General features: G+C 38.8%; 5 protein-coding genes across 6 annotated transcripts in view; 2 read left to right on the top strand and 3 right to left on the bottom strand.

The window, feature by feature from the left end:
* The window catches only part of hsd11b2 (hydroxysteroid (11-beta) dehydrogenase 2), a 23420-nt gene extending 18373 nt beyond the window's left edge, over positions 1-5047 (top strand). The window contains exons 4-5 of the mRNA XM_036584160.1: positions 1502-1639; positions 3580-5047. Coding sequence (XP_036440053.1) covers positions 1502-1639; positions 3580-3992 — 551 coding nt within the window. The 3' untranslated portion in view covers positions 3993-5047. The remainder of the gene's footprint in view (positions 1-1501; positions 1640-3579) is intronic.
* Positions 5048-28269: 23222 nt separating this feature from the next.
* atp6v0d1 (ATPase H+ transporting V0 subunit d1) lies at positions 28270-39288 on the bottom strand. The gene is made up of 8 exons (XM_036584159.1): positions 39044-39288; positions 37773-37944; positions 36375-36553; positions 36128-36207; positions 35926-36003; positions 32170-32346; positions 30798-30875; positions 28270-29597 (listed from the first exon to the last, which is right to left on the bottom strand). Exons 1-8 carry the CDS (start codon positions 39168-39170, stop codon positions 29436-29438), a joined length of 1053 nt encoding a protein of 350 aa, XP_036440052.1. The 5' UTR covers positions 39171-39288; the 3' UTR covers positions 28270-29435.
* A 3668-nt stretch (positions 39289-42956) lies between these two features.
* On the top strand, positions 42957-47487 carry LOC118817405 (agouti related neuropeptide). The gene is made up of 5 exons (XM_036584058.1): positions 42957-43024; positions 43262-43297; positions 43662-43835; positions 44979-45073; positions 46729-47487. The coding sequence occupies exons 3-5, from the start codon at positions 43700-43702 to the stop codon at positions 46927-46929; spliced, it is 432 nt and encodes a 143-aa protein (XP_036439951.1). The 5' UTR covers positions 42957-43024; positions 43262-43297; positions 43662-43699; the 3' UTR covers positions 46930-47487.
* A 1954-nt stretch (positions 47488-49441) lies between these two features.
* On the bottom strand, positions 49442-52614 carry LOC118817453 (chymotrypsin A-like). Its single transcript, XM_036584158.1, has 7 exons — positions 52479-52614; positions 52206-52309; positions 51847-51926; positions 51666-51744; positions 51331-51511; positions 49813-49946; positions 49442-49659 (listed from the first exon to the last, which is right to left on the bottom strand). Exons 1-7 carry the CDS (start codon positions 52528-52530, stop codon positions 49498-49500), a joined length of 792 nt encoding a protein of 263 aa, XP_036440051.1. The 5' UTR covers positions 52531-52614; the 3' UTR covers positions 49442-49497.
* Positions 52615-63350: 10736 nt separating this feature from the next.
* LOC118817631 (chymotrypsin A-like) lies at positions 63351-69363 on the bottom strand. Of its 2 annotated transcripts, XM_036584463.1 has the most exons (8): positions 69255-69363; positions 69023-69126; positions 67031-67110; positions 66779-66857; positions 65020-65200; positions 64279-64287; positions 63720-63844; positions 63351-63604 (listed from the first exon to the last, which is right to left on the bottom strand). In XM_036584463.1, the coding sequence occupies exons 1-8, from the start codon at positions 69304-69306 to the stop codon at positions 63443-63445; spliced, it is 792 nt and encodes a 263-aa protein (XP_036440356.1). In that variant the 5' UTR covers positions 69307-69363; the 3' UTR covers positions 63351-63442. The 2 variants fall into 2 exon arrangements, 1 of the variants encoding a protein (XP_036440356.1); XR_005008034.1 differs by lacking the exon at positions 64279-64287 and having other exon boundaries at positions 63430-63604; positions 63720-63854.
* Between the last annotated feature and the right edge of the window lie 2437 nt (positions 69364-71800).

Genomic DNA, 71800 nt, shown 5'->3' with positions numbered 1-71800 from the left:
TAAATATCCAAGTGTCAGTAAAAAAGGCTCAAACACACACACAGACAAACAAACATGCACATATCGTTTAATCGGCCTACTTTTAACAAGTGAAAGATCCTGTCTCATTCCATTTAAAGACCTGGAATTCCGACAAATGTCAGAATGTACTGATCAAACATTCTAAACACTGCAAAAATAGAAAGGCTGACATTATACCAAACCCTCATCTATGCCTGAGATGCTTATCAGCTTTGAAATCAGCTGGGCTCATGTGGGCCCTGTGATTACCTCCCTTGAGAACTGCGCTCTTTTTGCTCTCAAAACGGTATTTTGACAGATAAGACGAGTGCGATGTATACACCATGTTCTACCTTCCCTCCGTACTGCTGATTTTTATCACCCTCTGTTTACTCATGCTGTGCCAATTCGAGTAACGGCCTGGCACTGTTCTATCTGAGTGCTGGCTAGAATGCTGGCTAAAGTGCTGGCGTCGGGCCCTGTTAAACAACAAAATAGCTCCTTCAGAGGGATCTTGCTGTGCGATAGGGGCCAAATGCTTTTCTTCCTTCTTCAACACAACCTACTGTTAGAACCTGTCCCTCTAAGCCTGCTTCCAGGTGGGCTGTATTTCTGTATTGTCAAACGCGCTTCAGATCTTGTCGAATGCTAAGTCGGCGCAATTCAGACACAAACCCCTTTTTATTCCTCTTCGCCCCATGGCGAAACCACATGTTTATAGAAAAGCACCGCAACCTGTAATTAACTTCAACCAGGCTGCTGGTTTTCCTGTGCCGTCTCTCTCTGATCCCCTCCTGCCCAACTACTGTCTTTACTGTCCTTTAACGGCACACCTTTTCCTTTAACAACGGCGCTATTATGCCACTGGATCAAATGTTATCAAGCCTGTCCATGTGTGTCAGGAACTCAAACACTCTGCCAAGATTTAACAACAAAAGACTGGGGGTTCCTGGTGTACAGTGGTGTGCTTTCTTTGGTGCATACCTAAAAACGTATCGGCAAGTAATGTAATAATAAGTAGCCAGTATGTGTTTGCATATCAGATTTCAGGACTGTTTTTTATGTAATAGTCCCTTATGTAATATATTACCTGTGCTGTTAACAAAGGAAAAATAAGATAATGGCAGTTGATAACACAGCTTATCCATTTCATAACACATTTCCAGAGTGTGCTGTAAATAAAGGAAATATTAATAGCTTTTAACATACTAAGTTGATAACATTTAGACACATGATACAGTCACCACAAAGAATTATTTGGTCACTACCATAAAACTAATAGTGGTTATTACAGTAAGAAATTGAGGGGCACACAAAATAGTGATACATTGAATATACACTGTAATCTGCAATTTGTCTATATTTTGGAATAAACTACCAACCTACATCTAATTTTCAAAGAGGCCCATACAGGTAGTATCATTGGTTAAAGACATTATAGCACATTGACCCTCTCCCCCCACTTACGTCACTAACTCTCTTTCTCGTCCATTGTGTGCAGGTGAGCAGCCCTTCCCATGTTTGGCATCTTACGGGGCTTCAAAGGCTGCACTGAATCTCTTCATCAACACACTTCGTCATGAACTGGAGCCGTGGGGAGTCAAAGTGTCCACCATCCTACCCTCTGCCTTCAAGACAGGTGAGAAAACGGTTCTGAACAGTTGTACAGCCTGAAGTACACTGACTGTAGTCATTGGAAATCGCATAAAAAGTGAGGGTGGTTCTTTACCTCATGACATTCACATGAAATGGGTAATCATGACACTCATTTGAGATAAGCCTTCAGTTCAGGCCATAAATCAAAACACCTTTATGATTTCTGCTAGCGCCCCTAAGGAATTCTAGTAGTGTGTTAGCACTCAGCTAACAGCTTTTTACTTTAAACATTTTTTTTGCTGTCTTAGATTAAATACAGATATTCAAAGCTTGGAAAGGACATTTCATGCTTTACGCTGTAACAGACCTTAACATATTTTAGCATATAGCGATTTTACAGTGTCTCTTTCAGTAAAGTTTTCCATTTCTAAAATTTAACTGAAATGCATTTGTCAGGCTAGCATTTGTATTCAGTGACATATCTAGGACATTTAGAGGGAATCGGTTCCACCCTTTGGAAATCAAAATATGATTGGTTGATGAAACATTAGTTTGTTAGGAAGCGCTATACTTGTTTATTTGCCAAGGACTCTTATTTTGAAGGGCCGGGATAGGTTCGGCAGTATGTTTCCATAGCAAGCTTCACAGTGTAGTGCTAGCAGGAGTAGTGTGAGCTAGCCTGAGGGAGAGCGCCATTTTTTCCTTCTGTATTCGGAGTTTGAAGATCAACTGAGTTATGTACCAGATCTTTGACTTATCTGAGTTCTTTAAAGAAACACGTCACAATACTTACAGAGTTTAAATACAAACATGTTGATTAGAGTAAAAATGAACTAAAAATTACAGACATGAGGGTTCCTTGCCTCCATAACAGTTTCAGTAATGCTTAACAGGTGCTCCAATAAACATTCCCATTCACAGCCAAGAGAAATTAACGGAGCCGTGTACTGTTTTCAAAACCTTCGAGAAGTTCTGGCATGTCAGGATTACATCTGGATTAGATATTACAAACAAAACAGACATTTCATTACAGCTCTCTTAATTGATAATCTCGTTTACATTCTGGCCGCATGGCTGTTCGGTACGGTTGCTAACTAAAAAACTTCACCCTTTGTTCGAGCGCTAATTTAGCAGGCCAGGCTGCCAAAAGCAGTTCTGGAGGATTACTGGAGAAATAGCAGGATAAAGTGTGCCCGGACCTGTGTTTACATTCCTCTTAATTAATTCACCTCTGATCCTTCCAGCCAAGCATCCCTCCATTATGCTGGCACACAGCCTACAGCTCCATGCCAGTTCTGCTAATGCATGACACAATAGCAGTTATGTGTGAAAGTGATAGAACATTCTGCTTTACTGCTGTTTTGTGGTTGAGGACACTAAGATAGATGAGCAATACAAACATGGCCAAGGGCATGTCAAGCATTTTGAGGGGGTTATTGTACTTGTACTTATTTTCACACAGAAAATCAACAAGACATGTAATTTGACCAGAGAGCCAAAATTTTTGCAAATAACAGTAGCTACAGACTTGCTGGACATCCTTAACATTTTTGCCATTTTTCGTTGTTTTTCTTTGACATGTAAACAACCAGGAAAATTACAGAAGTATAGACAGAAACTCGTTGGTACAGTCTAAATATAATTATTATGCTGTAATAACTATGTCATTATGTAAATATGTGATTGTTAGTATGTGATTACATGCAAATATCTAAATTAAACTGACTGTACAGATAAACAGCATTACTTACTCTAGGCCACTAAGGGTTCACATGTCAGTCAGTGATTTGACTACTTGAATGACATCACTTACAGACATATGCAAAAGTTTGGGTGCCCTGGTCAAATTGCATGTTAAGTGAAAATTAATTCCTCTACAGAGAACACACTTAACATTTTACCACACAATTACTGCTTATTTACTGATGTTGAACACACTGGAGGAAAAAAAATGGTTTTAAAACCCTCATTTGCTCTTCCCAGGTCAGAGCAGTAACACAGAGTACTGGGAGAAACAGCACCAGCACCTGCTGCAGAACCTCTCCCCGAGCCTTTTAGAAGAGTATGGCGAGGAATACATACTGGAGACCAAGGAGCTTTTCCAGAGCCATGCCAAAATGGCCAACGAGGACCTGAGCCCCGTCATCAACACCATCGTGGAGGCGCTGCTGTCGCCGCACCCTCAGGTCCGCTACTACACAGGACCAGGCGTGGGCCTCATGTACTTCATTCACAGCTACTTCCCCATGAGCCTCAGTGACAAGTTCCTCCAGAGACTCTTCTTGAAGAAGAAAGTGATACCTCGCGCACTCAGGAAACAGAACGGCCTGTGCATTCTCAATCACAACAACAATGACATCAGCAGCAACAACAACAATATCACCAAGCCAGAGTAGCTTTGATATAGCTCATTGTACATAGAGATGCTATAGGACCACTGATGTAATCCTTTCATAGTGACCTGATGCCAATGTGTGTGTTTGTTCGTGTGTTGTTTTATTGTTTTATATAATGTGTTTCACTTTTTTTGAAGGGATCATGACTGTTTGCATATCATTTGCCGATAAACATTTTAGGTAATTGTTAGCGTTTGGTAGCCCCTTTGTCAACTGGATCGAGTCCTTTTGCTATGGTATAGTTCACGAAGACAAAAACAGAAACATGTACAGATTTTATACCTTCCAGACAACTTTTTTGATGTGCCTTAGTCACAAGCACTCCATTTATCATACTTTATAGATTTTATAAGAGTGACTTTGGTCATGAGTACCCTCTATAAGGTCATGACCTGGTCTTTTAAGCGAGGGTAAGTGTTCCCGATCTGAGCCACATTCACAAAGCTCACCATTCCCTGCTTGCTGCCAGCGAGTGTAAAATCCATTCTAAGTAGCTCTAGAGACAGTCAGCTGCCAGGATCCGGTTCCTCACGGCAGAGTGACTGAGTTGGCAAGCGGACTCTGATAAGTACTACTTCATTACATGGTGGTGCTTTTCTTGTCTTACTGTTTCCCACTGATTCACTACATCCATGCATCTTTAAGTTTGAATCTGTTTCATCTTTTTGTGCATGAGAACTCTCATGTGTTCGTCAGGTGAAACTCATTTCTATTATCTGGCTAAGTTAGCCAGCTCCAAGCAATAGGCCCCCCTTAACACTCAATGTTCACACCATTGTTAAAGAGACCAATAGGTTTATTTTAAATTCAAGGACCCTAGAAGTCTTGTTAGTATTTTTTTTTGTTTGTTCCCTTATATTTGTTGCTCATTTTTTTGGCTTGTTGTTTGTTTTCCATACCGCCATTATTATTATAAATTGGAGTATTTATTCCAGTTATGAATCACTTAAACTGTGAATTTTGTACAAAAGTATTAAAAATGAACCAGAAAAAAATGTTAATTGTTCACTTGTTCACTCTTAGACTGTATTAAAGTTGACTTTTTAAATAATCGATTTCCAGTGTTGTGCCTCTTCTGTCTTTTCTAAGCCATGAACATTGGCTCCCTTTAGTTTGTGCTTGCCAGTTGACCTCCTCTAATCCCTGCACACATGACTAACCGTCAACTAATCTCTTCTTACTGAAAAAAATATATATTGGCAACTGGAGTCAGTATACAGCCAGGTCCATAAATATTTGGACAAAGTATTTGTAATTTTAGCTGTCTACCACAGCAAATTATGGTTAATGAAATGAATACGAGCTCAAAGTGCTGATTTTCAGGTTTAAAGGTATTTACAACCAAATTAGGCGAGCAATGTAGGAATTATAACCATTTTCATGTCTATTTTTAAGGGCTCAGAGGTCAGACCATAACCTGGAAGCTGGCAGTTGACAGCTCTGTGGTTCCACAGTCAGGTATGTGTGTTTTTTCAAGCCATCATTGGCAAAAATATCTAAACAAACCAGAGAGATATCAGATAGATAATCCAAATCAACTATTTGCTACAGTCCTAAGAAGAAAGAAAGCACTGATGAGCTCAGAAACATGAAAAAACTTATAAGACCACAGAAAACAACTGTGGTAGATGACAGAAGAATTATTTCCTTTCTGAATGAAAACCCCTTCACAGCAGTTGGCCAGATCAAGAACAATCTCCAGGGGGTCAGTGTATCTGTGTCAAAGTCAAGAATCAAGAAAATACTTCACCAGAGTAAATACAGAGGGTTTACCACATGATGTAAACCATTGGGAAGCCTCAAAAACAAGAAGATTATAATTCACCAGAAAACATCTGAAAAAAAGTCTGTACAGTTCTGGAACAACATTTTATGGACAGATGTGACAAGATCAACCTGTACTAGGAGGATGGCAAGAGAAAAGCACAGAGAAAAGAAAGTACTTTATTATGATCAAAAGCACATTAATTCATCTGTCAAGCATGGTGGAGGTAGTGTCATGCCATGGGTATGTATGAGTGCCAAACAATGGTTCCCTTGTTTTTATTGATGGTGTGACTGCAGATGGACAGTGACCCGAGGCACATTGTGAAACAATCAAAGACTTTTTAAGGCAAAGAAGTAGAATGGTACTGTCTATGGGTTCCACACTTCAGGTAGTCATAGACTGCGAAGGATTTGCAACCAAGTATTAAAATGACAAATTTATGTATGATTATGATAATCTGTCCAATTACATTTGAGTCACTAAAAATGGGGGGCTATGAAAATAGTTGTAATACCTACACTGTTCATGTGATTTAGAAGTGAATACCCTCAAATTAAAGCTGAAAGTCTGCACTTGGAGCCCATTTTAATGATCTAATTCATTAACTCCAATATGTAATATGGAATATTGTAAGATTATTCAACCTAGACAGTTTGCTTGGTTTAAGAACCCAAATGTATTTCTTTGTTGCCAGGTGGACAAGCTTTATAAAATCCCATTCAAGTCAGTGGCGAACCCAGAATTTCATTTTAAATACAACCCCATTTCCAAAAAAACTGGGATGCTGTGCAAAATGTAAATTAAAACAAAATGCAATGATATGCAAATCATTTAAACTTTATATTTCATTGAAAATAGTACAACGACAACATATTAAATGCTAAAACTGAGAAATTTTAATGCTTTTTGAAAAACATATGCCAATTTTGAATTTGATGCCAAGAACACATTCCAAAAAAGTTGGGACGGGGGCAACAAAAGGCTAGTAAAGTTGTGTAATACTAAAAAAGACACCTGGTCGTTAATTGGCAACAGGTCAGTAACGTGACTGAGTACAAAAAAGTGCATCCCAAAGAGGATGAGCCTTTCAGAGGTAAAGATGAGGAGGAGTTCACCACTCTGTGAAAACCACTGTCTGTGAAAACAGTATGTTGCTGCATCCACAAATGCAAGTTAAAACTTTAAAACACAAAGAAGAAACCATATATAAAGAGGATCCAGGAATGCTGCCACCTTCTCTGGGCCCAAGCTTATTTAAAATGGACTGAGGTGAAGTGGAAAGTTGTCTTGTGGTCTGGCGAATCAATGTTTGAAATTCTTTTTGGAAATCATAGACACTGCATCATCCGGGCTAAAGACCACTCAGCTTGTTATCAGCACACAGGTCAAAAGCCAGTATTCATGGTGGTGTGGGGGGGCATTAATGCACATGGCATGGGTGATGTACACATCTATGAAGGCACCATTAATGCTGAACAATAGATACATGTTTTGGCAACATATGCTGCCATCCAGACGACGTCTTTTTCACGGAAGGCCCTGCTTATTTCAGCAAGACAATGGCAAACCACATTCTGCATGTATTACAGCAGCATGGCTTCGTATTAAAAGAGTCCAGGCGCTATACTGGCCTGCCTGCAGTCCAGACCTGTCACAACCTGAAAACATTTTACGCATTATGAAATGAAAAATATGACAAAGGAGCCCCCGAACTGTTGAGCAGCTAAAATTCTGTATCAAACAAGAACAGGAAAACATTTCACTTTCAAAACTACAGCAGTTGGTCTCCTCAGTTCCCAAACGCTTACAGAGTGTTGTTAAAACACAGTGGTAAACATGCCGCCGTCCCAACTTTTTTGGAACATTTTGTTGGCATCAAATTCAAAACGGTCATATATTTTTCACAAAACAATAATATTTCTCAGTTTGAACAACTGATGTGTTGTCTGTGCAGTATTCTCCTTTAAAATGTGGTTTACTTAATTTGCATATCATTGCATCCTATTTTTATTTACATTCTGCACAGCGTCCCAACTTTTTTGGAAATGGGGTTGTACAACACACAATTGCGGACCTCATATTTTTGTGTCTCACTGCTATAACAGCTGACAACATAACACGGCAACTAACCATACGCCGACCTTTTACAGCATTAGGCGTAGATATCTATGGTGAAAGGTTAAAGACCTTCTCATTGTTCTTTTGCTAGATTCAACTTTATTTACCACAGTCAACCTCGCTATTTAGGTAGGTAGTAGTCCACATTAGTACTAGCACAGTTCAGCTCATTTCCAAAAATTCCAGAAACAGTCAAGAAGGCCAATGTTATGTTTTTTAATGTTGCTGTTGAAAAAAAGCAGAATGCAGTTGGAAACAGCAATTGTACATGACCAGCATGCAGTAAATGTTGCCATAGTGACAGCATCTGTTGAAAATTGGTGATGACTTTTGTCAATCTCTGTTATTAAAGGTGAAAAAAGACATGAAGATATTAAACCTCAGTGCCTTTTGGTTCAGAATGTTTAAAAAAATCTTTCTATTCCAATAAAATGTTCTAAAATGTAATTCGTCTTGCGCTCTGACTAAACAAGTGAGAGGACTTAGGCCCCCCAGGCCACCCTTTGCCTCAATCTAATGAGCAATAGCAGCACACTTTGTTTAGAATCACTACATAAGATTTCTTGTTTAAAATGATAAGCTACTGAACTGGTCTATGTTGCTGTAGTTATTTTCTAATAAAGCATACCAACTAAATATTACCTGAAAATCATACAGCTCTCAGACTTGAGCAGCCAACTGCAATTTCTCATTAAATAGGATTTTTGCTAGAGCACATTTGTAGATAAGTACAGATAAGTGAATTAGTGATTGGCTGCACTTCTTCTAATTCTGTGAGTTTGTTTAACAAAGCCCAGAGTTGGACCCATCAGAAGCAAAACCAAGCCAGAAAGGAGAAAGAACATGCACTATGACATTTCACTCAGCGCTCAGTTGCAGCAATTACAATGGTCAGCAATTGAGAAACCGCACAGATTTAGACATATCCCTGCCTTGCATGGTCAGATAATAGCACCCGCTCCCATTCCTCCGGGTTTGGCCGGAGCAGACAGTATCCGCGATTCTTAGAAAGGGCCTTGGATTACCTGGAATCGAGGACAAGAACGGAAACACAGTGGACCTGGTTTTCCCTCTCAGATGGGAATTTGGCTACTGGAGTGCGGTTACAGTGCCAGCGCGTTTCACTGTCAGGCATGTTTACCTCATTAATTGCATGTATTGTTTTTGGCCAGTGTCGAGTTTCTTTGATAGCCAGGACTTTTGTTTCGCACAAAGGGAAGGAACGGTCATACGTCACTCTGCACCGGCCTTTGCGTGCGCCTCTTCGCTAAGCAGAGTGACACGGAGGTTTGGGTCAATAACTGATGGGCACTTTGTTAAGAGACAATGCCAGAAGTCCTAGTTTGTAAACAGAGAGTGAGAAGGGCTTGCATAACATAAAGACAGAACTGTACAGTTGAGCTCAGTTCTCACCTCTTTCGATTCTCCAACACGACCAGGCCTTAAATGTCATTCTGTCAGATGGCTGGAGACGAGAGAACTATCTAACAAAAATATTTATACATTTGCAGAACTCAATACATTTTGTCCTTTTGAATTCAGCATGCTATTTTGCTAAAACAAATGAGCATCTCTCTTATTTAAAGAGTTTGCTGTTGAGTTCCATTACAAGTCACAGTATAAGTTGCCAGTGATAACAAAGAATGTAATATTTTATTATTTATGTTGCACTGTTCATTTTAAATACTTTCCAGTCATTTTTAGTCATTTCCAGTCATTTAACTTTATCATCATCACATCATCATTTTCATTCAGCATCAGGAAAACAGCAGAAAAAAGAAAATTACAAAGAAGCCTCAACAACTAAATATCATTTTTTCCAGTATTTAGTAGTGTCCACTTGTTGCCTTTATTACAGCTTTCATTTTTTTAGGAGATTTGCTTTCAGGTTTTCAAAGAAATCTGCAAGGATATTTTTCCACACCTCCACAGTTCAGTCTTAGAAGTTGGTTGCATTTTCTGCTTCTTACGATCTAAGTAATCCAAACACATTCAATGAAATTGCAGTCTGGAATTGGAGTGGTCAGTCTATTGCTCTGAGAACACCAGTAGCTTCTTTGTTTGATTTGCAAATAATCCTCTTTATTGTCTTTTTCCTTTTCTCAGTAAGGGCTTCTTGAAAGATACACATCTTTTCAGACCCATGACCCACGTTGAGTTGTGTTCTTACTGTGGAAGAATGACATGAAACATCTGTAGATTGTCTCCTTGCTCTCAAAGGTGAAAGCTTTAAGTGCTGTTTATCTGATGGTGACAGTTTGGGTGGTCTTTCATGTCTCGCACAGTTGCTAGGAGTTTTATTTTCTCTCTTATTAATTATATTTCTCTCTTTTAATCATTTTTTGAACACCAGTTTTAGAAACTCCTGTTTTTCCCTTATTATCCTTTGAATTTCCCTTTCCTTCTGCAAGTGGATTATCTATTATTATAGTTCTAATCTCCTCAGAAATGTCTCCTGAAAAATGAACAACTAGCACTTAATGGTCATTTGGCTGGGAACTAAATAATTGAAGGGTGGTCTCTGACTTTTGCCCAATAATGTAAATAGATGAGTATATAGTTTATTATAATTTCAACTTCATGAAAAGTTGTTGTGCATAGAGGTTTAGACTGCATTGTCTTTCATGAATTAAATTCCATTTCCGTGCTTATTGGTCCTATTTGCATTTAACATTGCCTTTTTCTAATGTCACACAAAACTTGGCATTTCTAAGAATCTCAGAACTTTAACTTGATTGTATTTTATGTTAATGACTTTGAAGAGAGCACTGGAAACTGGTGGAAAGTTTCTGTCTAGGCATGACTGCTTTGGACATAGTGCACGTGTCAATTTGTCCTATTCCTCTGGCTCCAAGCCTGAAGTCTCCCTTTGATCAGTTCCACTCTGCCTCCCCCTCCCTTTCACCCAGTCAACAGCAGGCCACAGCTGTACCAGCACACCAACACAGAGCAAGAGCCATGGAGACAAGAGCCTTGCACTGTCTTGTGTTTACACTACGAGACAGAGTGTACAAGCATGTGACTGTCTCAGACAGGATCGCTAACTAGGGCATCTTAGGGGTGAGATCCAGTGACCTACAAGCAAAGCTCCTTTCACATTCGCAAACCAAATATCAATCACCATGGCCTCCTCTCGTCAGATTGGTCAAGCAAAGAAAAGTGATTCTAGCGGTCCCTTGAGTAGCATTGAGTAACAGTTTCTGCAACAATGCCGATTGTGGTCCAAAATTAGCGCTAGCTCGGGTCAGGGACAATAGAGGACATGCAGCTTTAGCTGCATTCCAAATCAACCCACTTGTAGATTCTAAATGTTTCCATTAGAGCAGTGAGTATGTCCAAAGGTTGTAATGTTGGACCAGCTGTGCAGGAGTGAATGAGGAACAGACAGTGCGAAGCCAATTCTGAGAAAGAGACTGAATTAATGATGCTCTTGGTCAACTGAAGTAAATGTTTAGCTAATCTTAGCCAAACCTCAGAAAAAAAGAGAACCAAAACAAGGAGGCAGAAAAGTGGACCAAAGGGCAAGAGACTGCACCATTAAGCAATGAACCAGTAATATACAGATGAAATAAACAAACAGAGCAGTGTGGTCCAACATCACCTCATAGCAGGGGTCACCAAGCTGGAAATGGACCAGCTGCTAGCTCTGGTTCATGGCCTAAAACACTCCATCCTCACACCCACCATCCATGGTCTTAGCAGCCTTCATGTTGTTCCAGAAAGCACAGCCTCTGTGGGAAAGACTGAAAGGAGATTAGGAGTGATGGCCTGACCGAGTGGGAGGTTTGGGAGGTGAGTGGAGTCTGCTGGAGCATTTAGCGCGTTCAAACACTTACAGGTGTACTGCACGTCCTCAAACCTTAAAGCCCACATGTCAAAATCTTTAGTGGGGCCTCTGAAGGGGTACACAGAGCAAGGGGCTGCACAGCATCACTGTGCAGCATATGCTGGGAACCCTGCACAGGGCCTTCTGCTACATCAACACACTCAGGAGTAATCTAAACCTGTGACGTCTCCAAAGACCAAGAGCATTTGAGTTGATGGAAAATAGTTACTCGAGCATCTGTCATGCTCACTTCAGTGGGACAGATCCAAGACCGCAAAAGGAAGGTTTTCCAGGCACAGCAGAGCACTAAGTACTGTATGTCCTAGCAATTTAAACTCTTTATTTCTTTGATCTTGGGAATAACAGAAAACTTTGAAGGATGGTTCCCAGAATTTTGCATACACTTCAGTGTTGGATGCTTTTTATTGCGTTCATGCAAGCATGTATTGATTTGCCATGGGAAACAGGGACACGTGAGGAAAGTAGAATGACCTGATGGGACAGAATTCCTGGTTTCAGGCTGGGTGATTTAATTGACAAAATTATTTCCAAATTAACCTGGTATCACGTCTGTCTTGTAAACAGTAAAAGCTCAAGGTCAAGCAGCAGGTTATAATAGTAACACATTACCTAGCTCTAACCTGCCCTGGAACAGGTCATCCTGCACATCAACGTCTACTGAAAATGTACTGTATAAGCTTCAAAAGAGGAGGAATATATTCAAATCATACAAATATGCTAGAATGCATCATTTTTTGCAGCAAGAACATGAACATAAAGTCATCATTAAGAGTAATTCATCTATATTCTACCCTTTTTTGGCATGTTATTAAGCATCATTGGCTGATCATGCACAAAACAGTTTTGCACTGTGCATAACATTCACATCTTCACACTTAAGACATTAAATTAATGTGGTTTGAAGTATTTGGAAAGGGCCTTGAAAAGCATTTGGAAAATGTTAAGTATTTAGAAATTGCCTTGGTTTCATAAAGGGACCAAAGACCTCAGTTTCCTCAACGTTCGAGCCTAAAACTAGCAGTTAATATGTTATTTGTCATGTTATGCAATATTATCACAGCACCCCTTAGCCTTTTCAGTTTGACAGAATTCACAATTTTGTATCTTCTTTGTATTTTCATCTATAAACGTTCTATCTTCTGCATTAGCCCTCTATTGCATGGTGTTGCCAACAATTACTTTATCTCTAATTTGCTAAAAGGCAGTAATACAGGGTGATTCAAAAAGATTAATCTGATTTCAATGCGCCATATTTTTACAACTGTGAGGTGCCTAGGAACCAATCACAATCCAACTAAAAGAGGGGGTCATAGAGTGACTGTCACCAGAAGATGGCTCCCTTCAGTCTGCGAGGAGATGGCGACCCCTGAGCAGAAGGATTTTGCATTCTCCACTTCAATAAGAGTGAATCTGTCATAACTGTGCAACGTGATTTTTGCTGGCAGTGAACCTCCAACAGCTCAGAGCATTTGTCGTTGGTTCCACAACACTGGATGATCTCAGAAATTGCATTGAAAGAGCCGTGAGTACAGTGACAACCCGACATGCTCAATCGAGTTTGATGAATTTGACTACCGTGTTGATGTTGTCCGTACAGCTGCAGGAGGTTCATACTGAGCACTTGTAAAATGACATAATAAACTTTATGCTCATTTAAACCATTTACAGTTTACTGCATTGTTCTGCAATGATTTAGAAGTGAAATAAATCATTTTGAAATCGGATGAATGTTTTTGAATCACCCTGTATTACATCCATGTTTTACCGTTTAATTGTGAAAACGTCTTTTACTTTGAAGGGACAAATACTTGATGACATCAGATGGCCAGGAAATGCTGTTTGCCCTCCCATTTCCATGGACATTCAGAAGGTCATGACCTGTGGGCTCTCAAAGTTGACTGTTCAATATTTAGGCAAAATTCCTTCAAGAAAAAAAAATACTATCTGGGGTAAGTTAACCTTAATTTTTATCATTAAAACCAGTTTAGATGTGATTCTGTTTGTAACATGCTGAAATGAATTTGTCGCCAGAAGGCAAATATGTGAATATGGAAGTAATCTGTGTGCATTTAACCTTTTGAACTGTAATTGACATACATAGCACTAGGCCACTCTGAGACTACATTTACAATTTTTGATTACATTTAAAAAGTGAAAAAAACTTAATTTGTATTTTTAACAATAAATAGCTGTTCTAACAGAAGCAATTGTGATATCCCACCCAAATTATGTGTTGGTACACATTCGTGTTTATTTCTACTTAATAAAACATGCTTAATGATGTTTTTGATTAAGAAAATGATGTTCCTGTGTCTTATTAAAGGTCTTATTATAATGTCTTTATTACCATACATTTCAAATAACAATGGGCATGATATTAATCTGACTGTGTAAATATTAGATTATACATTTCACTAAGTATAAATTTCATTTTTGAGTCGTATTTTAAATAACAGGATGTTTTAGAGAAACATTTGATTTTATGGTACTTTCCACTATTGCACATTTTTGCCATATGGAAAAAAATAACCATCAATCCCCTTTTAAAAAAATCAAATATTCCCATTATTTAAGCAATTTCAAATAACAAAAACACAAAAATATTTGTATCATGTTTAAGAAATAATACATGCAACAGAGGGTTAGCCAGCTATCGGGAAAAATATTCAAACAGCCAGCGACGAAAGGTTTCACCCACCTTCAAGACATATCATTGGAAGGGGATTTTTCTAGTCTTTAAATTGAGAAATCTCACTCTAGAGACTACTGAGGAACCACTGGATATCAGTAGGCATGTCTAGAACAGATGTAGTGATGGCTAACTTTCATTTTGGCCAGAGTACCACCTTAACAAACAAGGACTTAATTAGCCAGATTAAGTGTGCAGAACAGGAACATTGTTATTCTACTTAAAGAAGCAATGGCTCTCATTAAATCAAGCATTCTTGGTACAGAGAATGACTGAGAAGCAATGTTCTGCTCTGTGTTCCAAACTCAACATTTTGGTTTATTATTATTTGCTCTTTATCTTTTCACCAAATCCTCATTATTGACGCGTCATTGCCCGAGTGAATAGAAACAGAACATGCACACTGCTTTGTTTACGAGGCCATCAGCATGACTTTGGGTGATAAATCCAAGCGTTGTACTCGATGGAAACTTGATCCCACTGTGGCCCCATCTCCGTTTACCCAACAAGCAAATGTTTCCGAAGCCATTGTTCAGTTGTTTGTTTTCTTCCGTGTGGTTATTTTGTTCTTGTCCTGCATCTGACTCTTGGGTTATCTAGGGTTGTTGAGGGTTAGACTCATCTATAGGCTTTGACTGAGCTCACTGACCTCTTCTATGCTTCGATTTGTCAAGAGGCCAATGGACCAGAAGGCACGAGAACATTGCAAGGGTCATGGAGCACAGGACAGCAGACATGAACTTTAAACTTCACCCTTTGTGGGACGTAGATTAACGGGGCACCAGATTTTGGGTTGTGTTAACTGCTAGCCAAAAGAGACAACAGTGCTTCAATGACATTAATTTCATCCACTGGAAAAAAATAATAGGGAGGCAACTCACGAAAGTAGGGCTCTAAGTCTTGATGACGTAGGCTGTGAGGAACTAAAGAATTCTTCCATTATAACATTTCCCTCTATCTGCTCTTGCATGCTTGTTGGAAGTGAGCCCTCAACACTTCCAACATTCTAATTGGATTATAGCATCAACGGATAAAGTGATTATGTTTGTGCACTTTCTCAGAATATTGTCTGGGGTCTGATACATGTTTGTGTCGCATTACATAAGCATTTGCGTTGTGCCAGGTCAGTGCATGTGTGGTAAAAGTACACAAGTTCTCAGAGGAAATCAGTTCCTGTTCCAGGCCCAGTAGACTCAAAGTTTACAGCACCTTGCCGGCCACCCATACATTGTTTAATATTTCCTTCCATTTGCCATCAAATGGACCACTGCTATGCTTTTGCTGTGTGCATGTCCATATCTCTTGGAGTCACCAAGTGCAAAGCATATTGGATGGGTTTTTTTTTTTACTTAAACTGAAGGCCACAGTGTCTATGTGTTACATAAATAGAGCTTTAATTGGGTTAGCAATTTTGATCAGAAGCCAAATATAGCAAGAACATTGTCTGCCCAAGTTCAACCTGATCCATCCCACAGCACCAAGCCAGACCACTATTAATTAGAGACCGGAAAAGGCTCAACATTCCTAGTGTCTATTGGGGTACAGTATTTAGCTTATCTGCTATCCAAAATGAAGTTTAAATTCCACTTACTTAATGCATTCATCAATCAGTGTCTTCAAACAATATCCCAAACATTTTCAGTCTGGAAAAAAAAACTTTACATTATGCGTTGCTCTCATGCTGGCCTTGTGGAGCTTAGATAAAAAATGTTTAAGAAAATAAAAGTAGGGTGGAAGGATAAAGTAGGCAGAAAAACAAAGCAAACGGAAGACAAAATCTGTTAAACTAAAGGTGAAAACTGAACCGGACCTGCAACATTTGAGAAACTCAAACAGAAATTTGTTTCAATACTGTTTTGGACATGGCCTTGCCAATGTTGCCTCACAACTCAGAAGTGCGTTGTATCTATTAGAGACGTCACTATAACTCATCCCGAAGGTAATGGATGAGCTCCATTACTCCAGAGAATGCAACTCCACTGCTTTGCAGCCCAATGCTGGGGTCTCTATACCCCTCTAGCTGATGCATGGTGACACCAAACTCTTGTGGAGCTGCTCCAGAGCATCCCATTCTATTGGCAATGCTTTTCTGTGGAGATTGCTTGTGAGAACAGGTGGTGTTGTGCAGAACTGGAGCACCTGCAGTTCTTGATGCCTAAAATCCAATGTGCAAAGTATTTAGCATCACATTCTTTGAGGTAGTGGCTGCCAAGCAGACGTCTTTTCTCTGCAGAGAATCTGTCTTCCTGCCTAGTTTTCAACTTATCATGGAGTAAAAAAAAAATAGGGGTGATGAGTAAAGCTCAGCACCCTCCACAAATACAAATGTGATATCGATGGTTCACTAAGGGCCATTTAAGTGAAGATGCAGCAGTTCACACTCACATGTACAGGCCATGCATCAGTGCAGACATGAACACAAATGTTTCTACTTTGAACAAGACAGGGCAGATTAACTTGGAGCAAAGTATGTCTTAGTGCTGCACATGGCAAAGTCATGAGTCTATGGCAAAGTCTGTACTGCATTTTTGTGGTTGGTGTGTTTCTAAATCTTCTTGTCGACATGTGTTTATATTTCATTTGTCTCTCTCTCAATACCACTTATTGCATGAGGGTTTTCTAAATCTGTATTTGACATGCAGGTGCTTCTTTACAATGGGTACTTAAGACCGATCTTTTATGACTTGGCATATCTTGGCCATCTCCTCCCATACTTCAAGTATCATCTTTATATAAGCATCTAATTAAAACGTTCCAAAGGAATTTCCTCCTGATTTTAACATACTGGCTTCGGAAGCAGCAGGCGCACTGGATCCTCGCATGGAAATATGAGAACTATGTTTGCCAGCATCAGCAGAAAACCAAAAGCATCGCTATGAGTCATCCTCACATCGTTGCCCCACCACTAATTATGGGGATTTGTAATCCAGAGGGTGAAGGGAACACCATTGCGCTGAATTGCAAGAATTCTGAATCCAATTAGAGAACAGTGAATGTGCCCTTAAAGCTTCAGCTTGAGGAGATTCAGCAAATTGCAGATCTCCCATGTGTAAAGTAGGGATGGTTGATAATGCAAAAATATATTGCAATACTTGATATGAAACTCATTCACTTTATTTCATTTGACTGGGCCGCAAGCTGAAAGGGTTCAACTGGGCTAGTCTCTTCACTGTGGTAACGGACCGGACTGAACGCTGGAGTTTGAATAGACTATGAGCCAGGAGACACTTCACTGCAGAAGTAGAGTTTGACTGGACCACGAGGCGGAAGATTCTTCACAGTAGAAACGAAGCTTGACTGGGCCGTGAGTCAGGAGATTCTTAACTATGACAGTATAATTTGACTGGGCTGTGAGTCAGAAGATTCTTGGCCATGATAGAGGAGATTGACCGGGCCATAAGTCAACTGATTCCTCACCATAACAGCGAAGTTTGACTGGGCTGTGAGTCAGAAGATTCTTAACTATGACAGCGTAGTTTGACTGGGCTGTAAGTCAGGTGATTCTTCACCATGACAGCAAAGTTTGACAAGGCTGTGAGTTAGGAGATTCTTCACCGTGAGAGCAGAGTTTGACTGGGCTGTGAGTCAGGAGATTCTTAATCATGACAGCGGGGTTTGACTGGGCTGTGAGTCAGGAAATTCCTCACCATGATAGCAGACGTTGACTGGGCCATGAGTCAGAAGATTCTTAACTATGACAACGGAGTTTGACTGGGCCATGAGTCAGAAGATTCTTTACCATGACAGTGGAGTTTGACTGCGCTGTGAATCAGGAGAGTCATCATGATGAGAGCGGAGTTTGACTGGGCTGCGAGTCGGGAGATTCTTGACCATGGCAGCGAAGTTTGACTGGGCCACAAGTGAGGAGATTCATCATGACAGTGACTTTTGACTGAGCTGCGAGTCAGTAGATTCTTCACCATGACAGCAAAGTTTGACTGGGCTGTGAATCAGGAGATTCTTCACCATGACAGCGAAGGTTGACTGGGCTGTGAGTCAGAAGATTCTTAACTATGACAGCAGGGTTTGACTGGGCCGTGAGTCAGGAGATCCTTCACCATGACTGTGAAGTTTGACCGAGCCGCGAGGCAGGAGATTATTTACTATGACGGCAAAGTTTGACTGGGCCGTGAGGCAGGAGATTCTTCACCATGACGCCAAAGTTTGACTGGGCTGTGAATCAGGAGATTCTTCACCATGACAGCGAAGGTTGACTGGGCTGTGAGTCAGAAGATTCTTAACTATGACAGCAGGGTTTGACTGGGCCGTGAGTCAGAAGATTCTTAACTATGACAGCAGAGTTTGCCTGGGCCGTGAGTCAGGAGATCCTTCACCATGACTGTGAAGTTTGACCGAGCCGCGAGGCAGGAGATTATTTACTATGACAGCAAAGTTTGACTGGGCCATGAGTCAGAAGATTCTTCACCATGACAGTGGAGTTTGAATGGGCCATGAGCTGAGTAACTTTGCACTGTGACAGTGGAGTTTGGCTGGGCTGCAAGTGTAGAAGTCCTTCACTGCAGAAGTAGAGTTTGACTGGGCAACGAACTGGATGGCTTTCCACAATGACAGTGGAGTTTCAGTAGATGACTGTGAGGAGCGTTTTATCACTGCAAGCTGGGAACTGTATGTTATCTTAGCTGTTCATTTGCGTTGTAGGAATTGTAAAGTGTCCTTGAGTTTGTGAACGACGCTGTATAAATTAAACCTATTCTTTATTACTATTACTAATATTTTCCTGAGGTCTGATAAGTTGGAACAGATACAGAGCAGGAGCAAAACAGTAGTGTTACATTTAAAAAATGGTGTCAAAATGGTGTATGATTATTTGTACAGCACTTTGTCAAATTAAATAAGCCAATTATGCCTAGCATAAGACACCTAGCATGGTCACTGTGCTAATTTCCTGACAATAAGGCCACCACTAATACAAAGCATTCTGACAAAAACTCTTGTTCTTTTTGATCATGCATTGACATGGTCTGCTGCTTAATTCATGATGTTGGTGCCTGTTTAATGGTTAATGTGCTCCTGTGTTAATATCTCATGTTTTAATGAAAATGCTTCACATTTGTGCTCAGCAAGCTTGAAACAAGTTTTGCATTAGTACAAATTTATTTTTCTCACTGTTAAACTTTCCCATAGTATTTGCATTGCTATTCTTTGTTCATGGGCATTTTCTCAAAAGAACATCTAATGCAACACAGTTTATTTTTCCAGTTAAATGTCATGTTTTATGGTTTGTCCAAACTGTCGCAATAAAAGTTTTACTGTCATGCTTTAATAACAAGGCATCCCTCCAATGCACTAGAGGCTTTAGGACACACTTTATTTTCAATAACTTCAGTATTTACATTGATTAGCCATATCATTAAAACCATCTCCTTGTTTCTACACTCATTGTCCATTTTATCAGCTCCACTTACCATAAAGGTGCACTTTGTAGTTCTACAATTACAGACTGTAGTCCATCTGTTTCTCTGCATACTTTGTTAGCCCCCATTTTACCCTGTCCTTCAATGGCCAGGGCTACCACAGGGCCATAACAGAGCAGGTATTAGGGTGGGGGATCATTCTCAGCACTGCATGACAGTGAAATGGTGGAGTGTTAGTGTGTGTTGCACTGGTATGAGTGGATCAGACACAGCAGTTCTCTTAAACACTGTGTCCACTAACTGTCCTCTCTATTAGACACTCCTGCATTGCTGGTCCACCTTGTAGATGCACAGCTTGTGTTGGTCATTCTCTAGTCCTTCATCAGTGGTCACAGGACACTGCCCACAGGATGCTATTGGCCGGATATTTTTGGTTGGTGGACTAAACTCAGTCCAGCAGTGACACTGAGGTGTTTAAAAACTCTAGCAGCACTGTCAGAACGACTAATACCACCACCACGTCAGTGTTACTGCAGTGCTAGGAATGATCCACCAAGCAAATAGTACCTGCTCTGTGGTGGTCCTGACCACTGAAGAACAGGGTGAAAGGGGGCTAACAAAGTGTGCAGAGAAACAGATGGACTGCAGTCTGTAATTGTAGAACTACAAAGTGCACCTATATGAACAATGAGTTTAGAAACATAAAGGTGGTTTTATTGTTATGGCTGATCGGAATATCTTTATTATTCCCATTTTTCCACAAAATAATATAACAGCCCATGTTCCTCACCATTGCGTCTATTCAAAAATGAATGATGGTCTGTTTTGTAAATTCCCTGGCTGGCTAACAATTAATTCAGAGTAGCACTTGCATAACCGGAGTGTTTTTCTCATATGACAAGTCTTTCTCATTCATAAAACCAGTGTAATAAATGTTATTATTAAAACAGAACACATTCAACACTCAAGCTGTCTAAAATTCTATTTTTAGTAAAACTGCATCACATTTTCAGGAATTTAATAACCTGAAGAGTTCAAAGAGAGTTAGACATATTTTCCAGTAATGGCGGATGAGTATTTTATGAGAGAGTGACACAAGTTCACCCTACTGTGCTCCTCTCTTGGCGGCAAAGCTAACGGCTATTAACATAATTTGCTGTCGTTACATTCAGGACAGTTCATGCCATTTTCTGTCTTCCTATCAGTCATACACCCAGCGCATTGTTAAGCTAAAAGGCCGCGATTGTTTGCAGTTAATTGAAAGAGTTTTTAATGAGCCCCGATCCTTACTGTTTTAGCACATTGGAAGAGGGGTGAGCAAGGGTTCAGGGAGTGAATGGAAAAAGAATCAAAAGAGCCTACTGACCAAATCTCACTTGAATGGAAATACAACCCACAGTGTGGGTGTTATAGCTGACGTCATTATTGCCTGCAATAATTCCACCTCCGAAGAATGGGCTACCGATGGGGGCCGGAACTTGATCTTTTACACAATTAAGGACCATCACCCACCTCATCCAAGCTTCAAAACATGCTATTCACTCCCCAGTCATTAGAGTCCATATATGGAAACGCAGCTGCTGAAACAGTTTTGAATTTATTATTATTTTTCACAAAACCAACCCATTTACATATATCAGCCCATTCAGCCTATAGCAGTTTAGCCCCGCCCATTCATATTGAAGGTATAAGGAGTGTTTAACACTCAGGCGGCATTCTCAAAGCTTCATGGAAGTTACTAAGGACGGTTGTCATAAAGGCCTTATGGGCTTCTTAACCTAGGACTACTCTGGCTAGCTGGCTAGCAACCTTCTCCATGCCTCACTCTCTAAAGAAGAATGGTATGTATTTGCCCTCAGCCTAGTGTAAACAATAGCAAGAGCATTTATCTTATGTTATAAATATTTTTAAATGCTGTGTTATGTTACTGCATGTAAATGCATATGAATAAGGGAAAAACCTGGTGAGAATTGACATGGTTTACAGTTAAATCAAATGATTACACAACTGTTATGACCAGCTTTATTTTATATTACTGTTTAAGTTGTACTGTAAATTTATAGTAATACGTTATTTTACTCACTTCTGCCTTCTAAGCCGTTGTTAACTGTGGTCTTCAAAAAGTGATACATAGTTACAAAGGAATACATAAAAAAGATATTGCCGCTGTCCATAAAAAGTATCTAAAATGGCAACTTTGCAGAAGAAGGCAAAAACGTTTTTGTAAGTTCATGTAAAGAGATTCTCTTCAACAAACTCAGTGTTATTGTTGTCTAAATGTAAGTATCCTCTGCAAGTTTTGAGTGCTTAGTTTATTTCAGTGTTTACAATCAGTGGGAGTGTCCTGTATGTCAACACAGTCACTAAAGCAGTAAAAAAGGCCTTTTCTATCTCCAAGTGACGCAAAGAAACCAGTTCAAGCATTTGTGACAAGCAGAACTTTACATAAACCTTTACAACTCACACAAAATGCAGCAGCACAGATCCTAACAAATACAAAAAAAGAGAGATCTTATCACTCCCCTTTTGAAAGAACCGCACTGGCTACCTGTATCTTTCAGGATAGACTTTAAAGTTCTGCTGCTAGTTTTTAAGGCTCTAAATGACCTAGCACCTGCTTACATCACAGAGTGTCTGTCTGTTTATGTCCCAACAAATGAGCTCAACACATGATCTTAGATCTTCAGATACTGGCCTTCTGCAGATACCTTCCATAAAATACAGAAACGTGGAGGGGCCTCTCCCGGTTATTAAGCTTCTAAACTGTGGAACTCAACTCCACCTTGTTTAGACACTCACACTCTGCACACTTTTAGAACTTGCCGTCCAATTAAAATTCTATGTCTCTGTAGCATTAATCTTTTTATTTGGATCTGTGTCATTGTGTTTTCATGCACTCCGATAATAATCGGATTTCTGAAGTTTTCTGATTATTCAAATGGTCAAGTAAACACCATACTCCGATCTAGAAATCCAATGCAGAAATCCGATAAAGAGAGCTGAATTATAAATCAGTAATCAGATTTCTCAGTGCATGTAAACACTTACTCTGATTTCATTCATATTTCTCAGTCTGCGCATGTGCGAAAACAGTCAGGAAATAAGCAAGCAGTGTTGTAGTGAGACGGGAGAACACTTTTGGAGCGACGATGAAACCGACTTCATGCTTGACAAAATGAGGGATTTAAATATTCTTTATTTTCTAGGTGATGTATGTTCATATTTTCAGTAGCGTGATATTTTAAAAAAAAAAAAGCTGATTATTGCCTGACTCATGTAGACCCGGAGTTTCCCATTATCTGATTACTCAAGTGCATGTAAAAGTGCTAATGCTTATTAAAGTAACAATTGCTTTTTATTCTGATTATTTGTGTAGTACAATTTGCTTCCTCTGCTAAAAAAAAGCCACTCTCTTCACTTGATTGACGCCACAAATGTCATGAAGAAAAAAAAAAGTGACCGGAAAGGTCCACCTCCATCAGTCCCTGATTAGTCCAAGAGCTGTTTGTGACCAAATCCCTAACTTAACGTTCCCTGGAGCAGGGTCCATGCAGCACAAGTTGCCATGGTGATGTGGCCTGGTAAAAAGAGTCTTCCACCATCATCAGGCAGAAAATCCAGGATTAGATTGCATTAACCTTAAAGTTAGCTGGCTAAACAAGAAATCCTGCCTCATGAGGCAGGCCCCTGCCAGGACTACTCTGAGGTGGTAAGAGCTTTGATGTGACAGAATGACGCCTGGAATGTTTTGAGAGTTGCTGGAGCAGCTAGTTATGACCGAGGCTGGGAAGATGCAATGATCATATTGGGTTATGGTGGTCCTAGGTACTGGCCCCTGGATTGCTTTTTAAGTAAGGTACAATAGAGTGCAGATAATCAGAGCAGAAGTCATTCAGTCTTAAAAGTACACCAGCATAAACAGCCTGTTTAATTCTAGAAGAGAAAGAGAGATTGGAAAATGACCGTGTAAAAAAAGAATGATGTCTGATTTTGGTACACATTCCCACACAAATGTCAAATGTGGACTAATAAAAAAACACAAGAAAAATGTACGATACGGGCCTGCAACCATAAAAGAAATAGGTCTCCAGCACAGCAACCCACCTGTGTCAAAAAATGCACATCCATTTCACCAGAATAGTCTTTAAAAGACTAGTTGAAAGATACAGATGTCATCTTGGCAGCATAAAGACAGCTTAAGAAACAGTTTACATAATTATGGCAATATACTCTTGTGGACACAAAAGGAGCAAAGATGTGCCAAAACTTATGTAAACACCTTCTTGTGTTTCTTTTTTACTTGATTTGACAGACACACTGTTCTCTGCCAGCTGGCATGCGGTACGTGTCGCTCGCCCAACCTGCAGTTGATGCGTGCCGACACAAAAGTACAATACACAAAGTGAAACGTACACAAAATAATGCAGCCTTTGTTTCTAAATCACATACTACCGGCTTGTTGCTAGACAGCATGGCTTGTCATGACACTGGTGCAGGAACTTCTAGTGTTCCTCCCAGCCACAGGTTTTAAGCCTTGTCCTCGGCACTCTATAATGCAGTCAGCTCACTTCAAAACAAACACCCTGAGAGTTTCATTATTGTTGTGGGAGATTTTACCAACATTTTTCCATCCCAACCAGGGGACAGAATACATTGGACTATGTTTACACAAACACAAAGGCAGCATACTAAGCCATTCCCTGCCCCCACCTCAGACTCTCATGACCACACCAGTATGGTGCTGATTGGCACATACCAACCACTGCAGGAAAGAGAGAAACCAGTCACAAAAACCATCAAAGTGTGGCCAAAAGAAGCAGTCCCAGCAATACAGGACTATTTCAGTTGCACTGACTGCAGCATATTCAAGGATGCTGCTACAGGAGGGGATCACAAAGACTGTGCCTCGCCTGTCACTGGCTATGGAGGATGTGGTGATCACAGGAACTGTCCCACACAACCCAACCAGAAGCCCTGGCTGAGCGCTGAGGTCTGTTCCCTGCTCAAAGCAAGCAATGTTGCATTCAGATCAGGTCACAGAGCGGCACAACGGGCAGCTAGAAACAGCCCCACTGCTGACATCAAGAGAGCAAAGGTTTCATGCGCTGAATACAGGAACACTTTATAATCAGCGACTCGGGACGTTATGTGGCAGGATATTCGAACTGCTCACCAACACAGCTCTCCTAGATACTTCTATGCTCGTTTTGAAGCATCCACGGTGAAGAGCTTGCCTCCCCCCAGTGACCAGGTACTGTCTGTGAATGCAACTGAGGTGAGGAGAACCCTGCTGAGGGTGAACCCCTGTAAAGCTGCAGGCCCTGACAACATTCTTGGGTGTGTGCCCACTAGCTAGCTGCTGTCTTCGCAGCTTCAAATCTTCAACATCTCCCTGGAGCAGGCTGTCTCAACATGCTCCAAATCAGCCACCATCATGCCAGCGCCAAAGAAATCCTCTGTCATCAACTTTAATTACCCACTGAGGAGCCATAACCACTGCCATCCACCTGGCCTTGTCACACTTGGACAAGGGCACTTATGTTACAATGCTGTGTATTGACTTCAGCTCAGCATTCAATACCATCTTATCCAAGAAGCTACTCAGCAAGTTCCACTCACTTGGACTAAGCTCATCTCTCTGTGACCGAGTTCCAAACTTCTACAGTAACAGCCCTCAGACATGATCCAGAAGACTCTCTCACTCCATCATTCAGAACACAGGAGCCTCCGGGGCGGCGTACTGAGTCCTCCGCTCACTCACTACTGCATCACCAAACATCAAAGCAGTCACATCAACAGGTTTACTGACGACAATACAGTCACGAGGCTCATCTCTAACAATGATGAGACGGCCTACGGAGAGGAAGTGAGGCAGCTGGAGTCCTGGTGCAAAAAGACAATCTCTCTCTGAAAGTGACCAAGACAAAAGAGATTTCAGAGGGACACAGATGACTCACATCCCTCACTCCCCTAATAACAATGACTGGTCAAGATCTTACTGTTTGTGTATCACAGGACTTTTTGCAGTAGACCTCATGACCAGAGGCGGTAGAGAAGCCTAAAGCCATACTCAAGTGAAAGTTATTTCAGTGAAAGGATTACTCAAATAAAATTACTTTTCCAAAAACAACCTAAGCAGAAGTACAAAAGTGCCAAGCCAATGAACTACTTAAAAGAGAATTCCATCAATTTGACAAAATTTCTGCATAATTATATGGTTAAGACGTAAACATAATCATTCAGGTTGCTTTGATGTGAGAACTGTTTAGAGTAGTGGTGAAAGGAACCAGACGTCCGGACATCCAAAGCAGTTAATGCCTGTAAAAGCTCCCTCACAGAAAGATATTACATGGAACGGTTGTGAATACGATGCCTGATGTCTGAGATGTGTTTTATGAGATAAACTTTTGGGCTAAAATGCATTTTTAAGATCCATTGATGGAGAGGTATATGCAAGTCAAAATAGTCCCCAAAGAAAACTTACATTAACGTTGTAACTTGGAAAAAAATAAAAACTCTGATGATGTGTAGGTTCTCTGGTGGTTTTGACTAATGAATAAAATGTCTACATTTGTGTTTTAAACATCACGACCTCTGTTTCCTGTCACCAGTGTGAAAAATAGTTTGTCTACAGCGCAGCATTACTCATGAATAAGCTCTGAATTTCTTTGCTTATATCTCAACCACTAAATTATGCAGTTCTGAATAATGAACTGCAGTGGAACTTTTTAGTACATCCAGCATCTATCAATACAGGAATTGAAGTTTAATAGGTGCTATTTATTTATTTATTTATTTTATGTGTGCGGGGGCGGGGCTTTGGTCTGAAATAAAATGCTAAAACTCAGAAGTAACAAGTGTGACCAATCGCAAAACAATGAGCCTCCGTAACACAAAACAAAAGTGGGAACTACATGTGAATGGCTAAAATGTAATTGAGTAAAAGTTGATTTCTTTCCTCACAAATATAATGTTTTATAAGCAGAGCTGGGCGATATGGCCAAAAATGTGATCATGATAAACAAAATTCATATTGTTCGATATCGATACATATCGCAATAAATGTCAAATCATTATTTCTTTCAGTTTGAAGGCTGATTTTTGCTCCTAGGTGGTTAATTGCTTTTTGAAACTATCCTTTATGGTCAGAACATGACAAACGCTCGCCAAACAGTGGAACATTTCACAAATCTGTCATGGGAGAGTGGGAGAAAGTGCCTGGTGAGCTGTTTTTATCAGCTGAAAAAGCACGGCCGCAGTTTTTGTAATAGTCATAATATAAGAAAGAAAACAGATTATTTTAGCTGTCTGGTGACGAGTGCTAGGCTATCCTGAACGGGAAAATTCGAACAAGTGGCTGGTGCTGACTTCAGCTTCGTATCACCAAAAAATTAGCAGTGGGTGATAAGTAATTGTCTTATACCACCTCTTTGAAAGCATCTGATGTGCTAAATGTAACTAAAGCCCAGCAGTGAGGTTGCTGAACTTTTCCCTTCTCTGCTATCACTGAAGACGGATCGGGTCGCCTACAGAGCACCGATAGTAGGCCATTAATGAAACAATGGTTTTTTTTTTTTTAAATTTGACAGTTGTCCCATTTTGTAGGTCAAGATTTCAACCACTACCCCTTGTAACTCAGTTCCAAGGGGTTAGGGTGACACTTGAAAACAAGGGTTAGGGGTAAAAAGAAGAAATGGGATTGGGCCTTAGTCACAGCAGAACAGATCGCCGGTCGCTCCACTCAAACAGGGAATGTATAACTCCACATTTCAGCCGTGGCTAAAGATTTTACTCGGCGCCCCCTCTCTATTCATGTTGGAAACTCGGAAGTGCGCCCTCTCCTGGCGACAGCAGAGTAGTTTTGCTTTCCTTGCAGTAGAAAATGCCACCAGGGCCGTCACTAGAACGAGGAAGTGTGAGAATGGTGTGTTATGTTGAAAATTCATCGAACCTTTCTTATGGCTCTATCGAGGAAGAGTTATATCGCGATAATTATCGTTATCGTTTTAGCACCCATCCCTATTTATAAGTAAAGGTATTTGAAATTGTTCCAGAAAGTACAAATCCAGCAAAGTTTTAGTTGAGTACATATAACTAAGCAAATGTAACTAGTGCACACGATCATTAATTTTCAGTAGTTACTGATAAAATTGGCTAAACTAGTGTAAAACATCTGTATGAATAGATCTGCCCTTTTTTGGGGTTCCTACTGATATGTCTGAATAACGCTGTACAAGTTGTTGCGAAGCTGGAATATAAAATATGGCTGTGCTCTTGGTGCCCTCTGCTGGTGACTCCAACTTGAGGCCATTCCTCAAGTTTTCTTTAAGGGAGTATAAATGGCCATAGAGCATTTGGGTAGTTCTACCAAGCGAAACCAGATGATCAGGTGTCTAGATGCAAATGTAATTGTATATTGACTCTATATTCTATTACTCTATTTAACAACAAAATTCAATCACAAACTACAGACACAGATGTTCCATATTATATACTGTATATATATTTTTGCAATTATAACACAAAACACAAGCAACATGGTTACAGCAATACAACATTTTTTACAGCTTGAGATGCCTGAATGTAAGGTCCCTTTTTAATCTAGATATATTCATTTATAGGTCAGACCTTACACATATGGCATTTCTCATTCATAAAATTTGATCTACACTATAAGTTACTCTTGCACTATTTTGACATTAATTTACAAAAAAGCACAATTCACATAGATTTCAGCTTCAAATACACAGAACCAGGTGTTCATACACAACAAATAACAACACTTTTCAATATAAACCCGTGTTTCTTTCATTAAATATTTGCTCTGTTCTAATTTTTTTCCCCAATAGTTTAATACTTGCTATAGCTGGATAGGTTTAAACTATAGAAATGGCTGTGAGGAATCATATGCTTTACAAAGGCATAGTGCTATGTCTTTAAAACGAGTTTAGAATTGGAAAATGTTCTGAAATTTAAAATGATTTAATTAGCAAGCTGTGCACAGACAATTTAAAATAATGGAATGTTTGCATCAGTAGGTCATGTAGGCCACTACTACTATTCACGCTGTTACGGCTTGATTTATCCACAGTGGAGATGCTCTACTGAATGCTGTACTTTGTCTATGTATATGCAGCATTTCAGCACAACTTATCCATATATTAAGATATGAAAGGCAAGAGTGATTATAAATCAGCTCTTTTGCCATGAAAGGCCTGACATATGAGGCCAGGACCTCCTTCTTAGAGAGCAGGCTGATCAATATGCTATCAGCACACTGTGGCATAAACAGGAGGGCTCGAGTTTTATTTGACACAGCAGCTATAACATGCTATGCATTATGGTACATTCTGATGACTTAGTACCATAAAGTGTCTTAGTACCACATCAGTTGGACTGTATTCTGATTATTAATGTACTGTTTTAAGGAACCAAGTAGAGGAACTCATGATTTAATCTATAATGTGTTAGAGAACTAACCGTAAACAGGGTAAAACTTCGACCACAGGAAGCTGTTGCCATAGATTAGGGATTATACAGAGACATTACACATTACAGAAAAATAATCATCAAATATACAGTACTTATAAATAAGAGGCAATGGATGACATATTTAGAAGAAGGGAAATAATTGGAGAGTCTACCATTAGAAAATGGGGATGTAATTGTCAATCTTAGCACGGTGCCTCTGAGCGATACATTCCGCTATCCAGACAATGTTCCGGCATTCCTGCTCCTTCAGTTTCACATAAGCATAGAACACACTGAAGTGGAACTGGTTAAGGAAGGCCAGTTTATTCAGCTTCACCTGCAGACAAATAAATACCAGAGATGTCATCATTAGCAATGTAAAGTACAACAACAACAACTTTTCCTTTTCTTTTTTCTTGGCAGACCACTAGCCATAGTCACAAGAAGAGTACATGTCTGGAGATAACTTGTTACATTTTTGGTGTTGGATTACAGCCAAATCCACCAGAGATACGGGTATGCCCCCTTTATCTCTGACAACACTATCAAAACCAGCTAGGTTGCAAAACTGTCATTAGTGAACAGAACTGTTCTGCTCTCCCTTTATTTTTACTGCGTACAATGCTTTCTGCACACATGCAACACACATCTACATCTTAAGTGGAGTTATTTGGAGGGACTTTTCACTTTTCATTGGCTGATGACAGGCTTGCCCATCAAAAAACAACTATTAGTAGGGGGTGGTATATCGATTCAACCACAAATAAAAGCAGATAACACAACATACAATCAGTGCAAATCACAAAATTTGTCTTCCCATTTACCTTAGTGGCTAAGTCAGAAAACCTTTGCCAACGCTCATTAGGCTGGAAGAGGTTTCACAACAATGTCTGAACAGTGTGGAATTTGCTGATCCACTGTCAGGTAGACAGCATACAAATGGAGGAAATTCAACACCACTGCTAACCTGCCCAAGAGGGGTCATCCAACAAAAATGACAAGCTGATCATACTTTAGGTCACATTTTTGTAGAGATCTACACAATGGTAAAGGGTTCATAAACTTTCAAGCAGCACTATTTATGACTAATTGCCCATGGTTGAAATCTACATATTCAGGAGTTTCAAAGAATGTCATGTAGTGAATGCAGCATCGTTTTAGCAACGAGCAATCTCAACAATACTGTTTGCTGTCACTGCAAGATTTGTGAATGAAAAAGTGGACTAATACAGACACACTAAAGACTGCACCACAGACTGCTTTCTGCTACAAAGAGAGACCAATGATCACTTAATCACATATACATCGTTATAGGAAAAAAAATACTTCCATAAACAAAATTATCTAGCTTTGCTTGAGAATAAATATTTACAGTTAGCAGTCTAGTTAATTCATGCATCAACCCTGTGAACTTTAGGCCAGCAGCGAACAATGTGGTGCTTGAGCCTTTGATTCTGCCAGACTGCCTCTCCAAACTCACTAACCTCACTGTCTCCACTGCCCTGTCTTGCTCTCTCTCAGTCATGTTCATGCTCACCTCATGCTCAAAGAAGCGATCCTCCAGCGTTTTGTCTCCTGGATTGCTGCCAGCACCCTCAAACAGGAGCTTGTATTCCTGGGAGAAAACAGCAGACCCTAAACATTTGGCATAATGCAGCCACATATCACATTTTTTTTAAACTATCAAAGCACTCCTTACTGCCAAAGAAAAGGACAATGAATCACTGGCAAGAACATCGCATCAATCTTGCGGTTTAGGATGTACCACGTACCGCACGTACGTAGGTTCAAATGTACAATGGTGAAACATTCCTGGATTTATTAGTCAAACTGGCTTGATTTCAGAAGCCAGTATCAACGCATTAAAGGTGCAGTACACCTTAATTGCTTAAGCAATATACTTTCTAGAAGTAACACATTACACGTCTCTACATTAATCACATTTCTCATAGGGATTAAGATAGCACCTACTTTGCTTTAGACCCATGCTGAGATGGCCATTATTCATTCGATTTTAAATGTCATACTGATACAGGTAATATCAATCACTTTATTGCACAAAAATAAGTGTGTAGACCAATGTTCATCCAACATTTCTCCTGAAATGGGAGTTGTGGCGAGTGCACCTTAGAGGCGAGGATTCACTAAGACCCTGCTTACACTGGTCTTGAGTATCAGGACTATGTCCATACATATTAAAATCAGATTTAAATCTTATCGCTCAGATCACTCAGGAGATGGTCTGAGATGCACTTCAGCCGGATAGACCAGTGTAAATGCATTTATCTCTCCCAGTCACATATGACATCCAACACGCCTCCCAACACTGTGTCAATGCCTCCCTGCTGCTGTGTTGAATATGGGAAAGAGGCCGTCCACTGGACTACTGCTACTTAACAGAGGCATTGCTGGACCTTCAGTTCAGCTCTTTACATGAGTTTCTCTTCTGAGTTTAATTCAGTATACCACTTTGCTGGCGTTCAGTCAAGCTTTTTGGCTTAACTACAGTGCCAATTTCATTGTTCTTTACATCAGCTCGCTGTTTTTCACCATCTTGTGAGAATACAATGAATTTTAACGCATGATGTCAATGTCTAGGAGCTAATTACTCCAAACAACAGGCAGGCAAAATTGCCATTTTAAATACAGAACAGAAAAACAAGGTGTAGCACAGCCAACTGTATATGTTGTACGAGGTGATTTGAATTTTATGCACCACATAGCCGTCAGATTTCAATCTAACTAGAAATGCATTTAACAACCAAGTGTAAATGCATGAGGTTCAGATCTTACAGGGCTCAAATGCAGATACTACTCACAGGAAACGACCAGGTGTGAAATAGTCGACTTAGAAGGGGTGTTTGGATACTTCTAGACATTCAGACATATTTCTAACAATGGCTACTTACTGGATAATAATCAGCCACAGCTTTGACCTGTTCATAGTCATCAGCACGCGCTAACTGGGCCAATCCCTCTGGATAGAGCTTTCCACAGTGTGGGAAGAGTTTAGCACGGTCCTCCTTAGACAGCTCCGTCCCAAACGAGTTGATAGTGATGATAAAGGCCCTCCTGTCTGCCTCAAACTGAAAAAGGACATTCTCTTAGAAGGGAAATGTATCATTCTGGACATAGATGTTTAGATGTTTACATTTTTGTAATCTGTTCAAGGGAAACACATTTTTCAAATTGTACAGAATACAGGAGTATTTTTATAGTGCTGTATTGAAATGTTCTGTTTTTGCACCTTGAACGCCTCGCATTTTATGCACCCTGAAAGACTGTCTCTTACACAGAGTGTTCCAGACGGCCCAAGTTGAAAAAAGGTCAACTTAAAGCAGCCAAGTAGCCTACGTCACTGGCATTTTTTCAGAGCATGCCAGTAAGATCAAAGTGCCTTCAGTGACTGCTGTAATGGAGGAATATGCGTTTGCAGTCCTGCACAAACCATCATCAAAAACCTTTTTGTTAGCTTAGGATGGTTTCCTAGCAGCGCCACATTTGCTAGTTAATAGTAGTAGTTAGACTTTTTGCCTGCAAATCTAGACACGACAGATTGCTAGCACAGCTGATTGACAGTTGTGATGATGTTGTTGCTTAGCAACAGGAAAATGAGCAGCCAGAAGCAGTGTTCAGATAGATGTAGTGTGAACTTCCCCTAAGACTGATCAGTTGTGCCATTCAAACTGTAGTTTGTGTTAGTTTTAACTGCACCATATTGTTAATCTTAAGAAGTACCTTCGACAGTACCATATACCATAGTACCATCAGGTCACAATAATTTAGATTTTACCTGAAGTCTCAGGAAGCGATGTAAAACATTTAACTTGTTTCTATGACATAAGTAGCATCAAAACTGAGCTGAATCTGAAACAGCTTCATATTCCCTAAATAGTGTGCTAGCTATGGAAGTTTAGAAATTGTAGCCTCTACAGCCAAACAGGGCATCATTTATCGAGTATAGATGTGACTCCCAAATGACTATTTCTTAGCTATATTATGCACTGTTGGGCTGCATGATCCAGTATTTAAAATCCAATGTATTGCACTATGTAGGGAGCAGGAAGTTATTTGAGATTCAGCCCCAGCATGAGAAAAGGGGCACCCTGGGATTGGTGCTAAAGAAGACTTAGTGGTAATTTGGTGACCAAAAAGTACTTACAAAGCAAAAGTTTTTTGCATAAATAGTGTTGTGTTATCATATGTTCATTGTTCTACGACAAAAAATTAAAACGTTCACGAAATAACCGCAGTGTACAGTGATGGTTCGAACATTCTTCTCCTCATAGAGATACCACATGCTAAAGGAACTATATTTCTTGGCAGAATACTTGTTTATATTGATTATTATAAAAATAACCTTTTCTGAAAAAATTGTGTATATCATATTTTACGTTGGCCGCAGTTTTATAAAAGCAATAAGCCACGCTTCACGCCATGCCAAATAATACCCTTCCCTGTGATAAAATCGCAGTAACGCACAGCCTCTCATGGCTTGTTGCTTTATAGTTTTTCTGACTTAAACTCAGAGAAAGAGTCCATAGGGAACAGTTTTGTTAAATCTGTGCGAACGGGATAAGCCACATCAGCCTTGTGATTGCTGACTGTGTTTACGTAAGCGCTACCCAAGGACTGGCCAGGTTACACTAAGAGGAGAATGTTGGCGAAATACACGAGTGATTTATCAGACATTTTAAAGTTATTCATGTAAATTATGTGCCCACAAGCAAGATTAAACTAAGAAAACCCAAATTTAGGATCCTGGGGATTTAAAAGTCAATGCAATGAATATATCCTAACAATAACACTGTTACTTTACATACTTTTATGGCTCACTTTGCCAGGATACTCTGGTGTCTTGTTAGGCTGAAACCCTATATCCATTTAAAACACAGCTGGTAGTTCCCTGTCATGAAACAAGTTTCAATTTGCAACACCGTCATAAAGTGAGTTGTTTTTCTAAAGAAGTATTATGCAATATTGCTCACCTTCCTCTTTAGGGCATACATCATCACTGTACTTGAAAGCATTTTTAGGATTCACTTTCTGTATCACTATATTTAGTTTTTCTGAGTCTTGTAAAGAACTTGGAAATGCACCAACTAAACAACAGTGACTACATTTGTATAAATCAATGTTTACAAAAAGAAATAATTGTAAGTAGGAAAAGATGGAAATATCAACCAATTTAGTAAAAAAATTAAGATGATGCATCTAGTCAGTTATTTCTACAGCAGTTCAGCATTTAATATACAGTTTCGTTGTTTATTAGCTCACTATGATTTATACAAATCTAACATTTTTATTAAACATGCAGTTTAGTGTTGCAGAAATACTGACAATACCCATGATACACTCGGAAAAGCAAAATGTGACATAATTTATCCCAACATTGATAACATATCATCATATTACCAATACTTTCTCCATTGAAAATGACCAAAATGAATCATTTGCTGGCTCTCTGCCAGTGTTTCAGGCCCTCTCCTTAATGATAATTTATAACAAAATTTTAGTCATGCATTTTTTTTTTTGGTCAAGAGTTTGTCTTTCTTAACCACAAATGTATTGTCATCAAATCAGATACTACTGAAAAACTGTTTCTCTCACACTTTAGTAAGACTATTTTTTTAAGTTATTATTGAATAAGTTATATTCAAAGTGAGTTCAAACTGAGTAAGATACACTGTACATCATACAAAGAATAATACTGAATTCAGGTACTTAATCTAAAATGCAGAAATGCTGTAGTTTACTTCTGTAATAGCTGCAATGTGCATTAAAAAAACTCAATCTTCAGTTCTATAGATCACTCGCTGCTTAGTGTGGATTATGTTTTAGAGAAATAGCGCAACTTTTTTTTTTTTTTAATAGACACCATATGTCCAAAAGTTTGTAGATATTAACTTTTCCAAAGTTTCTTCTGAAATCATGCATATTAATAGTTTGTTTCCCAAAGACTCTTCTAGGAAGGCTTTACACTAAATGTTGGAACACCGCTGTGAGATTTGATTGCATTCAGCCACAAGAGCAGAAGTGGGCCTCACTTGTGGCTGGATGCAATCAAATGCTGCAGGTACTGATGCTGGATGATCAGTTCTGAATTACAAATGCCGCTCCAGCTCTTCCCAAAGATACTACCTGGTGTTCTATCACTCCAGAGAATCTAGTTCCACTGCTTCACAGCATAATGATGGGGGGCATTATACCCCTCTAACCAGCACTTAGCATTGGGCATGGTGAACTTAGATTCATGTGTGGCTGGTCCAGAGCATCCCATTTTATTAGCAGTGCTCTTCTCTGGAAACTATACAAGCTGTGTGTGCACAATTGAATGCTTGTGTCAGGATATTGCCTGTAGACTACTTTGGCTTTACCTAGCTGACTGTGACTTCTAGGGATTTGTTAAACTAAGGAAGAGGCACAATGTAAAAGTGAGGCACTCTAGTCTAATGGCAGAACCCCTTATAAAGAGACTGCACAGAAGTTGCTCTGAGGTGAAGAATCTAAACAAATTTAATGAAACTGTGCAGATAGTGTGGTTACCAGCATCTGACCATGTGTGACTAAGCAAACAGTAATACTAAGAGTTAAACATTTTAACCCTTTTGAGTCAATTCTCATAAAGGACGTTTTATGAGGCCTTGAAGCAAAGGTCAACTCACCTCAAGAATAGGGCACATTGTATCAGCTGTTGTCCCACCAAGATGGGTGCAGAATTTATAGAAGGCCTCGAGATAAGCCTGGAAAAGCACAAAGAAAAAAATATGAGTCATCCACAATTTTGGTAGTGCTACTTTCATGATTATTATTTATAACATAACTGTTTGCTATGAATATGATAATATGACTAGTTGCAGCTGTCACCTTGTACAGGGTGTTACGAATAATCTCAATGTTCATCTCATCAAGATCCTGCTCTGAGATGCAATCTTGGAAGAAAGCAGCTGAAATAAACAGATGCCAAAGATTCATTTAAATGGCACACTGCAATCTATACAGACTACATAGTGATATAGATATTAAAACATAGGGACATAGGAAGAAACAGAATAACAGCTCTATTTTGTCAATGTGAATCACTTTATATGCCAAACCTATGAAAATCTCTTACCTAGAGGCGTGTCAACCAGAATGGCATTGTAGAGTTCAGCAGGGGTCTGAGCAATGTTGACAGCCTCCATCTGCTCAAAGCTGCCCAAGGGGTGACATTTGGGCACCAGCTCTGAGATGGCCCTCTGGTGCAGAGTGCCCGTGATCAGGAGGATGACATTATCAATCATGTAGCTGTATCTGTAGGACCAAGTAAAAAACATGTCTGTCAGGACATTTTTTAGTTTTCATGAGTTCAATCCTAAGCGCCAGTTGGGCAGGACTGGCCCCTACTGGCCAGAGGTAAAATTGCATTATCTTAGTAAAATGAACACAAATTAAAATAAATAAATGTGAAAAGAATACAAAGTCTCATTTTCACATTTAAGCTGTACAATCATGTGATACTGGGAAAAAGTCAATGAGGTTATCCTTAAACATTGGCTGACTGGGCTCCTGGGTTCCATCCATGCTTTGAAGGATGAAGAGAGCAAAGCTCTCCCATTCCATCCTCACTATATTCTACAGGGAGGCAATAGAGAGGGTCCTGACCAGCTGCTGTTTCGCACCGCATGACCCTACAGCGGACTGTGAGGACAGCTGAGAAGACCAGTAGAGTGTCTCTACCCACTACTGACACCTCTTATCCGCAACGCCGCCAGCACTGTGGACAATGCGTCCACTCGCAAGGCTGTGAGCATTGTGGACGGTCCCTACCACCCCTCTCTTGGACTCTTTTAACATCCTGCCATCTGGCAGAAGGTACCAGAGCATCTGTTAATTATTCAAATGCTGATATGAGACCTTAATCTTTCTGTCATACATTTGAACTCTATGTAAAGTGCTGCTGTTGTGTGTTGCACCATGGGGCCTGAAGAACAACATTTATAATGTATACAAGTTAAGGTATGGCAAAGACCACTTGACTTGACCTGGCTTTCCCTTGTGCTGTGTCTGTGTGTTAGACTAGGTAAGAGACAACAATAAACAGAGCACAGGTTCCCCAGGACTGACTTTAGCACGTACTGCCCTATGTACTATCACCAAAACGTCAGTTACAGATGAAGCTGCTGGATCAGGTATAAAGCAAAAGCAAGAGCAATATGTCTTTAAATGCACAGTTTATAGTCTCTGTGTAAACTCATGTCTAGCTCTGTAGAAAAGCCTGCATGTGCACATAAAAACATCTGCTGCAAAGAAGCAGCATTCAAGCACAGCACACATGCATTTACATCACAAAATTGCAAAACAGATCAGCCAATAATAATAATACATTTTGTGATTGGCAACAGCATTTTTGCCATTTCCAATCTTTGCTAATGCCGTGTATCCCTACCATCTACATTAGCTAAATATATTTCCAAGATCCACCTTACCGAAGTAAATAGTAGTTGAAATGAAGTTGTCAATCTAAACTCACGTGATGAAATCCATGAAGCTGGCCAGAGGCTCATATGACTGGTTCCTCATGTGGCGGAACTCCACTACCATCTTCTCCTTCAGCTTGTCATCTATGACCGACACAGTCAGAGGAGAAGCCTCATTGGCCAGAAAGCTTCCATAGTCTGTGCTCTGCAGGTGCAGCTTCAAATCTGAGGAAATAAGAAAGGCCACAAACTCAGAAATCACAAAATCATGGCAGATCCCAGAAGTACAGGGGAGAGAATTCCAGCACCTCATTAACTGAGCATATATATCAGGACTGGAGATTTTGAAACAGCTGATTCCTGACCCAAGAAAGAAATGGTCAGCAGACTTGTAACAGCTTTTTCCAAAGTTGTGATAGAACTGTTTCCAGTTCCCCAAAATGAAGACTAGAAAAAAAAATTCCAGTGATTCAGAAAGATGTAGAGGAAGCTTCTGCTTTAAGAGTGAACACAGAACCAAACTGACTTAGTTAGGTCCTGCTCTACTAATAAACACTTTACAAGCGTTGAAATAAAAGCGATTTCCTATCAATATAGATTTGAACATAAACCTACTAGCTACTGTATGCAGCAGAGCTGGACACCGGAGATGTCACACCACATATCACATGACTAGTTAGCATAACACTGCTCCCTTATAGCTGTGGATGGAGGATTTTGAAAACGAGCCATAAACTGAAAATAAATATTTTAGCCTTAGAGTTGCTTGCTTATACTCGTCAAGACCCAAGAAACTAATTATTTAGGCTGGTTGTCAAAATAACTCGATACATAGCGTTAGCTAACCTGCTAGCCAGCTAAGCTTCAGAGCACAGCTAACGAGGTTCAACGACGTTATACAGACGTGCAAAGCAGAAATGCCGTTAGATATTTAGCTCCTTCAAAGTCAAATTTGACACAATAAATTATTTTTCTGGAACAGATGCCAGCTACACGAAACACAATGTCACTGACATTAGAAATTTACCGCTACAGGGGACGCATTAGCCAGCCTGCGACAGCCAGTCAAATAGCTTTGTAGCTAGCTAGCGTTAGCTATACTAACGCTACGTTAGCAACCTAGCTAGGCAGCTACCTAAGGCATAAAGCAGCTTTGCGACCTGAAATAAAAGAAATAAGACAGACTGATGTGAAAATTCAGATCTGGAACGAGAACAGATGAAAACAGAACAGCGGTCCAGACGAAATTAGCTAAAAATTTAGTTAGGTTTCCTATATAATGATGGCTAGCTGGCGCCCTGCTGGCTAGCAAGTAAATCCTCACCTTCCAGTGTTTCACACTGAACGAGGTTGAGATAGTCTCCCTGAGAGAGGATCCCGGCTTTGAAACCTCTAACCAGCCCTTCCAAATAGCCATTATCCACGTTAAAATACAACTCCGAAAAAGGCATGTTGGAATATGTACAGGATGAATATATTCCTGGGTGAAAAGGGTCAGTCTATCTCGGATGTGTTGAGGGATGAATCCGGCTGGAGAGAGAGACTATCATGTGACGGACCATCTGATCACAATGACGTAGAACGACCTGAACGCAAGTTCCATCTTTTTAAACAGGCCCAGAAAACGCAGCTCACCTTCATATATGTATGGAGAATGTACACCGATCAGACATAACATTATGACCACCTCCTTGTTTCTGCGCTCATTGTCCATTTTATCAGCTCCACTTACTATATAGGTGCACTTTGTAGTTCTACAATTACAGACTGTAGTCCATCTGTTTCTCTGCATACTTTTGTTAGCCTCCTTTTACTCTGTTCTTCAGTGGTCAGGACCCCCATGGACCCTCACAGAGCAGGTGCTATTTGGGTGGCGGATCATTCTCAGTCCAGCAGTGACACTGAGGTGTTTAAAAACTCCAGCAGCACTGCTGTGTCTGATCTACTCATACCAGCACAACACACACTAACACACCACATCAGTGTTACTGCAATGCTGAAAATGATCCACCACCCAATTAGTACCTGCTCTGTGAGGGTCCATGGGCGTCCTGACCACTGAAGAACAGGGTAAAAGGGGGCTAACAAAGTATGCAGAGAAACAGATGGACTACAGTCTTTAATTGTAGAACTGTAGAAGTGGAGCTGATAAAATGGACAATGAGCGTAGAAACGAGGTGGTCACAATGTTATGCCTGATCGGTGTATATAGATTATATTACCAAGTTAAAGTATATTTCCACAAATGAACAGAAAAGAGATGACATTTGGACCAAGGCCACACAAACTGGCACATATTTATTGGATGTAATTATATATATATATAAATATATAATTACATCCAATAAATATGTGCCAGTTTGTGTCTATTAAAATGACAGTGAAATTGTTATTTGTTATTGCAGTGTTCATGATGGAAACTAGGGTTCAAGTTCTGCTTCAGACTACATGTGTAGTATTTACATATAAGTATGTGTAACTATATACATATATATATATATATATATATATATATATATATATATATAGTTACATAGCATCGGTAGCATCGTTCTCAGTATGTAGGTAAAATAAATTTTTATCAGGGAAAATATAACAATCAACACCATCTACATCTTATTTTCTGGTATTTATTAATTTAAACCCTGCTTAGTTTATTGACACCCTCTATTTCTCCCCTAATACAAATCGCAGAGCTTTGGTTGTTTATGCATGAGTTTATTCTGTATTGTATCTGCTTCTGTGTGAGTGTGCATAAATACTATTTTGGTGAGAAGCCTCTTTTAACTAATACCACATTTTTTCTTGCAAACAGTAAAAGCTTAAAGATTAAGGGAAGCAGACGTTTGATTCAGTATATAAGACATCTTGCATTGACCATCTTGAAGGTATATTGCTATTTAGTAAGTTCTCTATACCAAGAAATAACATTGACATCCCATTCAACCAAAAATAACCTTAAGTGCAAGAATACCTGTCTGTTTTTCCAGTGAACAAGAAATCAAATAAAGTCATCATAAATTAGTCCCAGTAAAAGCTTGCTATGGTCAAAAACAGCAGCCTGCTGTTCCTGATGATTGTCCATAAGATGGTTGTTGAGCTTTTATTCCATTAAGAAAATCCAGTAAATTGTGCAGTCAGAAAAGAGAAGTGTGTATTCTTTGCTTCGAAGTGGCTGAAATTTGATCTAAAATGTGATAATCTTAGTGTTTCAAAACATGTTTATGTTTGGTGCACTTCAGCACTCATAAAGAATCTCACCGGTACTACATAGTTCTTTTCACATCAAAGCTGAACTCTTTTGCTTTTACGCTGTACCATTTCACAGTCCATTCTGATTCATTTACTAGATGTATATATACTGTTGGTTCATATTCATTAAAGCAAAGCACAGTGGCTTGTGTTGAGAGGAAGAAAATTCATTATAATTCATTTTAAGCATTTTAATGCAAGCTCTAATGGTCACAGTCAAACATCCCATAAATGTTGCACATCAATATCTATTTCCACATATTTCCTTTCCATTACTCAAATTCTAATAAAAACAAATCATTGAACAAGCCTGATTAAAGTGGATGTGCAGACCGATGAACGTTTTATTGCTTGTTCCCTGTATTTGCAAAGCGTGGGTGCTTTACTGCGTCACCCATTAAAATGACCTGGTGGAGTCACCAGGTCATGGAGAAAGTATTAACTTCAGTGCTTCCACTAAGTACTACAGTGTTTACCAGGCAGCAAGGAACATCAAACGGAAGCGAAGAAATGAAATGGTCACTTTGTGCTCTGTCCAGTCTGCACACACACGTACATACACACATACAAACACACACACACATTGAGTTAAACTCCATTTACACAGACTTTGAGAAGATAATAGAAATATGACAAGATGTCCAAAAAAAGGTGGTTATTTAGTAAAGATAATGCTTCTATATACAACCATGAACATTTGCATGCTTAAATGATTCTTTGCATAATGAAATGATACTTCAGACTGATGGAAAAAGTGTTGTATATGGTTCTTTATAGAACCTTTTTGAAAGGGGTTCTGTTCAGCACCAAAAGGGTTCTGCTGTTGTTACGATGTCAAACCTGTAACATTAGAAGAAACCTTTTTGGTGCTATATAGGACCATTTTCATACATAAAGAACCATATACAACATATTCTCTATCAATCTGAAGAACCATTTCACCATGCAAAGAACATTTTAAGCATAAACCATTTAAGCATGCAATAGAACCATTGCATTTATTAAAGAACCAGTGAAGAGTGTATTGAGTGTATTGAAAGTGTACCATTAAGTAAAGGCACCGTTGCCTTTACTTAAAAACTCTGTTAAATGTTTATCAGTTAACATGCCTTTCAATATGGCAGAATACAGTTAGCACTGGAATGGTCTACACTGTCCGAACACTTGGGTGCCATTCCTAAAAGAGACAACCATTAAAAGCAGGAAAGAAACTGCCCTGCGCTGCACCCAGCACTGGCTACTTTGTGTTAATTACACTTTGCAATTGGACCTTGGCCAGAAAAAATGAAAGCAAAATCATTGTTGTTACTTACAGCATAAAAAAAACTCCAAATGTACAAAACAATGCAATAGTCTGACACCAGCCTTCATTTATTCAATTCCAGTCAAAACAGTTTAAATCCAGTCAAAACATATATTAAGTGCAAGTTGTCCATTTTTAGGAGATATTTCTGAGGAAATTAGATACAAGATGATCTTTTTGCAGAGTAAAGTCAAAGGAAATGAAGTGAAAAAAGCAGGAACTGAAAAAAAAATCTAAAGTACGTTTTGTTTCTAGATCAGAATGTTAACATTCTTATAATATTTATTTTATTATTGTATACAAAACAAAAAAAGGTTAACATTACAAGTGAAACAAACTTTTCAACAGTGTACATACACTTCTCTTTAAAAATGGACAAAGGTAACGACTGTTTCAGCTATGTTGTACTTTTTTTTATAAAAATGAGAATGTCATATATATATATATATATATATATATATGAATGACATTCTTATATATACATTCACCTTGATTCAAAGTTAAGGATGTTTTTTCCTTACAGCAGTTTGATTTGTATATGATTAACAAATGCATAGATTGACATATATGAGTGTATGAGTGTGTGTGTGTGTGTGTGTGTTTATGATGGTGTGTGTCTAAAACCAGCAAGACATAAGAGACCACTCCTCCACCCACTGATTAAATCATGTGGCCCTCCTCCTAACCCAGGGACTCTTATAAAGCAGAGTCTGGTGCACACCCTTAACCGAGGGGTCAGGACCACGGCAGGTATGAGACATCACACACACATGCATGTAGAGACACAGACAAAAAGCATGCACACACTCACACCGTGCACACAGCCTCTGGGTAAACATGTTACTGTGCGCTTCAGACAGCTTTAAGCCTCACATAAGACGTTTCTTGCGCTAAGGACCGGTTTCCCGGACCCAGATTAAGACAAATCCTGTACTCAGTTACGTTGTTTACAGTGTTTCACTTATTTTTTCTTCATTTTTACTCTAGAACAGTTTGTAATCTGTATCTGAGAAGCGGTTTACGGTAAGTGCTTACCTCTGAGATTGCTGCAGTGGTCTTTATGAATGTGCACTTTTATATCAGACACATAGTTTACACTGTTTGGTCCCACTTACAGTAATGTCATTTAATAGATAATGTGATAATTTATTAAATGTGGACAATTGATTATTTTCATGTCAAAATGCAGTTGCTGGTTGTTTCTTTCATTGATTCTACAACTTATTTTTCAGCTTATTATTCAGTAGCTACAGAGACATCAATGCAAACTGGCCTATCTATTGCTAGGTTATAGACGTGCATGAAATGTTGGGGCAGCCGGTGGGCCCTGGCCATTTAGGGGGTTAAACTTTTTTATTTTTTTTGCTTTTGTTCAATCACTCACCAGGTTGAAAGAGCGAAGAACACCTTTCTGGATCAGTGGCCATGTTAAATCTTGTAATCTTCTGCTGGTTGAGTCTCAACATGGTGCAGGTGGCGTCCGGTCTCGTCCGCACTAACCGCATGGAGGACTCGCGTCCAAGCATAAGGAGGACAGACAATTCATTTTTCTCAGACATTAGTAAGTGAGATGTATTTGATATACATACTGATACATCCTTATGCAAAAGTTTAAACACCCAAGCCAAATTACGTTTTGCTGATTTTCGAACTGAAAAGTAACACATGCTCCAGAGAACACACTTAAATATGGCATTTCCCTGCAGGTTGTAGTGCACAAGTTTATTTTAAGTTTATTTGCTGAGTTTTACATAATGGAAAATGTTAAATTCAGCAGATACACAGTAATTGTGCATTTAATTGTGCAGAAGTGTGTTCTCAGTGGAGGCTGTGTTAACTTATTTTCTGCTAGAAAATCGACAAAACGTGTCAATTGACTGGGGTGCCAAAACATTTGCAGACATATGCTTTTTTTTCTGCAGATTGTTTCTATAAAGGATATAGGTAAGGATAAGTAAAACTGCCAATATTTCATAGGAGCCATTCTCCTCAATAGCTAAAGTAAATTAAATTTAGTTTACGCCTCTGTTACTTTTCTAAGGCAAATTCCACCAATTTTTCAAACTTTCTGTATAACTCAGTCACTTCATGATTCACTAATTTGGAGTGGTTTGAGTAAAATGGTTCATTGTACAGAAACTCTGATTTCTTTCTCTGAGGTCACAATGTCTCCAACGCAAATAAAGCCATTTTATTTAATATCCAAAACAACTAGTGAACCTACACTTGACTTCTGATTTGTATATGTAATGTTAATAATGGCAAAATAGAGGTAAATCTGAGAAAGTAAGTATTCTCTGGGTACTATTTTACCCTGCATTAACATCTCCACTGTAAATGGCTTTTTGTCTCAAAGGTATAATAAAACAGTGTCTCAGGCATCAGGCAGTGTATTCATAATCATTTCATATAACTTTCTGTGAGGGAGCTTTTAGAGGCATTCAACACTTTGGACATCTGGTTCCTATCACTGTGATCAATTCTCTGTAAGTTTCTCTAAAAAGCAACAGTCCACATGAACCCACTCTGAATGGCTTTGTTTACATCTTATAATTGTGCAGAAATTTTAGACAAAAAATTATTTCTTTTTTAAAACTCATGATTTTTTCTTATTTAACAACTAATGTAAAATCGAATACGTATTTGACATTACAATTTAAGGGTTAGATTGAAATGTTCCAATGCTGTTTTGACTGTTTTGAAGCTGTGCAAGACTCGGCTCCAGGAGTGGATCCTGTACGACCCAGGATTGATTCAGTGGAAGAGCAGCTGATGGTGGATCCTGTTTCCTATGATGAGGTACGCTGGTAATCACCACTTAAACAATAATCATGCTCTTTTTGCATTATGTTCTTTCCTCCCTTTGAAGGGGGATTGCTTAAGGAAAAATGAATGTTTTCCAAATTTCCTGGAAGCTGAAGTATTTTTTGTCTGCGTGCATGTGTTCAGTAGAGCTTGTGCTCAGTTGACAGTGGCAGCAAATGATAAAAGAAAGAAGCTTGTTGTTGTAATAATCCTTTAGCCGTTGGGTAGATCAGTGATAGCCAAACTCTCCAGTCACAATAGACGGGAAAAAATACACTTTGAATGTCAACTTTTCAACCAGACGCAATTCTAATCTTAAATTAAGCCTAATTAAATATCTAGGCTCTTTTCTGCAGTCATATTATTTTTGATAAAACTGATCACTGAGCTTTTGCTACCACCAATAATAGGCCGATTTTATTGCTTTGAAAATGCTCAATGTTTTCAAGAGATATATAATCATTAACTCTTGCATACGTCTACAGAGAATATGGTGTATGAATTGATGCATTGGATCACAGAAAATGCTGTATGCATAAGAATCCTTTTTAAATCTGTTTTGAGAGTGTGCATTGAACTTCACTGATTCACTGAATAATAAGTTATAATCAACTTTGTTTTCATTAAGAACATAGCAATGGACAAATATCAGCATATATAAGAGTAAATCATCAAATAAATATTATTTATAATCGTTGTAATAATAATTAATAATATAATAAACATGATTTAATCGTTGAATAACTTGCTAACCATAGGCACAATGGTCACCCTTTGTCAGATGGATCAGCATATAAGAGAGTGATAACAGTGACCCAGGGGCAACAACTCAAAGGCAGAGTGGAGGAAAAGAAGGAGCTCATTAATTATAGATTGTCTTTCTTTTACGACCACTGACCTGAGAGGAAGACCAATAAATTCAGGGTTCATGGAAATTATGGTCTGCAAACAGAGTGGCTGCAATGGCACCTCTGGTGGTGGCTAAGAAGTTGCTGTATGGTTGCTATGATATTGAAGGTGACTGCTAGGGTGCGGCTAGGTGGTTACTATGGCATCTCTGGTGGGTGCTAGGGTGTTGCTAGATATTTGCTGTGGTATCCCAGGTGGTTGCTAGGTGGTTAATGTAGTATCCTCAGTGGTTGCTAGTGTGTTACTATGCAATTGATATGGTATTCTAGTGGGTTGCTAGAGTGTTGCTAGGTGCTTGATGTGGTATCCAAAATGATTGCTAGGGTGTTGTCAGGTTGTTGCTATGGTATTCTAGGTATTTGCTGGCGTGTTCCTAGGTGTACTTGTATCATGGTGACATAAAAGGGATACACAAACCTTTGGCCACATATTTTCACCATTCATTCCTATGGGAAAAAAAATCTGACTAATGTCTGCTTCATGGAAACAGTACATCCAGTCGGAAAACTGTATTAAAGCCAACATGTCACAATCAGACCAAACCTTTTGGAGTTGGTTTGGTGTTGATATCTCTAACCCTACCTGCAGGATGAGTGCAACTGCGTATTTAGTTTTTTTTTAAAAATCTTAAATCAGGATTTAATTTGAGATTTCATGATGATTCTGTTCCTAAAGAACTGAAACATTGTGTGGTCAGATATTTGCAAGTCTGCTGATAGTGCCTTGTGACGTCTTTTCAGTACCCACAGGACGTGGCTGATGCAGTGCAGCTGCAGAGGAGAGGCACGCGCTCCCCCGGCCGCTGTATCCCCCATCAGCAGTCCTGCCTGGGCCACCAGCTGCCCTGCTGCGACGCCTGTGACACCTGCTACTGCCGCTTCTTCAAAGCCTTCTGCTACTGCCGCAGCATGGACCACACCTGCAAACACGGGCGTGCCTAGCATTCATAAGGCTGACCCTGGATGAGGTGCTGGTAGCTGTAAATGTGCCGGGAAGTCACACAAATGCACATGATGAACATGCAAAGATGCAAAATTTACAAAGATTATAAGATTATTTTGAATGTATTTAACTACAGTATCACAAACCTTGTGTCATACCTCAATATCATCTGCATTTTTGTAATTATTTATATGCACACATATTATTGTAGTGTAGGTCCTTTTTTTTTAATTTGTTACAGGGAAAACCACTGCAAATTGTCACAATCTATTTATAGTGCTATCGTAGGATTGTTCTTCAGACAGACTGAAAAGTGGCTGATTGCAGACATTATTCCAAAACGATTACCATCAGATTCACAGTATTGTGACAATGTAGTGTCCTCAATATGGCCATAAAGTAATGCAACCCTTATACACCATTTTAAAGGGGTACTGTTGTATTTAAGCCACTTTGTCATTAAAAGCTTCATAAATAGGTTTGTAATTGCCTTAAATTCAGCAAAGTAAACAGCATTCACATTAATGTAATCCTACAGAGTGCCTCTAATTGCACATTTTTGCTTTAGCTTTTGTACAGATTCCCTTCTGAACATTATTGTGTGTCATCAATAAACAATGAGCAAAGCACATGGCTGTGGTTCATTTGGTTTGTATTTGTTATTTAATTTGTTTTTTGGCTTGACGCTGTGGAAACTGAAACTGTAGGACTGTTTATGTTGTTGCAAAAGCTACAGTACTTACATCTTAAAGGGGAATTCCACCCAGAAACAACACAAGTTGCACATCTTTATGATAATTGTCATTAAAACAATGCTAATAATAATAATGCTAATAATAATAATAATAATAATAAAAAATAATAACAAAAACATAGGGTACAATACTGTGCCAAAGGCATAGACCCCCTTTTCATTTATTTAATGTTCAGCCAAAACAACCAACATCAATTATTTGTTTTTCGGCTTTAGGCAAAACACAACTAAATATAATTTTTTTAGTGTTTACAGTGTTCACTCTGTCTTTATTACAGCTTCCCTTTTCAGGGAGTCTTTAGGGAAACTTGCTTTCAGTTTTTCAAAGAAGCGATATATTACAGGGATATTTTTCCAAACCTCCAAAGTTCAGTCTAAGAAGTTTGTTGCATTTTCTACTTCTAAATATCTTGCATTTAACAGCCATTTTGGCTAAAGGTTAAATAAACAAAAGTGTGCTCTCTGACCTTTACACAGCATTGTATCTCAAGAGTCTAAAATTTCTATATCTTTCTATACAATTTATTGGTTGTTTGCTGTTTTGCTCTTCCAGACACCCAGAAATACACACTCACACACTCATCTTCAAAGTACGTGTTCATTTCACGTGTCTGTGAGTCTGATGAAGCAAGCATAAAGTGTCTCTTTGTGGATCTTTCTCACCCAGGGCACAGTAAAGCCATAGCCAGCTGACTTATTCCCACTCGTCAGTTTGGTTGTATTAAATATACGTAATATATGTCCCGAGGTTTCTAAAGAGTGACCCCACTTTGGGTAACAGCAACAGAGCTGTAGTGATGCACAATAAAACATGTCTACTGCCATTAATACGGACTGCAAGTAGAAAATCAGTTTAAAGTAGAATTAGATTAGAAATCATAGTTATGTAATTCAGAACTATAAAATTTTTAAATGATTTATCAGTCTTAACCAAAAACTTGACAACCCATGTAATTTCTTTTTTTCTGCCGGTGTGAGCGTAAACACAGTAATCTTTTGTTGTCTCAAAAAACTTCTTATTAATTATTTTTATATGAAAGTGTTTAGTTTCTATTAGCCCATTCACATCAGGTAGTGGAGAAAAAAATGCCCATTTTTTCTTCTTCATTTCTGGCAAAAAACATTGACTTATCTTTTAAAAATATTGATATAATATCTCAAAATAATATTTTCTTAGTATCTCTGAACAGTTACTTTTCTGGATACTGATCTAGCAGGTCAGAATAATGACTTATTATCTCAAAACATCACTTACCATGTGAAAATGGTGACTTACTATGTCAAAATGATGACATACTATCTCATAATAATCAACTATTATCCCAAAAATACTGATGCACATGAAGGTAGTGTTTTGAGTAAATAAGTAATTACTTTGAGATACTAAGCCAATATTTCAAGAACAAAGTAGTCATTTACGATATTAAGTCAATATTTCAAGACAAAAACTCATTATTTTGAGATATTAAGTCAATATTTTGACATACTGCTGCTGGTTGGAATGGATTTTCATGAATTTCAGTGATGTAGGAGTCATTTGTGAGATATGAAGTTTTGTGAAAACTGAGCAGATTATTTACAGCTTATAACTGGTCATGACCAAAGGTATGACAGCCTATCAAGTATACCAATGAAGTATTTGGCCCTAAGTGGCCATTCGATGCAGATCTTGGAACTATGAATGAACCATAACATGTCTGATTTTTGTCCACAGCCCTGAAAGCTTCCATTTTAAGCAGTAAGAGGACAGGTGAATATTAAGATATCAAAGCATCTTTATTGATGATGTTGAATCTAAATAGATGAAGAAGCTTTAGTTAGCAGCAATGGTCTGATCCATCCAGCCACGGAGCTTGGTGACACGGGCGTACACTCCAGGCATGGTGGGTGTGCAGGTGCCGCTGCCCCAGGAAACGATACCAACGAGGGTCCAAGCTCCAGCCTTCTGACACACCAGAGGTCCACCAGAGTCACCCTGAAACACACAGGAGTTTGTGTTCAATCAGATCTTTTGGCAGAAGCTCCATTGGCATATAGTGATAAAACAGACCTGTAAAAGTTGTAGTTTTAGTTTAAAGGCCAATTTTTAGCTAGTTTTGTTTGTGCTTCATGAGATCTACTGGTTTACCATGCATGAGGAAGCTCCAGAGGCTCCAGCACAGATCATCAGATCAGTGATCTTAGAGCCCCAGTAACGCTTGCAGTCATCATTGGTCAGCAGAGGAAGACTGGCCTGCTGGAGCAGAGCAGGGGTATCAGGAGCTGTAATGTAGAAGAAAACAAATGATAAGCTGACAAAGCTGAAAATAGAGTTATTGAAGTGATATTGTAGAATCTTCTCATTAAATTTTACATCAGAATCAGGCAAGTGCTATTTTTCTGAAAAAATAGTTTAGCATACTAGCTATATGGTTGGGATGTAACAGAATGCTAGTATTAAGAATACATATTCATAATATACAATCTGTATTTGGTCCATCTTACATCTTGAATAGGCAGTATTCGGGTGCAGTTACATTTTAAATTTTTAGGAGAAAATTACCATCTATATACCAATACGCTAATATATATGAAGAATCACCATCAATGCTTGTTGATAAACTAATCTAAAAATGCCTGTAAAGATGTACTCTAAAAAAGACCTCAAAATGGCTTCTTTACAAACATTTAAGTTCCTGCTAAAGCCTGAGTAGTCTGATAAATCATTGTGGTGAGCCAGCTATTCATCTCAGCATTACTGAACCCTTTTAAGGGTTAATCGAGCTACACAGTCTTTCTCAGTGGACATGTTCACGAGCGAAAAGCTTAGAATCGCTGTCCATATGTTTCATGGCAAGTTATATATATGATGCTAACCGGAAATCACATAACTGTCCACTTTTTCAGTAAATCTGCAGAATTGTTTGCCTAGTTCATGAGACAGCAGTGGATGAGAGCAGCACTGGTCTGAAGGCGATAAAAGCCAAAATAATGCTGACAACAAGAGATTTTTTCATCTGCCTTGCCACTATTCATTCTAAACTTAACCTAAATATGTTCTGAATGCGTGTCTTTTTATGTATTCTAATAAATTATGTTACTGAATACATTTATGACAGTGTATTTTTTCAAGTATTCTGCCCAGAACTGTATATTAGCTTATTGATAGGATAACATTAAGCTTTCCTACAATGTTTAAGGTATATAGGTATTTAATAGTCCAACAAAACATCAAATTTTTAGAAATTTCCTCTTAGCCTAAACTGATCAGTCAGAGCACATTTGGTGTCAGAAGTTTGCATCTTTAGTTTTTAATTGATACTAAAAGGCTAATACAGTTCACAGCTACCAGTTAGCATCATGTAGCTGCATGCCTAAATCATCGAATATTTGCCTCAAACAGTGTTGAGTTGTTAAGTAACCTCAAACTGGATTGTCATGTAGATAAAACCAGTAGTAGCACCTATCTTGGATCGTGAAGCCTGAATTTGGCCTACACTTTGTCCTTTTTCATAGATATTCTTCATTGTTTGTCAGCCTCACAAGTTCAATGCAAAACCAAAGAACCAAAAATGTCTTGGCTAACTGACTGCCTTTGCAATAAGGGAAAAACTTGATTTTTGACCAGACTATCACTTTAAGAGAGAAACAAAGTGTAGGGAGGTACCATTGTGCTTGGTCAGGCCCCATCCAGAGGTCACACACTTCATGCCACCAGGGAAGTTGTCGTTGGTCTCAGCAACACACACAGGGGACACGCGAGGGTTCAGCTGGGCAGGGGAGGCGAGCTTGATCAGAAGGATGTCGTTGTTGATGGTGAAGCCATTGTACTGGGGGTGCTTGAAAACCTGATGCAGGGGAGACGTTCACTCATTGAATTATTCAGTTATGTATAAGCCAAAGTGAAAGCACAACTAATGACTTAAGTTAGGAAGACTGATTAATTTAATCATTCTCTCATTGTTATTATTAATGGAGTGCTACTGATGTTGAAATGCACACCTTGCCAACACTCATGATCTGAATGGGCTCAGCATTGGAGGAACGATCATGCTCTCCCAGGATAACACGGTGGGACGTCCTGTAATAAGTAATAGTAAATACATTGCAGTCAAAAGACACTAGTCTCTCTGATAGGGTATATTCGGGAGCAACAAGTGGCTCTAACTAGGGGGTGGCTTACCTCACATTGCAGTGGGCAGCAGTCACAACCCACCATTCGTTGATCAGGGAGCCACCACAGAAGTGGAAACCGGTGTAGTCCTGTATGAAGCATGATATTAACTTTAACATTTATAGACGCATCAGCTGGTCCAGACGTTTATTACACACTTCAATAACCTAAGAAAAATGTAGCCAGTTTGCATTATAGTCCATGTAGTTACTGGATACAAAAAGTAATAAGGCTGAGATTTTAAGGAGTCAAACAGACACAAATGTTAAGTTCAAAAAGCAAACATCTGCACTCCTAAAAAAGAAGGGGTACTTAGTAGTGCTTAGTTTATATTACACTGTGTAAACGAGACAAGATGTGGATCATACCTGCAGAGACACCTGCCAGGGCCAGGAATGGGGCACTGCCTCCTCACCATTCACAATCCTGGAGTAGCCAGTGATGACTGGAGGAATAGCAGGAACTCCACAGCCTGGAAGACAAAAGCACGCTCAATCAATTTTGACCTAGGAGATTTCTACCCAAAGAAATGTTTGAATCCATCCATTACACTTTCATCTATTTGTAATGTATCTGTATGATAACATCCACGGTGTATGAGCATTTAGCAATGGTAGATCAATCCAATCTCCAGCTCTTACCATAGGCTGCGCTGACAAAGGCGAGGCAGGACAGGATCCAGAGGAAGGCCATGTTTTCAGGTGAATGATGGTCTTCACTCTGAGGCCATTATATACCTAACACCCGCCTATAAGCTCCATATCTTATCTTTAGCCTGTGAGAAAATGTACAGCTTGCAGAGGAGGGAGAATGTTTTTGGCCACTTTGCATAAAAATGGGGCTCATGTTTACTGGCCTTGAAATGAAACTTTCCATTGGTACACAAAAATTGATTTTGCTTTCATATCAGTAGCATATTTTACCCATGTGTTCCATAAGGAATCATTGATGGCATTTCATTATTTGGAGGTATGCCATATCCCTTAAAATCCCAGAGTTTTTACAGACTAAGGCTTGTTATTCAGCAACTATAAGGCGTTCAGTGCAAACTTCTTAGGTTGTAGAAGTGTGTTGTAAAACTTTAGGCCTGCTGGTGGGCCCTGGCCATTTAAGGGATTAAGGTTCAACAAATTTGTGGTGCGGTTATGATATAAATTGTAAAGTATAAGAGCTTTTCTTTGGACATATAGTGCTTTACAAAGGCCATCTGAAAAAAGAAAAGAAATTTACAGTGAGGTCCAAATGTTTGAAAATCTCTTTTTGTTTTTTAATGTAAACTTGGAAATAAAAAGAACGTTTTAGAATTTAGAAAAAAATGAAAGCAAAGAAAGGTAAAATGGCCCGTAAGATGAAGTAGAAACACTCAAACTTTCTAGGTCACAGTTCAGATTTAAGCAGTTTGGGGCACCATGTTGAGGCTTTTGGACACAAAGGTCAGAATTTTTTTCAGTGAAGCACTGAATCACTCAAATGATTCTCAGGTGGATTTGATCTTCTCATCAGCAGTTTGTGCACAAACCTCCAATTCGAATGCACGCTGCCATTAAAGCAAAAGGGGGGACAAACAGTACGAAATACTAAGAAATGCTGAAATTTAAATAAACATTGCATTGAAAAAAACTGTTCCTGATTTTATTGAGTCAAGTGGTTCTAAATATGTTACATCAACATATTCACTTTCTTTATGTTTACTCATTTCGGCTGTTATTGCATTCATGTACTACATTTTATTAACGTGTAACCAAATAACATTTTAATTAAGTCAATTCAAAGCACTATTTTTTCAGTGTACGATATTCTACTTTTTACTTTTAAGCTGATAACATCATTTGTGCTGGAAAAAAGGGTTAAATTAAATAAAAAGACTAGTGTCACCAGTGGTCCCCAAAAATTTGGACCCGCACTGTATGAAAACATTAAGTATTTATGTGTTAATAAATTAGACATTAGAATAAAAACAAATAAACAACACATTCAAATTCTCTCTCAAATGTGTTAGCTTAACCATTTCTAGACTTCTCTTCTGTCTAAAGAAAAACATGCATTGCCAAAATAGTAACTATTGGAGTTTAACAAATACATGCAATGCCTGATGTTTAGTGAAAAGTGAGATGAAAAACAACTCTTGTTATGTTTTACTGTTTTTATATTCAATTATATTTGTTCTAATGCTTTATTGTGTTTATAGTGAAACAAGCATACTTACAACAGAGGTAAATAGTTTTCTTGGCTATGTAAGTCTTTTGCGCAGTACTCTGTGCCAATAAAATCGCCCATGCTAAATTATTTATAGTGAAGCAACTATAGTGTTGAACCCCAGTTTGACCATGTGGTGTAAATTTAACTTCAGTAGACAATCAAAAGTTAATTTATTGATGATCTGTATAGAATGTGCTGTAGTGACTGCCCTGTAATTCAGAGGTGCTATGCTTAAAGAAAGGTCATTATTGTGAAACACTGTACATTTGTCTGCATGACTGTGTGCATTCAGCAAAAACCTTGAATTTGGCTGGTGACCTGATTGCTCTGCCCAGTAGACACCTGCAGCTTTCCCATACATTGCTGTGAAAAAGAATTTGCCCCTCACCCGATTTCTTCTATTTCTGCTAATGTATCATATTTGAATGGTTCAGATCATCCAACTAATTTTACTATAAGATAAAGACAACATGAGTAAACACAAAATGCAACGTTTAAATGCTCATTACATTTATTAAAGATAAAGATTTATTCAAAACCTGTATCACCTATGTGAAAAAGTAATTGCCCCCTAAGCCTAATAACTGGTTGTGTGCATTCACACTCCCTTCCTTTTTCTTGTGCTAAATAATAAGTATGAAAATATGGTTTCATAAACTATATTCCATTTCTGCTAATAAAGCCCCCTAAATCTTACACACTGCATCTTTTAATGGTTTACAGTCTTACCTTCCTTATACCAGTTATTTGCATGTTCTGTGTGTTTCATGGTGACTCTGGTGGTCCTCTGGTGTATCAGAGGGCTGGTCCTCCTGGGGCAGTGGCACCTGCATGCCCATCATGCTCGGAGTGTACGCCCACATCACTAAGCTCTGTGACTGGATGGACCAGATCATTGCTGCTAACTGAAACAACATTTTGGGCTATAGTTCAAGTATAGTTAACAGGAAAACATGTGAAAATCTTTAAATTGTTATTAAATATTAAATAAATTGATGTATTCTAAAAGCACCACTATCTGAGGTGTAGGTGGGCTATTAATTATTTCAGACCACATTTCTGAGAAATGTTGCAGCAAGACCATTTAAGGTCTTGCTGCAACATCTCAAAGGGATTCAAGTCAGGATTTTGACTCTCCTGCTCAGCAACCTTAATTTTGTTTCTTTTGAGCCATTAAGAGGTATATCCACCTCTTAATTGTATGCTTGTGTGCTTCAGATTATTGTCCTGCTGCATAACCCAACTGCACTTCAGCTTTAGATCGAGAACTGATGGGTGGACATTGTCCTTCAGGATTTTCTAATAGAGAGCAGAATTCATGATTCCATCAGTTATGACAAGTTGTGCAGGTCCGGCAGACACAAAACAGCCCCAGACCATCACACTACTACCACCATGTTTCACTGTTGCTATGATGTTCTTATGATGGAATGCGGTGTTACCTTTACACCAAATGAAACAGGACCCATGTCTTCCAAAAATTTACTCATCTGTCCACAGAATATTATTCCAAAAGTCTTGGGGGGTCATCTAGATGTTTTTTGACAAATGTGAGATGAGCCTTTGTGTTCTTTTTGGTCAGCAGTGGTTTGCGCCTCGCAGCTCTCCCATGGATGACATTTTTGCTCAGTGCTTTTCTTATTGTGGAATCATGTACGTTGACCCTAACTGGGGCAAGTGAGGCCTGCAGTTCTTTAGATGACAATCTGGACTCTTTTGTGACCTCCTGGATGAGTCTTCTTGGTGAAATTTTGGTAAGCCGGCCACGCCAAGGAAGGTTCACCACTGTGCCAAGTTTTCTCCATTTGTGGATAATGGCCCTCACTGTGGTTCACTGGAGTTCCAGATCCTTAGCAATGGCTTTGTAACTCTTTCCAGACTGGTAGATTTCAATGACTTTGTCTCACATCTGTATCTGAATGTCTTTAAAACGTTACATCATGTGTTGCTTTTTAAGACTTTCTAGTCTGCTTCACATTGCCAGACAGGTTCTATTTATCTGATGTTTGTGATGTTTAGATTCAACAGGTCTGGCAGTAATCATGCCTGGGTGTGGATAGTGAAATTGAAACCAATAGTTAATTGAATTTGGTTAACTGGTAGATTTAGTAGCCAAAGGGGCAGTCACTTTTTCACGTAAAGCCAGGTAGGGCTGTATTGTATGTATTATATTGTATGTATACTTCGAAAATCGACAAGACACATAATTTGACCAGGCGCAGACACTTTTGCATACGGCCGAACATGATGTAGTATCACAGTGTATCCGCATCATATATGAGCTATTAGTCTATGAGCATAGTCACCATTTCTCAGAAATGTGGTCTGAAATAATTAATAGCCCACCTACACCTCAGATAGTGGTGCTTTTAGAATACATCAATTTAACTATATTTAATAACAATTTAAAGATTTTCACATGTTTTCCTGTTAACTATACTTGAACTATAGCCCAAAATGTTGTTTCAGTTAGCAGCAATGATCTGGTCCATCCAGTCACAGAGCTTAGTGATGTAAAACTGTGATGTGAGATGATCTAGACTGGAGCCTCTAGAGCTTCCTCACACATGGTACATTCCTCTGATCATCATTCTTGTAATATTAATGCCTAGTAACAAAATCCCAGAATTGAGTGTTAAGATTTTAAAGTCAAAGGGAAATAAGTGAAAAAAACAATACAGAGAAAATGAGACTCCTAACAACCGTGCAAAGCCTCCAAAAGTCCAAAATCCAAAACAACCAGTGAACCTACATGCCTGCTGAGGTTGCCACACCTCCCTCCGGCTCTGTAGTCAGTAACACTCTGGATGTTGATCCTCTCCTGGACTCCAACTCCCAGAATCCTCCAGGAGAGCATGTGACCCCATTCTGAAGAATCCTTTGACGATTCAAGGAGCTCATGCAAAGGGTTTTTTGAGTGTTCATGTTTCGACATAGAACCATTTTCTTTAGTAAAGAACCCTCAAAGAACCATCTTTTTTAAGAGTGTACTCTGTGTAGTCTGGTCAGTTCTGCCACATTACAGAGGTTCTATATGGAATGTTGTTAATAGTAAATTATTGGTAAATAAGAAAAAAAGACCTCTTTTGGAACAATTTGGTCTTATGTACTATTGTGCCTTATAACACTCTGCATGTACCTTTACTCCATTAATGGATTTGAAAAAATAAGTTTTAGGCCAAAAACTTAACTAAAACCATTGTAAAACAATGTCTTAGACATAAGTCAGCGTATTCCGAACCAATTTGTGTAATAACCTTCTATGAGGTAGCTTTTGGAGCCGTTGAATGCTTAGATGTCTGATTCCTTTTAGCACCGCGATAAACAATTCTGAGTCTCAGTTTTTCTGCAATGGCGCATTTCACATCAAACCACTCTGAATGACCATCCTAATGACTTAGTTATGCAGAAATTGAGAACATTTCCCCTTTAGAGAAACTATTTGAATAAAATTAAAAAGTAGTCCAGTTAACACTATTGCTTAAAATTCGCATGGTCTGCACTGTGGTTGTGGTTATTTTCTCTACCTACAGAAGAATCTGGCACTCTGCTAACTTTAATATTGACTCCAAGGGGCCTCCAAGTAGTTCAAAATGCTAAGGCACTCCTTTGCAAAGTTAGAGGTGAGTTTGAATATCAGCTATTCCAAAGCCATTCATAGCTGTGTTCAGGAAAGCACAGCATGGTTTGAAGGATGGCTTATTTTATCCTGATTCATTTTACAGTACTGATAGTCAACCATGGAAATCTTTTCCATTACACTTTTAACATCTTGTCATGTTGTTGTCTTAGAACATGTGAATGGTGTCCATTAAATGTTACTGTAAGCAGACATATTTTGGAAGAAAAAAATATGTATGTATGTATGTATGTGTGTGTGTATGTATGTGTGTTTGTATGTATGTATATTGGTCGATGTATTAATCTAAAACATAATGATCAACTACTTATGGTTAGCAAGGGTTGTGGAATGCTAGCCTCTGTGCTAAACTGGAGGATCATGGCTATGAACTGTGAAACAAAGAAGATTTTCCAAAATATAAAAAGACATTGGGACTCCTAACAACCATGTACAACCTGGTAGACCACCATCAGATAAACAGTACTTTAAGCTTTCATATTTGAGAGGGAGGAGAAAATAAAGCTCCACTCTCGCTTCAGATCTGAAAAAATCCACAGGTATTTCTATTTATCCTTCCACTGTGAGAAGACAGCTCAACACTATGGGTCTGAAAGGATGTGTAGCTGTGCAGAAGCTGTTACTGAGAAAAAGAAATATAAAAAAAATGAATAGACAAAAAAGAACATTTGCAGCTCAAACAAAGAAACTGCTGGAGTTCTCAGAACAATGGACTGACCATCCAGAGTCCAGACCTCGACATCACAGAATGTCTTTTGTATTACTCTGATCATGAGAAGCAGAAAATGCAACCAGCTGAACTTTGGAAGTGTTATTCACTTTTATTTTTTATTTATTTTTTGTGTAATGACAAAGATTCCTACGCCTGGAGAGACACCGGTCAAGGTCAGGAATGGGGCACTGCCTCCTTACCAACCACAATAGTGTAATTAGTGCTCACTGGAGGGATAACAGAAACCTCACAGCCTGAGAACAAAAAGTATATTCCGATCAGTTAACACATTTTGACTTCAGAGATTTATTCACTGTTTCTGCCAGAAAATGGTTTCAGACATGAGGCTCTACATTAACTGATGCTTTTTCAGCCTCTATTAAGTTTGCTCATTACCACAACAAAAGCACAAGGGAAATGTCATTTTCTTACTGTAGGCTGTGCTAATGAAGGCACAGCAGGACAGCACCCAGAGGACAGTCATGATTCCCGCTTCAGGAAGTCACAAAAGTCTGACCCTTTTATCCTACCATTTCATTTGCATAGCTCAGTGTGTGAGTTCATGTTTGGTCTTCTTATTTAATTGCAACCTTTAACAATGACACAACCAAAAATAAGACATTTTAAGTAGGGAAATAAGCTTCTAATTTTGCCACATTTCTTGAGATTAACCCTTTAATGCCTGAGCCACTTCTGTAAAAATAGAATAGCTCGACCAGTTTCCACTGAAGTCCTTGTAGTTACTGAATAATAAGCCTTAGTATGTAATTAGCCAGGGATTTTAAGGGGTTAAGGGACAGTTAGTTGAAAAATGTTAAACACCACTGTTTAATTTATTCATAAAGGAATTTCAAGTATTGAAAATTATATTATGCTGGAATTCAAAATAAATCCTATAGTAAAAGTTAAGGTTAAAATGTAAGTCATGCTCATTAGATGCTTTTCTCTTCATTCCCACTTGTGCTATATGTCTGTTCTCATTGTATTGAGTATCTGCTGACTAATACAGGTATGTTAATGTGCTGTAAAAACGATTAAAAGCTAAAATCAAAGACTTTTCGTGTGGGAAATAAACCACAGGTAGATTTGACGTTTTCATTTCTAATCATGCCGCCTAGTGTCAGTCTGTGGTAACCACAGGTCACAGCAGTTTTCTGCCACCATTAGCCCCATTAAAATCACACGCTTATTACAAAATAAGACTGAGATTTACATTTACAGCATTTAGCAGATTTATCAAGAGTGACTTTACTCATAAAAAAGACAATCACAACATGGAAATATTTCTAAGTTGACTTTGCTTCATTATTAAAAATTATCTATGCAAACAAAACTACAGCAAAACATGACATTGAGACAGTCTGCTCCGCTAGTGCACATTTACACATTTCTGTGAACTGTGAAGGGTACAAGGTTTACATTAAACTACATGCATTTCATGATTAGACGATTATGTAAGGTATTCTAGTCTATCTGTTTCCAACAAAGTGATTTAAAATCCTTGAAAGGCTGTGTAGAGTTTGTCATTGTTTAGTTGAGTCTATTTTTTGGTTTAGCCTTTAAAAAAATGTACTTGACTGAACAGTGGAATTAGGTAGATTACTCAATTAAGAATGTAATTTTTAGAGACAGCCCTACTGCCTATTAGCTCCTTGAATGTTAGCTTACATTAACTCATAGGTGTCAATCTTTATAGACAGTAAACATTATATTCACAGTCTTCAGTCCATATATCGTCGCTGTCCAATGGAAACCATGTATCTCCATTTTTGTTGATTTTTAGTTTTCTACATCATTTCAACACAACAGCTGGCCTTTACATTGTGTAAAAAGTTCATAATGAATGGACCAAAAGAAAGGCTTTAAAATCACTTGGACCAAATCTTTTTTACATTGACTTACATTGAAAGGTAAGAGTATTTTGTCTTCTCCTGTAAAGTTGATATTTTGGAGATGCTTGTTTTTCATTGGACAGTGACGATATGTTAACTGATACCTGTATAGTCCATTTCTACCATTTAAATTAATAGCAACATAGAACATGGAAGGGGCATTTCCCAATCTGTAAGACATCACTAAATATTCATAATGTCCTAAAGTTGTGCTGTTGTGCTGTTGAGTGGAACAAAAGGGGAGAAGACAGTGGGGTGATAGAAATAAGATCTTTGCAAGGACTCAAACCTTTTTTGATTCAAGTTGTTTGGGGCTGGTGAATTTGATGGCTAGATAAAACCCAGTCACTTATTGAATGTACATCTCTGCTGCAGAGAGAGGGGACCTAGTTAAAGTGGATGCCATGAGCAGTCAATGGCGCAATCTCCCAAGTGGGGAGGACGGAGACGAATGGCCTCATTTTGACTGCAAACATCTATTACATCTTGATAGTTATTGGGATCGTTAGGCTGGTGAGAAACCAAAGGATTTTAATTGAGGTAGAAGCACATAGGAGTTTAAGATCGTTGCACTGGCATTGAGGGGACCAAGGATGACACCCCTATCAGTGAAGCTCTCTAACAGTGGGTGGATCTGGAATTCATTTCCTATACACCACAGTAATGCCTAGCTGCGGCATGTGCATCTCTTAGCATCTGGTATGGGCAGGTGTAGTCTACTTGCAGAGGCTCAAACAGGGAATCAGGCTGGTCGTTGCTTGTAGTCAGAAAGGGTTTGACATGTCAACGAGGCTGACCTTTTTCTGTGAAACTTACATACAACTTTCGTTGCCTGAAACCTACCTGAAACAAAATTTCACTTGTGTTGCATAGTACAAAGCAACTCACTTGAAACAGTTGCAACAAGTTTCATGAAACAACCAATCAGAATGCCAATAATGCATCATGTGATTATCAAATAACATCATTCCAAGGGGTTAATTTCACTGGTGTAATGGCCAAAAAATGGCTGTGTTCCATTTTGTCAGTTACCTGAGCGATGACAACAAACAAACAAGTTTCTCAAAACAAACGTTCCTGTAAACAGCTGTGTTAACAAGCCAGCTAACAAAAACAGCTGTTTCAGCAGCTGCTAGTGTCAGTGTTTATCCTTCTATATTAGACTGCTGTTGTTGTGATCTATTTAGCTAGGTTATTCCAATTCTCCTCTCTTGACACCCCCTAATTTTACCCAGAGCAGAAATTCCTTTGGGAATCAAAGAATGAAAAATATTACAGAGAGACTGAGATGCAATCCTTGATGTACTTGCAGTGCTGCTAGCACAGGATGAGCGAAACTTCAAGTGCAACCATAATGGCTATTAAAGCATCCACTTTTAATTGCTTAACATACACAGAGGAGATTTAAACTCAAACATGTAGTAAATGATAAAACAATACAAGGTATTGAAAAAAATTGAACTACTAATTTTGCCAACTAGTGGAGTAACAGAATGTGTTGCATGCAACTTTGCTTTTTAATCACTTTGTAACTGCAGTCAGCATAAGGAGGTTATCCAGTCTGACAGCAATGCTAATTGTATTGTTTGCCACGTCACTAATTGTCAAGTGACAAGTTCTTTTCAAAGTTTCTCATATACCCCAAAGCTACTACACAGTGCTGTTTTTTTTCTCATTCACTTGAGGCAACAATGGTTCTGACCAAAACAGCAAAGTCAGCTGCTGAGTGGGAGCCCTGTTTTAAATGCAGCTCCTCACCTCCCTCTTTTCCCTGAGGAGAGGCTGAAACTGTGTTTTGAACTTATCTTTACTTCTTGTGCTAAACAGCTGTGGCCAAATGTGCCACAGCAACTCAACAAAGGAGCAACAACCTTGAAGCTATCAGAGGCTGCAGCCACAAAGAAAGCCCTTGCATCCAGATGGTGTTCTGTCATATTTGTAAGATAGGACTAGACAGAGTGCTCCAGAGTGCTGGAGCACTGCTGAGCAGAGCTTGGGGAGGTAACTGAGTCAGCTCCCTGGGCTGGGGAGACCTACTGGGAGACAAGATGTGAGACATTTGCTGTAACATAGCATATTCCAACTTGATGAACAAATAAATGCCCTTGACATGTTGCAGCTTGAAAGAAACTTCAAGTTCATTTGGCTCTACAGTTGGAATCCATTGCATCCATATTATGTTTTGCAGAGCTAAACAAGAATCAGATATGCTTATTTAGATGTGATATGAAGGCATTGTGTAGTATTTTGTTGAATGTGTATTTTCTACAGGGTGAACCCAGTTTCCAATTTTCATCAATTTTCATTGTTTTGAGTGGTACTGGATCTTTCGGCTGGAGCTTTGCTTTTGTTTGTCTGCTGTTCATTTATTTATCCATACATCTTAAGATCTGAAGATCTTTCAAAGCATCACAGTTGGCAAATTTTTACAAACTTCGATCATCTTCATGTGTTGTTAGTGTGTTATTAATGTATTATTAACCATTATTAATGCATTAACTGACATTGTATACACATTTCCAGTTCTAGCTCATAATAATCTGTCCTAATCCTGCTTCCAAACATAATTACTAAAATCTGAAGTATGGCATTGATGTCTTGGTATCATCAATTAAAGCGTGACTATCTCAAACTTCATTGCTACATTATTCTCATGGTTTTGATTGGAGAACCACATAAATTAGTACCACTGCAATACTCTGCGATACATTGTGAGTGTATGTGAGCTAGTTTGAGTGTGTGAGCACAGTTACCATTATTCATATTACATAGGAGCTGAAATAATAGCCTACACCTCAAATATTTGATTCTGAAAATTTTGCTTTGATACGATAAGAGGGGGATCTTACTGAGAATTCATTCTTGTGAGGTGATTCTTATGTAATTTATCAGGTTCTGGTTCAATACTCTGTGTCAAAGCACATGAATTAGCTTTTAGTTAGCTATTAGTTTTAGGTCACTTAAATGGAACATTCATTATTGATCATTTTTTTATTATCAAAGTGAAGCATTATGTAAAGTGAAGCAATATGCAGCTTCAATTGATATTATTTGATACACAACCTAAAAATGCATTGTTTAGTGTATTTTATTAAAGTATAATGTATTAATCAGGATATACACAAAAACACGATACTCAAAACCACAATGCACAATGTGACTTTAGTTAGCAGCAATGACCTGGTCCATCCAGTCACGGAGCTTGGTGACACGGGCATACACTTCAGGCATGGTGAGTGAGCAGGTGCTGCTTCCCCAGGACACAATGCCAACAAGAGTCCAAGTTCCAGCCTTCTGACACACCAGAGGACCACCAGAGTCGGTCTGAAAAAAAGGCCATACAAATATAATATTTACTAATAGAATTGTAGTATTAAGACAGTATTAAATACAAACTGAATAAGTTTAGAGCAAGAGAATGATGACCAGAGGACAGTACCATGCAGGTGGAGGCTCCAGAGGCTCCAGCACAGATCATCTCTTCTGTTATCTTAGAGCCCCAGTAACGCCTGCAGTCATCACTGGTCAGCAGGGGAAAAATGGCCTGCTGGAGCAGAGCGGGGGCTTTCGGATACTGTAACAATAATTATTACAAGTTGATGATGTTGATGAGTAAATTCAGAAAAAACTACAACCCCATTTCCAAAAATACTACAAAGACAACATATCAAATTTGATTGTTTTTTGAAAAATATAAGCCCATTTTGAATTTGATGCCAACAACACGTTCCAAAAAAGTTGGGACAGTGGCATGCTTACCACTGTGTTTCATCACCTCTTCTTTTAACAGCACTCTGTAAGTGTTTGGGAACTGACCAACTGCTGTAGTTTTAAAAATGAAATGTTTTCCCATTCTTGTTTGATATAGGATTACAGCTGCTCATCAGATCGGGGTCTCCTTTGTCATATTTTTCATTTCATAATTCGGCAAATGTCATCAGTGAGTGATGGGTCTGGACTGCAGGCAGGCCAGTTTAGCGCCTGGATTCTTTTAATACAGAGCAATGCTGTTGTAATACATGCAGAATGTGGTTTGGCATTATTTTGCTGAAATAAGCAAGGCCTTCCCTGAAAAAGACATCGTTTGGATGGATGTTCCTGAGCCCATGCAGTGATTTCCACTACAGAATCATGTCTGTTTTTAATGAAGTGCCATCTAAGGGCCCAAAGATCACTGCCAGCAAATACTGATTTTTGACCTTGTGCCTTGCATACAGAGATTTCTCCAGCTTCTCTGAATCTTTTAATGTTATTATGTACCATAGATGATGAAGATGTAGATGTACCGTTGTTGTACTATTGGCTCGCACAGTCTTTCACAGAGTGGTGAACCTCTCCTCATCTTTACTTTTAAACAACTCAGCCTCTCTGGGAAGTTCTTTTTAAACCCAGTCATGTTACTGACCTTATGGCAATCAACAAAAAGGTGTTTTTTCTGCATTATTACACAACTTTACCAGCCTTTTGCTGCCCCCGTCCCAACTTTTTTGGAACGTGATATTGGCATCAAATTGAAAATGGGCAAATATTTAAAAAAAATAATAATTAAATATCTCAGTTTCAATATTTGATATATTGTCCTTGTACAATTTTCAATTAAATATAGGCTTTAAATAATTTGCATATAATTGCATTTTGTTTTTAGTTACATTTTGCACAGCGTCCCAACTTTTTTGTAAATGTTGTAAAAAAAAACAGAATTTTTTAGAAACATGTAAAAATTGACCTAAAAAACTCACCATCATGTTTGGTCCGGCCCCATCCAGAGGTCACACATTTCATACCACCAGGAAAGTTGTCACTGGTCTCAGCTAAACACACAGGGGACACGTGGGGGTTCAGCTGGGCAGGAGAGGCGAGCTTGATCAGAAGGATGTCATTATTGATGGTGAAGCTGTCGTACCGGGGGTGCATGAAGATCTAAAGCAGGACACAATGCTTAGGTCAGATATGAGGTATAGCAGAGACAACCTGCTCATTCCAATACTTATTTTAACATGCCCTCATCAACTTGACCTCACTATTTCCCCTCGGGGCATCTCTGTCACCATCCTAGGGGTCATTCAATTGTTAGTTGAGCCCTTGGAGGGACAAGCATTAGCAACAAAATACTCTAAAATACTTAATATTTCATAACAGAACCATCTGTGAAGTGTCCTGAAGACACCATCTTGGTCGACCTCATAACCAACCTACAGAAAGCATATTGAGCAGCTGGTGTCCTGGTGTAGCCTCAACAACCTGTCGCTGTATATACAAAAGATTGTAGAGATGGTGGTGGACTTCACGACAGCCCACCCCCACACCCCCTCAATAACGGCCCTGTGGTTTCCACTGTGGAGTCACTCAAGTTCATGAGCGCCAGCATATCCAGGGAACAGAAGCAGGAGAGGGAAACAGTCCCCACAGCCAGCAGCAGAGAATGTTCCGCCTGAGGCAGCTGAAGAAATTCAATCTGCCACAGGCCCTGATGATCCAGTACTACACAGCAATCATTCGTTCAACCGTGGCCATCTGGTTTGGCTCCTTCAGCTCACAAAAATGTATCAGGACAGCAGAGACGCTCATTGGATGTAATCTGTCAGCGCTTCAGGACATCTACAACAGCAGGGTCATGAAGTATGCTGGCAAGACTATAGCTGACCAGTTTCACCCTGGACATCACTTCTTCCAGCCACTTCCCTCTGGTAAGATTCAGAGCCATCAAAACCAGCACAAGCAGACATTCTAACAGCTTCTTCCCCAGAGCTGTGGAGCTCATTAACCGCAGCAGACAGAATGTACTTTAAATGGAACTTTGTAAAGTCCCCTCACTGTAGTCCATTCCATTCTGCAACATAATGCATTTAGCAAAACTGCAAAAATGTTAATTTCATTCTGTAATTTTCTTATAAATAATATAACAAATAACATGTACTTGTCTGGGCTCCTTTAGTATGTTACATGTTATACAGGTGTGTGCTGACCGCAACAAATATATTGGCTGAACAAAGTGATTCTGTTTCTGAAAAACGATCGCATTTGATTTGCTATGTTCAAACTAGGATTTGGAGCAAATTACTCCATCTGTTTTACATGTATGTTAATGTAACTTTATTGCTAACTAGCAAGCTAAAGGCTACACAGCTACAAAAAAAAAATGCAATACACCACGATTTTGAACCAAAGCTTATTGCCAGGCAATGAAAATATTCATAAAATGTATTATGCTCAAATTTCTCCAAGTGTGCACAGCTAGATAATTAGCTCACTCACGCTCACTGAAAGTGAATGTTTCAACAAAAAAATCCGCTCCTCACTATCCACTCCTCTAGGCGACTACTTGTGTAAGATGTATATGAGGCACTTCTGAGTGGTGAGTTGGCGAAGGCATGTTTAAAAAAAGTATAGAAATGAAGTGAATATGTTATTGTTTTAGTTTAAAAGCTTGCATTAAGTGAAAGCATGCAGGAAAGCATGTAGACGATATCTGTTATAAACTGTTGCTGATGTGCGCACCTTGCCCACACTCATAATCTGGATGGCCTCAGTATCAGAGGAACGATCATGCTCTCCAAGGACCACAAGGGTGGACAACCTAAATTCCAGAAGGGTTTCAGTTTCAGCTGGTACAGACAAAGTTCAATAAAATATCATGCTTCTATGTAGTGTTGAAGTTGTAGGAGCTTTTAACATTCTTTGAAAAGAAAGGTTAAATCTATTCCTTGATTCATTTTGAGATTTACAGATCTCACTGGAATCTAAGCTTACCTGACACTGCAGTGGGCAGCAGTCACAACCCACCACTCGTTGATCAGGGAGCCACCACAGAAGTGGAGACCGGTGTTGTGCTGAAGTTCAGATGAATGAAGAATGTTATTGTAACAAGAACAGTTAGACACTATCATTAGCTAATACCTCTTTATACCAGTGATTACGTGTTCTAAATATATTTTAACATTGTGTGCAAATTAAAGAGTCAGTTTGATGTAATATTGAAAGAAATGCATTTCTACTGGCAGATTCTCCAAGATAGCACAGTATGAATTTAGAGTATAGACTATAGCAGGGGTACTCAAACCTGGTCCTGGAGATCTACCACCCTGCAGAGTTTAGCTCCAGCCCTAATCTAACACACCTGGTCTAGGCCTTGTGTTGGATCTGAGCTCTCAGGGTGGGAGATCCCAGGATTGGGCACCCATGAACTATAGTATACGCTAGTGATGGCACAACAAGGCTTAATGAAGCGTTGAATCTTTCCAGCTGATTGTGCTGAGAATTTTGTGCCCACTAGAGGCCCCTGGTGTTCAAAAGATTCCAAGCCTCTGTAGCATGTAAAACATGTTTTGGATGGCAGTGCTGCATGTGTAAAATTTGGGACAATAAAGTCCAGTCATAAACAAACAGGTAATGCAGGCAATGTCAAATAAAGAAGTATATAATGTTTTTATAGTAGCCTAGACTTGAGCTTTAAATAGTATTTGCTTCAAACTGGTGCTGTAGTGCTTGAGTCTTTTCTAGAGACATTTTTTCCTATTGTCTTGGACATGACTTCACCATCAGTCTTGCCGAGTTTAGTCTCTAGTCTTGACTGAAATCATCTACTATTTAAAAAATATATACAGTCGTATGCAAAAGTTTGGGCGCCACTGGTCAAATTACATATTTTGTTTTCTGAGCAAAAATAATTTAACACATCTTCTACAGAGAACTCTGCACATTTTAATGCACAATTTTGTTAAATTGCTAAATTTAACACGTTGGAGGGAAAAAAAAAACACATAAAATGTGGCCTGTGCAAAAGTTATGGCACATTTATACTTTGTTTTTTTATAATGTTACATTTAGCAAATAAATACAAATTGTACAATACAATTAGCAGAAAAGCCATGTTTGTGTGTTCTCTGTGTAAGATGTGTTAACTTATTTTCACTTAGATATTAAAATACTAGCTTTACAGTGTGTCAAACCTTTTATGATAAATGGAACAATGCATGTGTTGCAAAACGACATAGAATAAAATCTTTTTACATTAAATTAGATTGAAAGTTAAAGATGTTTGTCCTTCTCCTCTAACGTAATTTTTTGGACATACGAGGTTTTGTTTAAACAGCAGCAATATATGCTATATGGCCAAAAGTATGTGGATGCTTGACCATCTCACCTATATGAGCTTGTTGGACATCTCATTTTAAAACCATGGTCATTAATATATACTTCAAACAACATATTTCCACTGCTCCAGAGCCCAGTTGTGGCATACTTTACACCACTCCAATTGATGCTTGGCATCACGCATAGTGCCATTGAAACCCATTTCATGAAGTTTCTGACACACAGTTCTTATGCTGATGTTGCTTCCAGATGCAATTTAGAACTTTGCAGTGAGTGATGCAACAGCTGCAACAGCATCAACACTCGCTCTGTGGGTTTGTGTGGTCTACTGCCTCATGGCTGAGCTGTTATTTCTCCTAGACACTTCCATTTCTCAGTAACAGCACTTACAGTTGTCTAGGGAAGATCTAGCATGGCAGAAATTTCACATACTGACTTGTGGCAAAGGTGGCATCCTCTAACAGTGCCACATTTAAAGTCACTGATCTCTTAAATTCTAGTGCTATGTTTTTCTGTGGATATTTGGCTGAAGATGTGGCTGAAGCACCTGAACTCAACAATGTGTTGCCACATACTTTTGGCCATATAGTGTAAATTAAAGATGTTGTTAAATGTTAAATGGTTAAAAGAAAAAGATCATAACTGTACCTGCAGCGACACCTGCCAGGGCCAGGAATGAGGTACTGCCTCCTCACCATTCACTATCCTTGAGTAGCCACTGATGACTGGAGTGACGGAAGGAACCCCGCAGCCTGAGAAAAAAAAATATATATTTTTTCACATAATTTGTGCCAGAAAAAGACTTCCAGGCATGAGTATCTCGTCTTTGATTTATGTTTTTCCAGCTTATATTAAAGCACAAAGGAAACAGAAGTCTTACTGTAGGCTGTGCTAATGAAGGCCAGGCAGGACAGCACCCAAAGGACAGTCATGATTCCAGCTTGAGTAAATCACGAAAGTCTGACCCTCTTATACTCATGTCCTATCATTTCATTTGCATATCTCACAGCGGGCACCTGCATGTATATGTGTGTGTGTGTGTGTGTGTGTGTGTGTATGTGTATGTGTGTGTGTGTTAGTTTTCATACACTTGCAGAACAAAATGTGTTGACTATGGTAGAGAAATAAAAGTTAAACAGGGTATTTCTTTTTGTTTACTGAGTATATGGTTAGGCTAAGGGTTAGGACGAGGGTTAAGCTTACTAGAGGTAGTTATGTACAATATGATAAATATGAGACTCATAGATGAGTCCTGACATTGTATAAAAACAAGTTGTGTACCTTTCACACATTCAGTTTCACTATTTAAAGCTCTCACGCTGAGCCATTGAGCAAGATAGCTTAAATATTTTTCCTATAGCGGAAAAAACTTCTCATTGTCAATGCGGTTCTGAACTTTTAATCTCATGAGACTGAGGTACAATAAGCTGACTAAAGTTTAACACTAGGGCAGGGCATTCGTGAAGGAATTTTAAATATTGACATTTCATTTCACTTTGCTGAAATTCAAGATAAAGCCAGGAGAAAAAAAAATCTTTATATTCACACTGATGTGTGATGATGCTCAGTAGATGCTTTTATTTCCAATTTTGCTTTTGTTTGTTTCTTTTATCCTTTCTTTTTTAGTATTTTGCTCATCACCTGCTGATTAACATAAACATGATAATATTAGAGATAGCACCAATCCAATACCCGGTATCAGCACTGGGTCAATATCAGCAGAAAATTCTGGAGCTGATGTTGGATTAAAATTAGTCTCCAATTTTGAAGAACTCTTGACTTTTCAACTGCATAACAACAATAATAAAAAGTTCTGTGTTTTGTACGTCATGTTGGCTGTGTATTTTTTCCTGTGGAACAGTAGAGTGTTTGGCATTTTAGCAGGTCTTAAAGTAACAACATCAAATTGTATCATTCGATACTTATTTTTTTAGCATAAGTATGTCAGGACAATTCAAAATGTCCTTTTTTATTTTTACATCTGTGGGTGATACTGTGAAACATTTAGATTCAAATGTAGATTAAAATATCACTGTGGTAGCTGCTTAAAGCCTGAACTGCTATAAGTGGCAGATTATTTTCTGCTTAGTATTGGCCCACCCTAACAAATCATTTAGTTTGACCTGAGAAGAACTTTTCTGTCACTGTGCTTTAAAATTTTAGGCTAAGTCATCTATTGCTGTATCAAAATAAAGCAGAATCTGAAGTTCTGAATATCTTCAAACCATATTCATGCATGAGTCATTTCTCCAATTCTTGAAAAATCTCAAAATTTTAATTTATGTATCAAATCTTCAATTATAGAGGGAGTGTAGTATATAATAGAAATGCTACATGAAATATGTTCAGCCAATACCATGTAGCCAATTCTATCTGGTAATATAATAATATCTGGTCCAAGCTTGTCCCATGGTGGTCCATTGGTACTTGGTAGAGGGGGCTTGATAAACTGTGCAGCAACGGATGGGCTACGTAGTAGATGCTCCTAATAAAATGGCCAGTGAGTATTTCATGTGGTGTTGCCATTAATTTGTATTCTTTGAAAATGATCCGTTTATGTGTAATAAAATACAGACATATGATCTTCACTGTCATGCTTTAATTGTGAAATACACTTCGCTGGCTGGTGTGGTAAGAACTTTAATTCTACATCATTGTACATGTTAGAGTTCATATGGGTTTTGAATCATGGGGAGGGACCAGCTTTATCAGAATCAGAATGCAGTAATAGCACCTGTTGATAAAAAATGTTCCACGCGTTCTTTGCCTTGAATTAAAGCCAAAATCAATACTCTGGAAAAATTGTTTTGGTGATATGGTCAAATGAAAAACGTACAGAAAGTATAGGAAAAGGTAAAGTTTCCGTAATTACACAACCACTGTTCATTTGAAAAAAAAACATACATACAATATTAAAGAATGGCATAACCTCTGCACAGTCTAAATATTATTAAGTATTTTTTCCAATGTGTTAAATTCAGTACATAAACAGTAATTGCAATAATGTGCAGAAGTGTGTTCTCTGTAGAGGATGTGAAACGTATTTTCATTAACAACAAAAACGTAACATGACTCTATATCTGTTTTTTGATGAATATCTATATCTGCACATTGATCTCTCTCTCTTTCTCTCTCTCCCTCTCTCTCTCTCTCTCTCTCTCTCTCTCTATATATATATATATATATATGTATATCACTCTGTGTATGTATACACACACACATATATATATATATATATATATATATAGAGAGAGAGAGAGAGAGAGAGAGAGAGATCAATATATGGCTGCATATATATATATATTTGAATATATATATATATATATATATATATATATATATATAATATATATATATATATATGTGTATGTGTGTGTGTGTGTGTGTGTGTGTGTGTGTATGTGTATTGCTGTTGTCGGAAGAAAA

The sequence above is a fragment of the Colossoma macropomum genome, unplaced genomic scaffold (assembly GCF_904425465.1).
Source record: "Colossoma macropomum unplaced genomic scaffold, Colossoma_macropomum, whole genome shotgun sequence".
Taxonomy (NCBI): domain Eukaryota; kingdom Metazoa; phylum Chordata; class Actinopteri; order Characiformes; family Serrasalmidae; genus Colossoma; species Colossoma macropomum.
The sequence above is the reverse complement of the archived record's forward strand: the minus strand, read 5'-3'. Positions and strand labels throughout refer to the sequence as shown.

Bases quoted from the DNA above. Each gene is read 5' to 3' on its own strand.
- LOC118817631 (XM_036584463.1), bottom strand. From the start codon at position 69,306: ATGACTGTCCTTTGGGTGCTGTCCTGCCTGGCCTTCATTAGCACAGCC. The intron at 69,127-69,254 runs GTAAGACTTCTG...TTTTTTTCTCAG, and splicing joins CTTCATTAGCACAGCCTACA to GCTGCGGGGTTCCTTCCGTC. The intron at 66,858-67,030 runs GTAAGCTTAGAT...TCTGGAATTTAG, and splicing joins GCTGCCCACTGCAGTGTCAG to GTTGTCCACCCTTGTGGTCC.
- atp6v0d1 (XM_036584159.1), bottom strand. From the start codon at position 39,170: ATGCCTTTTTCGGAGTTGTATTTTAACGTGGATAATGGCTATTTGGAA. The intron at 36,554-37,772 runs GTGAGTTTAGAT...TTGGTCCTACAG, and splicing joins AGCTTCATGGATTTCATCAC to ATACAGCTACATGATTGATA. The intron at 30,876-32,169 runs GTAAGTAGCCAT...GTTTTCTCCCAG, and splicing joins CTGTGGCTGATTATTATCCA to GAATACAAGCTCCTGTTTGA.
- LOC118817453 (XM_036584158.1), bottom strand. From the start codon at position 52,530: ATGGCCTTCCTCTGGATCCTGTCCTGCCTCGCCTTTGTCAGCGCAGCC. The intron at 51,927-52,205 runs GTATGATCCACA...TGCTTCATACAG, and splicing joins CCTGGCAGGTGTCTCTGCAG to GACTACACCGGTTTCCACTT. The intron at 51,745-51,846 runs GTAAGCCACCCC...TACTTATTACAG, and splicing joins GCTGCCCACTGCAATGTGAG to GACGTCCCACCGTGTTATCC.
- LOC118817405 (XM_036584058.1), top strand. From the start codon at position 43,700: ATGTTAAATCTTGTAATCTTCTGCTGGTTGAGTCTCAACATGGTGCAG. The intron at 43,836-44,978 runs GTAAGTGAGATG...ACTGTTTTGAAG, and splicing joins TTCATTTTTCTCAGACATTA to CTGTGCAAGACTCGGCTCCA. The intron at 45,074-46,728 runs GTACGCTGGTAA...ACGTCTTTTCAG, and splicing joins ATCCTGTTTCCTATGATGAG to TACCCACAGGACGTGGCTGA.